The 60,948-nt window shown below is 38.3% G+C and overlaps 5 protein-coding genes across 8 annotated transcripts; 2 read left to right on the top strand and 3 right to left on the bottom strand.

The window, feature by feature from the left end:
* The first annotated feature begins 265 nt into the window (after nucleotides 1-265).
* LOC129890287 (B3 domain-containing transcription factor NGA1-like) lies at nucleotides 266-1,738 on the top strand. Its single transcript, XM_055965857.1, has one exon. The coding sequence runs from the start codon at nucleotides 569-571 to the stop codon at nucleotides 1,481-1,483; it is 915 nt and encodes a 304-aa protein (XP_055821832.1). The 5' UTR covers nucleotides 266-568; the 3' UTR covers nucleotides 1,484-1,738.
* Nucleotides 1,739-4,336: 2,598 nt separating this feature from the next.
* On the bottom strand, nucleotides 4,337-11,184 carry LOC129888632 (uncharacterized). Of its 2 annotated transcripts, none has more exons than XM_055963576.1 (7): nucleotides 11,094-11,184; nucleotides 10,169-10,559; nucleotides 8,326-8,460; nucleotides 8,202-8,244; nucleotides 4,986-5,054; nucleotides 4,788-4,911; nucleotides 4,337-4,683 (listed from the first exon to the last, which is right to left on the bottom strand). In XM_055963576.1, the coding sequence occupies exons 2-7, from the start codon at nucleotides 10,489-10,491 to the stop codon at nucleotides 4,553-4,555; spliced, it is 825 nt and encodes a 274-aa protein (XP_055819551.1). In that variant the 5' UTR covers nucleotides 10,492-10,559; nucleotides 11,094-11,184; the 3' UTR covers nucleotides 4,337-4,552. The 2 variants fall into 2 exon arrangements, with proteins under 2 accessions (XP_055819551.1, XP_055819552.1); XM_055963577.1 differs by having other exon boundaries at nucleotides 4,788-4,902.
* Nucleotides 11,185-11,962: 778 nt separating this feature from the next.
* Nucleotides 11,963-20,818, top strand: LOC129888630 (uncharacterized). 3 transcript variants are annotated; one of them, XR_008766696.1, is made up of 9 exons: nucleotides 11,963-12,278; nucleotides 12,363-12,415; nucleotides 12,540-12,599; nucleotides 12,731-12,808; nucleotides 15,238-15,367; nucleotides 15,657-15,709; nucleotides 19,030-19,215; nucleotides 20,108-20,318; nucleotides 20,537-20,818. XR_008766696.1 is itself a non-coding variant. In XM_055963574.1 (8 exons), the coding sequence occupies exons 1-8, from the start codon at nucleotides 12,041-12,043 to the stop codon at nucleotides 20,258-20,260; spliced, it is 951 nt and encodes a 316-aa protein (XP_055819549.1). In that variant the 5' UTR covers nucleotides 11,963-12,040; the 3' UTR covers nucleotides 20,261-20,818. The 3 variants fall into 3 exon arrangements, 1 of the variants encoding a protein (XP_055819549.1); XR_008766695.1 differs by having other exon boundaries at nucleotides 20,391-20,818; XM_055963574.1 differs by having other exon boundaries at nucleotides 20,108-20,818.
* A 153-nt stretch (nucleotides 20,819-20,971) lies between these two features.
* On the bottom strand, nucleotides 20,972-24,226 carry LOC129888631 (probable aquaporin NIP5-1). The gene is made up of 4 exons (XM_055963575.1): nucleotides 23,514-24,226; nucleotides 22,218-22,637; nucleotides 21,804-21,865; nucleotides 20,972-21,480 (listed from the first exon to the last, which is right to left on the bottom strand). Exons 1-4 carry the CDS (start codon nucleotides 23,721-23,723, stop codon nucleotides 21,282-21,284), a joined length of 891 nt encoding a protein of 296 aa, XP_055819550.1. The 5' UTR covers nucleotides 23,724-24,226; the 3' UTR covers nucleotides 20,972-21,281.
* Nucleotides 24,227-26,771: 2,545 nt separating this feature from the next.
* On the bottom strand, nucleotides 26,772-29,371 carry LOC129888629 (probable methyltransferase PMT18). The gene is made up of 6 exons (XM_055963573.1): nucleotides 28,541-29,371; nucleotides 28,229-28,439; nucleotides 27,847-28,135; nucleotides 27,574-27,745; nucleotides 27,201-27,496; nucleotides 26,772-27,110 (listed from the first exon to the last, which is right to left on the bottom strand). The coding sequence occupies exons 1-6, from the start codon at nucleotides 29,231-29,233 to the stop codon at nucleotides 26,888-26,890; spliced, it is 1,884 nt and encodes a 627-aa protein (XP_055819548.1). The 5' UTR covers nucleotides 29,234-29,371; the 3' UTR covers nucleotides 26,772-26,887.
* Nucleotides 29,372-60,948: the final 31,577 nt, after the last annotated feature.

Here is a 60,948-nt window from a genome sequence, read left to right as displayed (position 1 = left end):
ACACCTTTTAAAACCCAAGACTTGGGGTATATGTGGGTGGTGATCTGAGTTATATATGGAAAGGCCAAACGCGCCTATGTGTGTTCGTATACAAACATCTGATCCAGTCAACATTAAGGTGTGTTTTTCAAATTAATGAATGATAGTTTAAATATTTTTTTTCATAGTAACGCGTATACACTTAAAAGCTACTAAATACCGAGCTAGCTAGTTGAAAAAAGAAAGAGCTATATATGTGTAAATGGTGAGTAAGAGAGAGCAGACTAGCATAATAAAGGAGGAAAAAGGGTAGAAGCAGAAAGGAAAAAGGGGTCGTGATGTGGGTTAACATATATGGAAATGGCACAGACTGGTTGGACTTGGAGACTGAACAGACAGGAAGTGAAGTAGACACAACACGAGAGTTGTAAGGAAATGATATATATTGCACCAGATCCAACAAAACAACCAAACTCAAAACAATTACTCCATATTTATTTCATTTCCTCACACACACAGCTTCTTAACCCTAGAACTATTAATTTAACAGAAAATCAATTTTCTAGATCTATCTATACAAAATTTGATTATGAATTTCTTTGGTAGTAGTACTAAACAGGAAGAAACATCCTCTTCTTATCACAACCAACAACAAAAACGGCCCAGCAATACGGAGCTTAAGTTGATGGATTCTTCGCCTGCAGAAGAACATCATACCATGATTGAGAGGGAACATATGTTCGATAAGGTAGTTACTCCTAGTGACGTAGGTAAGCTCAATCGTTTAGTCATCCCCAAACAGCACGCGGAGAAGTATTTCCCTCTTGATTCCTCCAGTAACGAAAAGGGGGGACTCCTATTGAATTTCGAAGACAGTAATGGGAAGCCGTGGAGGTTTAGGTATTCGTATTGGAATAGCAGCCAGAGTTATGTAATGACTAAAGGATGGAGCCGTTTCGTGAAGGAGAAGAAGCTTGATGCTGGAGATATTGTCTCCTTCCAACGTGGAGCTAGTGAATTAGCTAAGCATCGTCTCTTCATCGACTGGCGCAGACGTCCTCATGACATCATCAATAATCACTTTATGGTGCCGCATCATTTTTCTGATGGGAGGCTCTTCCCAGCTTTACAGTCTTACCCAACTACATTTTTGCATAATAATTTGTTGCTGGAAGGAGGCAGCCAAGCTCCTAATTATTATAATCCACATAGCTACATGTATGGAATTGGTAACTCCAGTAATAGTCCTAATTACTACACGACGAGCACAAGTTTGAACAACAATAACAGTAGTGTGGCGGTAAATGCAAGCCCTTTCAATAATGTGATGAGATCTGCTGCTCCCCAAGGTGTACTTGTGGAGCCAAGGGTGTTCAATTCGGTACAAGTGGTTCAAGGTAAAGTGGCAGCAAAACGACTGAGGCTGTTTGGAGTGACTATGGACTATCCAATGCCCTCAGAAGAATCATCTGAAAAAGGCAAGTCCTTCGATTTGGATATTTGATCTAGCGGAATCAATATTATGCATATACAAAATGTTTCTCCCCACAGAAGGGACCAAACTATTATTAAGGAAGAAGAAACATTATTGAATTAAGTCAAATTTGGGAAGGAGAGCACATTGAGTCCAATTCAGTGTTCATTTGAGATAGAAAGATTAATAATTTCAGGTTCAATTTGTGTATATTTAATACTACTCTAGTCAATTGAGGTCGATGATTAAATACTATTGCTAGATCCTCTGAATGCTAGTTATTTTATGCTTGATTTCTCGCCCTGCAGCAGTTGACCCTCATCTAACTTATTATTTTTTTCTAAAAACATATTGAAATTGGCTGTTGACATACAAAAACATAGGGGAGGAGAGTAGACCAATAAACCCCTATGGGTTGGGAGTATTGGGAACCTTAATTTTCTTTGTTTTAATAATTCATAAGGATCTAATAAAGATCCATCACTCACTGATTTCATTTTCTCTTCTTCCTGATCATCAAGTTCAAGTCTTGGCAAATCTTCTTCTTGACATCTAATAATTATGTCTTTCCTCGTGACTTATATTATATAGTATAAAAGGTGTATCTCAGCTTCATATCGATCAGGCTGATGAACAATGATGGTCATGGAAATAATTAATCAAAGTTGAGGGTTTTTTTTTAAAAAAATTAAACTGTGGGATTATATTAGGTATGTTGTTGTTGTTGGAAACTCAAGGATTCTTCGTTTCTTCACTCTGCTTGGTTTCTTAATTAATGATTCTCTTTGAATACAAGTGGACTTTTACCAACTTGACTTACATTTTGACTTGTGTAGATAAGTAAATTATGTATTCTTCTATCAAGTTTAGTACATGCATCTTAATTTAGTTCTTTTGTTCCCCTCTTTCCCAGTACATGAATGATACATGTATCTTAATATAATTTTTTCGAATACATGACTAAGAAAGTTCATGTATCACACAAATCAACAACGTTTTTTTTTTGTGGTTGGAATTCACAAAATATTCTTCTACTTTTCAAATCTTTCTTTCTTAACTTTAATTTTTCAAGTTTACACATCAACATTCTTTTTGAGAGTTCTGATGGCTTACATCTATCAGAAGATCCTCATCTTCGATCTCATCAAAACATTCCTCTTCACCGATATTGCATGAGGAGTTCTTCTTCATCATTTTCTCAATCATCATATTTGTTATAAAAAAAACTTCTTAGATTCTACAACAATAGACAGTACTTTAGAAGTGTTCAATTGTTCATGAATCACTTCTTTAAATTTTCATCAAAACTAGTGTTATTAAATTCAACGATATGCTTTCTCATGTTTACAATCATAATCATAATGATCTCATTTGAGTCACTTTCTTCTCAGAGTTTTTATTCATCTTTCTTCGAACTCGACTTGTTCTTTTCCTTGGGAAGTGGTAAATCTTCATTGCTCTGATAATCATTCATTTTCTCTTGAAGACAAGTGAAGGAAATAGTTCTTTTACTTCACTCTACTTGCTTTCTCAATTAATAATCCTCTTTGAATACAAATAGACTTCTTCTAACCTAACTTACATTTTGGCTTATGATTTATGAACATAGGTATTTATAGCTATTTACATTTTAGTATGCATAATGAAACGCATGCATATGCATGGTCCACCCTCACTTTAATTAATATAGGAATAGGAATAGGATAGGAGTACGTAATAATTACATAGATATATGGATCATACATAGGTTTTTCAACTTTATGCCTACTTTTGAAGCAAAGCTAGCTAACCATATTAATTAAATATTAATTAAAAAGTCTATACATATTATTGGTGACATGACACAAAGTGATGGCAATTAAAAGCTAGTTAGCGTACTCTGGGTGGCAGTGACTACTGTATGCTGGTTTCTGGCCAGACAAACATAACGAAACCTTTTTTGCTGAGCTTTCACGTTTTAGTTTAGTGAAAACTTCTACATACATATCACATATATGCAGCCTTATTAGACAACTTTTCTTCTCATCACTCGTATATACTTCTTCTGTTTTAAAAAAATGAAATAGTTTGATTTGACATACAATTTAAGAAAATAAAAAAAATAATAATTTTATAATCTTAAATTAAAGTTACGTTAAATGTACCAAAATATCATTTAATTTTATGACCTTAAATATGTCACGTGAAAAGCTGAAACTAAAGTATTACATTGCCAAATAAAAAAGGAATCATTCATTTTGAAACAAACTAAAGAGATCATTTAATCTTGTGATTCTAAATTAAAGCTGATATTTATATCCATCTCTCACTAATACAAAAATGGCCATTCTTCAAAGTTTTATGGTTAAAGATGCAATAATATAATATAACTTGGCACATCAAAATGAGCTATGTATAATTTATTATAGGCGTAAAAAGACAAAAGATTCATAGGCGGATAAATCATAAGTAGCTTAGGTCAATTTTGATTGGAGAAAAAAGAAAGAAGAAATAAAAGTTTTCTTTTTGAGTACTTTTTAAACTTTTTGTGCATTGGCAGTACGTATATGATTGTTTTATATCATCAGATCATAATAAGCTGCAATTAAAAAAAAAGACTTTCTATAGCAAGCTTACTTGCATCTTAAAGAAGTAATTAAACAAAGTGATTTATTTATGTATACATACAAAAATAGAAAAACAAAGAATAAGGATAAATATCTTAAAAGGTAATGAATAGTAATAAAATAACAATTGTAATATGTAGAGGTTATTAGCTAAGGAAAAGTGAAAATGAAAAATTCAACCGCAGCAGTCACCAAGACAGCTTATGGGCTAGCACCTAGCAGCATAAAGACAAAAATCAACACTTTTAGCTATAGAAAGTTACTGTGTTACAAGTAATTTTGGGAATAGAGACTGTTGAATATAGATATCAAAGCTGCAAAACATGTCAAACTGCACACTGCATCCTCAAACAAAATAAATACAATGGGTAAAAGTAAGTTCACACTCAGGAATTGTCATTTAAAAATACTGGCTGGATAAATTTCAACGTTTGAGGGTGTATGAACAATTTCCTAGTTTTGTATCAGTAATCCACTTCCAAGTATCTTTCGTCTATACCGTAGGATGAAATCCAAGACTGACATTTCCTTCTAACCGGTGCACTACTCTTCTGGTACTCCGATCATGGCAGAACTCAAGGGCAAGCCGAAGAGCTGTTCCGAGTCCCAGCACAACTATTACCCCTGCACATTGGTTCTTGCTTTCAACATGACAAGGAACACTTTAACAGTATCTAGTGTCCAAGTTTTGACAACAAACAATTAATGAAAAGATCAAGGGCATGTACCGATTATGATGTTCACAGGCAGTGCAGAGACTCCAAGCGTGATGGATATTAACACATCCAGAAACAGACCACCAATGAGGATGCAAAATGCTACCCAAAGTGGATTAAGACAACCCTGTACAAACTGACTGATTTTAGAAGTAATACAGAAGTCATCGACTTCAAAGCAGGCGCTTGGGAAAGTGTAATGTTCCTTACTCTATCCTGCTCTTGGGAAATATTCGTCCCCCTAAAAGAAGGATCGACTCTCCAAATCCAGTAACTTGTCTGCCATCCATAAAATGATGAAGTCAAAACGTAATTACAAGAGTATCTATCCCAATAATTTGTAGCTAACTAATCTTTGAGATTATATCCTTTTCAGAATCATATATATATAAGAAGATTTTGTTTCATAGAATAATAAATGTCATGGTTTTCCACTAGATCTCTATATAAATTTAAACTTTGCTCAGAGATTTTAATCAAATATTTGGAACAAGGGACTACCTAAATAAGATCCACCAATTAATTTTATACTCTGACACAGGAGAATCTGGATCCACATTATTCATTTGATTTCTAACCTGATGTAACAATTTAACTCAGTAGAATATTTGTTACAGAAAAAAGAGGGCATGTCCCTATTTTTGAAGCCACAAAAACTAAAAAGGGAATAACTGAAATTACTATGTTATGGACATGGACATTGAGCCTAACTCAAAAGTGTAAAACTCACAAAAACAGTCAAAAAATTCTCTCTAGAAACATAAGCTCTCTGTATACTTTCGAACATTGGTCCTTAACAGTCACTGCGAACCTCAATTATGAAGAGAACGCAGGAAAAAAAACCTATACAACAGCTATTAACCCCTCTCCGAGTACTAATCCGACTAAATCTCCGACATGCTTGAAATCAGTGGTTGCCAACCAGACCACTAATAGTGATTACTTTGGAATCACGGCCAAAGAATGGTCGACTAGCAATTGTAGGCCCCAAACTGAAAGACTTGGATCATAATTCAAAGAACTCTTTCCGATTAAGGGGTCTGCTAAAATTTGAGTCTTAGATAACTACAAAGTGTTTCTTGATTTTACCAATGAAGATGATTTCAATATGGCATGGATCAAAATCGACAGATTTGCAAATGTAGTTGCAGAAGTGGTCTCCGGATTTCAAACAGCTCCTGTGTGTGTTCTGCTTCCAGGTATCACCTTTCACCTCCACACATGGCATCTTGTACAACAAACTGTTAGCAATGTGGGAACTCTCCCGAGGAATCTTAGAGTCCGTTTGGATGGGCTTTAAGTTGGTCAAAACCAACTTAAAGCCCTTTTTTGGCTTTTGGACGTGTTTGCCTAATGCTAACTTTAAGCCATAAAGTTCTTAAAAGTCAAAAATGAAAAGTTAGGATTTCTAACTTTTTTTTCCTAAGTGCTTAAAGCCATTTTGTTTGACCATGGAAATTACTTTTATATCCCTTATATTTTAACTAAATTCCCAAACTACCCTTTTTATTCTTTTAACCCTAAAATTCAAACACTTATTTTCAACATAAGCACTTTTTTATCCAAACACTCAACTGCTTATTTATAAAAATAACTTTCAGCACTTCAAAGTTCTAAAAGCACTTCATACATAAAAGTTACTTTTTTTAAGCCCATCCAAACAGGCTCTTAGTAGCTCAGTTGGTTGACTACCTAAACTCTCACCTTGTTAGTGAGGGTTCGATTCCGCACATTGTAATCCCCTCCCCATTTCCTCTTTCCCTACCCCTATTTTAGAAAAAAAAAATGTGGGAACTCCCCTCGCCCTAGATGCTGCTACATTTGGTTCAACTAGGCCAAGTATGGCTAAGCTTCCGATGGAGGTTGATTTACTTAAGAATCTGCCAGACTCTGTTTATGTTGGCCTGGAACATGAATCCCTGTTAAAAGGTTATTATCAGAAAATCGACTATGACAATATACCAAAGTTTTGTAAGCAGTGTATGTAAGAAGCTAGGTCATAACATATTGAATTGTAGAGTTGGAAAGGATTAGAGACAAGGATTCTAAAGATGCTGGAAAAATCAATTAGGGATGAATGTTATGCTGACTGAAGAGGGATCAGATCAAACCAAAAATTTGGAACAAAGTGAAGATAAAGGAGAGGTGAAAAACAATGAAAGTTTAGGCAAGATTGGGTAGATTTCCGAGGCAGTGAATAAGAATGAAAATGGGGATGGATAGAAGCTTGATGCTGAGAACAAAAAAGATGTGGGCATGGAAATGAAAACTTCACATGGCCATGATGGCTAGGCAGAACATCAGCAAGAAAAAAAAAACCAGAAAAAAGAAGGTGCCTACGAAGAAAGGCAATGTTGTTTTTCAGCCAGTTATAACTCATAACAAGTCTAGGACTGCTACATTAGAAGCTAATTCTTCCCAGTCTTAAGGGTAAGAATGACACAGCTGGATCAAAATGACCAAAATGACGATAATGCAGTTAACATCTCTGCTGATCAGAAAAAAGGTTATGGATGGGCCAGAACTGAGAATCATGTTGGTGAAGTCAATGCCAGAACTAATAAGGTAAGGACACAACAGAACAAGGAAAAATGAAGAACAAAGAGCATAGCATGAAAGGAAGATCAGAAAGCAACTCTAGGCATGAGATCACTAGAAAATCTGATAATAGTGAGGATAGCTTAGTGAACACTTATCAATCTGATAGTGAAGGCACTGGTCAACAAAACAAAATTCAGGATGATCTCAATAATATTAATCTATCTACCAGTCTTGCTTCAGAACTGAAAAACCAAGAACCTATACAGTTGGTTGTGGACCTTAGGTGTGATCCAACTACTGAGAAGTCTGTTGAGCAATATGAGGAACAAAATGTGAAGCTAAATTACCTAATGACTGTATACAAGACAACTTCATGCACAATGAGGAGACCAAGTCACTGGAATCCAAAATTGATTTTTCTTCAAAAGAAGAAGCAGATCATATCTCTGGGCGAAGACAGGGAATACAACAACAAAACGAATGACATACAAGGAAAAAGGGGAAGAAGCACATAAAGAAAGAAAGGCAACAAGCTGAAAACAAGGCACACAGCCTCATCAAAAAAGGAGGACGACAGACAAAATAACACTAGCCAACCACAAAAACACCCAAGGGAGGCAGGTGCAGTCAAATGCTCAATTTCAAAAACCTGTAAGCTGAAAGGCGAGAAGGATATTCATGCTTAAAAAAACCAGTCTAGCTTGAAGGCTGAAGCACCCAGTAATTGCTTCAAGAAGAGAGCAAAAAGCATGCATTTTGAACCATATCACATCCCCGATCTGATGAAATAGGATGATATTGAGACGGTATTACTAATGTTTAGAGAGATCCAATGTCCAGCATTCATCCAAAAGCATTGCTATCCAAACAAAGATAGATACTTACAGATGCATGAGACTCAGGAGATGCCACATTTACAGCTACTTGCCTGCATAAAATAGCAAACCTACATCAGTATACAGTCTTATAGGGAAAAACAAGATTAAAATGCACTTAGTCTACCACTTACTGGCATATTTCACATTTATTTGAACCTCTAGTACTAAACCATGTTTCTATGCATGCCTGGTGTGCTTTTGCCAATCCACCACGACAGTGGCATCCAAGATCGATCAATTCCTCCTCCTTTTCCTCTTGACATACTCTGCAAGAATATCACAGAATGCAAAAAAAATTAACTTTAACGATTGGTACTCTGAATATGGAAATCAAAAAATAAAAATAAAAATAAAAACAAAAAGATTGGCACTCTCAATATTAAATGAAAAAATAAAGGTCAGTTTGCTGTAGCAAGTTCTGAATGATTACCAACTAGAAAGCCATAAAGTATATCAAATATAAAAAAAGATACTGCCTTAAAAGGTCCTTCTCTTTTGCAAATCTCAGAGACTTAATCAATCAGGATTTGCTAGCCTGTTTTAATTTAGTTATGGACATCAAGTTGATTCTTTTTTTTTTATAAATAAAGTGGGCACTGATTCAAATATAAATCCTGTACGAATTCCGATCTCTTACATATTTCGATGTTTCCTTTTAAATTTTTAATCCCTTGTTAGTTATGTGTCGTACTCTTACCATTCAACTTCATAAATGTCATGTATAATGAGCACTACCACTACTTGGATCATGATTATAAAAACACATCAAATTCACAGCAGCTCATGATACAGAGCTAAATCCTAGCAAGAACAAAAAGGTCATAGTGTCAAAAAGGAATAAGGTATGGGACATAGTGTCATAAGAACACAAAGTCCAAGCGATATTGATCAATAAGAAACTTCTGACATGATTACAGAAATAGATTTCTTTATAACAGCTCTGGAAGAAAAAGCTAAATCAAGGTAGAACAAGAGATCTGCCAACAAATTGATGGTCCCTAGTTATTGAAGCTAGAATCTCCCTAGTTCACTTTCAGTATAACAACACTTGTGGGAATAGCCTGATCACACAGATTTACATAAAATTGATGGCCCCTAAGCCCAAAGTCATGTTGAAGAATTTGATGTACCACAATGCTGCCAGACCAAAGGCTAAATTCACACTCTGCTTCAATTACAAGATAGATCGCTGACCATAGATAGATTGCTAAAATGGGGAATGCCTGTTTCTTTACACTGTCCATTATGCCAGATGCACAATGAATCAAGAGACCATTTTTTTGAGAAGGTAACATAATGATTCAAGAGACAATTTATTTGTTTTCTGTGATTACGGGAAGCAGCTTAGGGAAAAACTTCAATACTGGAAAAAGCTAAGACATTACAGTTTCACTCTTGGGACCAGTATATCAATGAAGTCATAAGGTGTGCAAAAGGGAAGACACAAAGATCTCAAATCTTCAAGATGGTTTACTCTGGGTTTGCGCATAGCTTGTTGATAGAAAGGAAAATGAGAACTTTTGAAAATGTCTGTCGAGACCCTGAAACTATTGTTAGGGAAATAGCTTATGTCTTCTGTGTTAGGGCCCCCCTCAGGATCAGTTCTATTATGTCTACTTTTCTGTTTTAGCCTGAGTATGGAGCTCTGTTGCTTATAATTTTGATAGTTTGGCTGTGTTTAGCCAACTATGGTTCTTGTAACTGTTTTCACTGGTGATTAATGAGATCGATAGTTACCAAAAGAAAAAAAGAAGAGATCTTCCAAGAAGGTCTGTCTCACCAAGCAAGATTTCTTCTTTTTCGGCTATTCAATTCGGATGTGGCTACAATGCAAACGTTGCACATAAAAAGGACTAAATAAGGATCAAAAAGTTTGAAAAATATAGAGGGTTGATACTAAAACTTTACATGGAGAAATCGGTAAAGAAATATATCAAAAGTCATAATCTTTATGCAAGTAGAAGAGCTAGAAACCTGCATTGTTCATGAAAACTATGATTCCTGGATAAGTAAGGCTTCTTAGGAGACTCTACAATTGCTATTTTCTCAATGGTGGAACTATTCCCAACTGGGTCTGTGGTTAATGTGGTAGCCTGGGAGTTTAGTGATTCGCCTGCAGAAACCACTATGGGTGATTCGTCTGCAGAAACCACTATGGTGAGTACAGATTGATCCACTCTTTCGGCAGCTAAGTCATGATTGCTGGCCTCCGCACTCTGCTTTTCAATATCCGATGGATCATCACAGTGGCCACTCAGGACGGTACTATCATGCCGGACTACACCGACATCTTGCATTGGTAACAAATATAAAGGGATCAAGCCGACGCGTTGCTATCCTTGTTGAACCGTTTTTAACATTCCTCCTATACAAAACAAGCTGAGACTCAATATAAAGCTGAAATTATTTTGTTCATTATACCCTATCCCAAGTAATGAATACTCAGCCTATACAATCTTAATCAAGTTAACAATTTGACTTGTTCAAATGCAAAATTCAGTTTATTCAAAGAGGAATTTAATGAGAATTGAAACCACATGAATTCGTTTTTACATGGACGAAACTTTAAATAAAGGGAGTACATTTACATATACACACACATGCCAATATGTATCTAGCTTTGAGGAGAAATCAAACCTAGTAAACAATGAACCAACTTATGTACAGAAACGGAAATTAAACAAAAAAAAGAAGAGGTTTTGGACAGCCATTTGAGCAGAACCCACATCGAAAACAAGTAGAATGAAAAGAACCCATCTCAAAATTCTCCTTCAGTTATCAATTTTCATAAAAATCCCCCAATTACATAAATTATTGTTTTAATCGATAGAAGCGAGCAAGAAATAAAAGGAAAGTACAAACATTAAGACAGAGAAATGTTGGCACAGTGAGAGAAGACCTGAGAGTAAAGACGGCAGCGGTGAGCGTTGGACCGGACAGACCTGCAAGTAATATTTTTACGACTCACTGCTCGCTCTTATTTTATGGATTTAAGATACTCCTATTACTTAACACATCTAATTCAAAAAATAAAAAATACTATGTAACTGAAGTTGATTAATATTTTAAATATTCAAAAACAAGATTTAAAGAATAATATTCAGAAAATATTTTAAAAAGTTACTACTCCCTATCTCCCATTTTATATTTCACCCTTTTTGTTTTTAGTCCGTCTTAAAAAAAAAACGTTATCTTAATATGATTAAAAATAATTTAATTTTAAAATTTCTCTTTAACTCCTACATCTCGTTTGGATGGTTGTTACTTGTTGTATTGTATTGTTATTTCAGATATAATGTTTGTGTTTGATTGTTACTTAAATTTCATTATATCGTACGTACCGTTTAAATTTATCATTAAGAAACGATAAAAAGTCTCATTTTGTATAATCATCGATTTGGTATAATCGCATCGTTATCTTAATATTCTTTTGTTATTTTGTCTTTACTTATCATTCTTTATTTCGCATTTTCATAATAGCTCTATTCCGTATTTGTTTTATAGATTTATCATTCAAATTGATGATGTATGACACGAAGTAACGATACAATATATCTAAATATTGTATTCATTAAAATAATATAGTTCAATACATTACAATATAATATGATATCATATATTATGAGATAATACGTAACAACCATCTAATCTAATATTAGTGAAATAATTTATAAACACACAAATATCTAAAAATTATTTTATGTCTTTTATTTTTTTAATTATTGTGGCAAAAATCAAATGGTAACAGTATAAAATGAGAGGGAGAGATCATATTAAAAAGAGAGGGAGGAAGGCAAGATATATTTGTAGTGCTGCTCTTATCCACAAGTGCAACAGAACATAGAGATGAGCAGGCTTAGTGTTGGTGTATGCCGCCCATCGGTGAACGTCCTATTTCCTATTGGCAATGAAAAGGCCTTTTGCTCTATTTGGGATTCGAGAAGAAAGGCGCATTTGAGAAGAAAGACGATCATACAGTGCTGCTCAGCAGATTTCAGGGTCCTCACTTCTGTCACAAGTAACTATAATAACATTGTAATCCTCGACACTCCACAATCACGAGTCCTGCTTCTCGACTCTTCCAGTATGTTCCTTCCTTCCTTCCTTCTCATCACTTACACTCATCCAATTTTACAAACAAACTCAATTTTCTATTTTGTTGGGACAGATAATGTGCATAGCATCCTTCACAAGGGAACCAACTGGACTGATGCATATTGGGTAAAATGCCAACTTGTCTGATTTGGGCATTATTCAATGGTTTAGGGCTATTCATCCCGAGACAATGCATATGTAGTGCATTGAATCTCCTAATGTGGTACACTTTCTTCTGTTTGATTACCAGGATGAGTTTGCCACCTTGCCGCCCATTGTTCCAAAGGGTCCCCTCGCAATCTTTGGCTTGGTAATTTAGCTTCTTGTAATGATTTTTGACAAATTATCACTAATAAAGTTAGTTTTTTTTTTACAAATTCAATTTTGAAATCTTACTGTCGGAATTAAACTGATGTGCAGCTACTTCCTGGTAATTTTCAGGGGGGTGCAACTGCTGCACATTTGATGCTTGAACTATGGCCGTCTTTGCTGCTTGTTGGATGGGAAATAGACGAAATTGTAGTAACCGCTTATTGTCATTTTTAGCTTTTCTCCTTTCAAGAGCATGTTTGTATTTTGATATTTCAAATGCAATCTTTCTCTGGTATATCTTTGATCTTGATGCATCTCAATAAATAAAGGAAAATACTACCTCCTTTCCATATTAGATGGTCACTTTCAAATTTACACGGTGATTAAGAAATTATTAATACATTGCGAGACTTTACCATTTTGCCCTTTGTTTAAATTAATGCAATATACATAGAGTATTGAAATAGCTAGTATTGAGAATTGTTTACATTCAAAGGTCATATTAATTGTAGAGGTAAAATAAGAAAAATTTAATTAATTCCATCTTGATTTAGTAAGTGATTAAGTAATATGGAACAAACAACTTTAGTAAGATGCTTATCTAATATGGAATGGAGGTAGTATAAATCTAGAGGAGTTATATAGTATGATGCTTGCTTTTGTTTTTTTGTTCCAACAAGAGTAATGAGTTGTTCCTTTATACTAAGATGCATCCTATAGAGCCACTAGAAAGAAATATCCCCTTACAGTGCAAAACTTACGGAAACAGTCAATCTACTGGGGAGATATGGGCATAGACTTACCGCTCCAATCCAAAAGAGTAGAATGATATTGAAGTTTAGGCAGTTATAAGAATTCTAAGCATTGCTAGGGAGATTTCTCTCTCTCTCTTTTTATTTTGGAAAAATAACTATATGCAGACTCTTTACAACAAGCTTAGCCAATGAGACTTATTCAACCTCCTTGTTGCAAGTCAATAAAAGGGCACTGCATACGGTCTGTGACTTGGCAACTAGCTAATTATGATTTAAGTTAGATAATATTTTAAAAGGCAGTTGATGAACATCAAGTGAAGGAACGCTAAAGGCCTTTGCTTCTGCAAAATTAATATTTCCAAAACGAAAAATAGAAAGCATAAACAAGAATCATAATATCTTGAGAAGACATTAGAATATAGGCAGGATTAAGAGAAACATAGCTATCATTATTGAAATTCACAATGTTAACAGGTCTAAAGTACCTTTCCCGAAGATCTACTAAATGAGTCAATTGAAACTGGCCTCGAATGTATTTAGGAATGGAGCTTTCACAAAATCATAATGCGCATGTGAGCATAATTTAGGAATGGGTTTTCATCCATTTTTGGCAGCCCTTGTCATTTCTACAGGTACTTGGTGCAAATTAGTTTTAATTGTTTCTTATGTTTCCAGTGTTTATTATGAAAGGAATTGATCTTGTTCTCTAACTTATGTGGAAGTATGTCGATAATATACATGCTTTATTGTTTGGTACCTGCCGTAAAGAGCCTCTAAGCGAGTGGAGCACCAAGCCTATTTACACCTACTTTGAGGACTTAAGCACTCCTCAAGCAAATTTCATTGTAACTTTCATGTATTTTGTGTTTTTGAGTTCTTGGTTGAGGCTAGGCTACTAACATGTGCTAATGCAGAAAATATACCAATGCCAAAAGAAATTGCACAAGTTATAAAAACTTTATAAGTCGTGGAAGAAAAGAATAAGAGACAAAACTCTTATTTAAATTTGTTGGTTAACGACACACTAGCGAGACCTTTATATAGGAATTTTTACTAAGATGAAAAAAGAAAGCTTTCTAATTCGTGTGATTACTAATTATTATAATATTGTCAGTTAAGTAGTTTACTTTATATTCTCAATGATTCTCTTGACTTAAAACGTGCCCCTCAAAATCGAGATGGTGAAGCAACTTGAGTTCACATATTTTAAAGATAAGAAATAGTCAAAACGGAAGTGTAAACAATCATCCAAATAGTACCGTTAGAATAATGGTCGATCAACAGAAAGAACAATGGTGCTGGAACCCTTTCCTGTGAAAGTCACTAATAGTTGAAAATAATGGAAGTGGTTCATGCAGTATGACATAAAAGAATCAATTCTGTCATTGGAGAATGGTGTTGTGACTCAAATCTCCTTGATATCATTGAACTAGCTTGAATTGGTGCTCAAGTAACAACTGGAAAAGTTTCCAGAACAGTGATAGGAAAACTTTTCAGAATAGTGACCATAAGAAGTGGTGCGGTCAGAATATTTACCAGAAAGAGGTGCAGTGCTGTTGGAAGTTGGAAGGGCCACCTGAAAGAGGCTTTGACTGCTGGAACAGCCACTACAACACAATATTTTTAATGATTCTCTTTACCCTCAATAATTACATGATCATTTAGAATATTTTACACGGTATTCCTGATAATATTTTTAGTTTGGAATTTGTGTTTTGGATATTGATCCAATAACATGGAGGTCAATAAGTTAATAATGTTGGGAAAAGGGGGTTTAATATTGTCATCGGGCACATAAAACTAAATTTTCAAGTCATTGTCCAATTCAGCATATTTGATTTGTGAAAATGGCTTATTATGTGGCTTTTCCCATTATTCCAGTTGATTGAAAAAGCAAGAGAATATCTTGGGCTCTCTGATCTGGAGAAGCATACTCAAGGTGGAGGTGTGTTGGAAGTTCATATTGGAGATGTACTTTCTTCATCTGTTACTATTCCTGGAGGTTATGCAGGTATATTACTGCCTTATTTCAGACATGTAACCCTTAGTCGACCTATTAATTGCTTTATGATGGAAGGGAAGTTGTTATCCTCCAGCAAATGATTGTTCTTGTAGCTGTTTCTGCAGCTGAAGCATTTTAAATAACTTTCTTTGCAGGGAGCCCCTTCCTTGATTTATCATTATTTTTAACTTGTTTTACCATGCATCAGAAGTGAGCATTTGGAAATTTCAATATTGAAACTTTCCAGGTATGACTTCTATCCAAAGTTTACTTATATTTTTCAAAATGATAATTTCAGGTATAATAGTTGATTTGTTTTCTGATGGAAAGGTTTTGCCACAACTGCAAGAGGTATACTCAAGTGCACAATTTTGATAGTAATTTATTTGTTGTAACGCTATATTTACAATACAATGCTTATCTATTTTTCATCAAACTATGTAGTTGATAATAGTATCTCTCTACTGAATAGTTACTTGTGGATTTTCTTTTTGGCTGCTAATAGCGTTGATGCTGGAATCAACCCAGTTAGGCACCCGATTGGGAATGTGGTAGCTTCTGGATAAGTACTTTTTTGTAGTTATTTAGAGAAGTACTAAAAAATTCATTGTAGCATCTCATCATACAATTATTTCGCAAGTACTTTGTATTTAATATACATAATACAACAACAACAACCTAGTGAAATCCCACAACGTGGGGTCTGGGGAGGATAGAGTGTACGCAGACCTTACTCCTACCAAGGTAGGACGGCTGTTTTCGAGAGACCCTCGGCTCAAAAAAGGCACAAAAAGGGGGTCAGATAAGGTTAAGAAATTCAAAGCGCTATAGGAAAATAAATAACGAAAGCATCACGGATAAAATAGAGTAATCAAAAGTACAGAAAGTAATAAATAGTAACAGAAATAGCAGAAATGAGAGCACAAGGAATTGTAGTGTGCTAATGCGCCTACGAATAGGGAAGAATAACGAGACTATGTACTAGCCTTCTACCCTAATGTGGGTCATCCACACCCTCCTATCTAAGGTCATGTCCTCGGTAAGCTGTAATTGAGCCATGTCCTGTCTAATCACCTCTCTCCAATACTTCTTCGGCTTACCCCTACCTCTTCTGTAACCATCCATGGCCAACCTCTCACACCTCCTCACTGGGTCATCTGTGTCTCTCCTCTTCACATGCCCAAACCATCTCAGTCGCATTTCCCGCATCTTGTCTTCCATCGAGGTCACTCCTACCTTGTCCCGAATAGCCTCATTTCTAATCCTGTCGCTCTTGGTGTGACCACACATCCATCTCAATATTCTCATCTCGGCAACTTTCATCTTTTGAATGTGAGAGATCTTAACTGGCCAACACTCTGCCCCATACAATATAGCCGGTCTAACTACCACTTTGTAGAACTTGCCCTTAAGTTGTGGTGGCACCTTCTTGTCGCATAGCACTCCAGAAGCGAGCCTCCATTTCATCCACCCTGCCCCAATACGATGTGTGACATCATCGTCAATCTCCCCGCTGCCTTGCATGATAGATCCAAGATACTTGAAACTACTTCTCTTTTGAATGGCTTGGGCACCAAGCTTAACTTCCACGCCAACCTCCTGAGGTGTCTCACTGAACTTGCACTCTAAGTACTCTGTCTTGGTCCTACTCAGCTTAAACCCTTTAGACTCCAAGGTATGTTTCCAATCCTCCAGCTTAGCATTAACTCCACTACGAGTCTCATCAATTAGGACTATGTCATCCGCGAAAAGCATACACCATGGCACCTCACCTTGAATTTGTCGCGTCAATGCATCCATCACCAAGGCAAATAAAAATGGACTAAGAGCTGATCCTTGATGCAACCCCATCCCAACTGGAAAATGCTCTGAGTCCCCTCCTACTGTCCTTACCCTGGTTTTGGCTCCCTCATACATGTCCTTGGTCACCCTAATGTATGCCACAGGTACATCTTTAGCCTCCAAACATTTTCATAGTATCTCTCTTGGAACTTTATCGTAGGCCTTTTTTAAGTCGATGAATACCATATGCAAGTCCCTCTTCCTCTCCCTATATTGCTCCACCAGTCTCCTCATAAGATGAATGACTTATGTAGTTGAGCGTCCCGGCATAAATCCGAACTGGTTCTCTGAAATAGACACGCCTCTCCTCACCCTCATCTCCACCACTCTTTCCCACACTTTCATAGTGTGGCTTAGTAACTTGATACCTCTATAGTTGTTGCAACTCTGGATATCCCCTTTGTTTTTGTATAGAGGGATCATTACGCTCGACCTCCATTCTTCGGGCATCGTTGCCGTTTTAAAGATGACATTAAATAACCTAGTCAGCCACTCCAAACCTACCGAGCTGGCGCTCTTCCAAAATTCCCCAAGAATCTTGTCAGGTCCGGTTGCTCTTTCCCGGCGCATCCTACGGACAACACCCTTAACCTCTTCGACCTTAATACTCCTGCAATATCCAAAATTGCGACGCCTCTCTGTATGTTCCAAATCTCCCAACACAAAGTCTCTGTCCCCTACGTCATTCAAGAGTTTATGGAAGTATGACTGCCATAAAAAAATTGCTTTGATTTGCCTGGTATAGTGCAGAAGCTGGTCTGGATATTACTGGATATAAAAAATAAAAATCGCTTTGATTTGATAGTGGTGAAAAATGTCAAATAGTACCTAAATATTGTCCTACAGAAAAACCTTATCTTATTTAAAAGAAGAAAAAAAATTGACCGACAGAAGTTTCATAAGCTCCAAGTTTGAGCATCGTCTGTATCGTTGAAGGCTCTACTGTAAGTCTATAACAAAAATGCTTCCAACATTTACCAAACACTAGACGAAGTTTCCGTTTCATGCTAAAAGCACTAATTTCTCAAATGCACTCATAATGATATCTATATGATTGTGACCTGCAGATCTACTCTCATTTTTATCGATGAATTAGATGTATTATTTAAAGAAAGAAAAGTATTAAGGTAGTGCTACTCTCAATTCGCCTTTGCATGCCTTGTTGATTCATAATGTTCACCCTTGTGAATTTAGTGTTGTCAAAAAGGTTTCTGATTTACTCAATTGAGAACTTTTAACATTCAGTAAATGCAGGTTTTATCTCTATTAATATCAACTTTAAAGCTGAATGGCCTCAATTTCTTTAGATATCAATAAATGTAATTATGGATTCAAGTTTAGTTCATACTGCCTTTCCTATTCATCTGACATTAGGATATATGTTAATTTCTTCACATAACTTTTCACAGTACTCTTCAGTTTTAACATGTATATATTACGATTTCCTTCTCTACTCTCTCTATCTCATTTTGTGTTTTGATGTTGTGATGTACAAGCTGAATGTGTTATTATGTTTAGATTTCCCAATATAGATTCTTAAAATAACATTTAAAGGTATGAAGTTTTGGCAGATTGGTTAAAGATGTTACAGGTACCATTCAAAGTCTATAATTACCTTTATTTTTTGGCAACAAATGTGAAATAAAATGGAAGGAGTACTTTTGATTTTCCTCTTGTTTGGATCTTCCTACAACTTATGATATTCCCCAATTTGATACTTTTTGAATATATGTGGGAAGATCGTTCTGCTATAGTGATATACTTTGCTGCCTGGTTCCTTGGTGGTAGATTCTAGGATCTAATGCATTTGTTTTGGCTTCCCTTGACAGGTTACAACTTGGTTGGAGATGAATAAGATGTTGATGCCCAATGGTCGACTCATGGTGAATTGTGGTGCTGCTACCAAAGAATTGTCTAATACTTCTGAAATGATGCAACCAGATATTTCCAAAAGGGATGACCCTAGGGAACTAAACACAACTATCAATGCATTATGCAAGGCATTTCCTGAGCAAGTAGGGAACTTGAATTCCATCTATCTTCTTTGCTCAGTAAAAGCAGTATAAAAGTTTTATGGCCCTTTTTGGTTTCCTAGCTGCTTTTTATTTTTTCTCTTTCTTCATTTCAAAAGGTTACCTACGGTTATGCAACTATGAAAAGGATACTTTACGCCAGTGAAGCATTTAGGCTTCGGAAAAGTAATCTGAGCCATATGTTATTCAAAAGTGCCTTTATCAAGATGTGCAAATTTGATAGAGAAATAATGTTAGTAATTATATGACGTGCTCAGTATCCTATTTATTTTACACAGTGACCTGTCTTAGAAATTAAAACGGTGGTTCGCTTGAATGAAAGTCTTGGTAGAAGAAAGTTATGTGAGTTTGTAAAAATAGTATGGTACATATACTTGTGCGCGTGTTGGGCCTCAACAGGTTTGGACCAACTGTTACCATTGTCTGCACACCATATAGACCAAAAACCCATGTATCTTCATCACCCACCAGCCCCAATAAAATTAACAATAACTTCTTCAAACATCTGTATAGTCTTGAAAAGTTGTGCCCATGTTCTAGAAGGAATTCTAGACATTTCAAGTTGATCAAGGTATGTGGGGGCAATGTAATGGTGTACCCTGTTAATTTGTGCTAAATTTCTAGAAATGTGCAATTGCATGGTGTGTATTGCTAGGAAAAGGCAGGACTGGTGATTCTGTTAAGTTAATGATAGCCTGCTCTACCTTGGCAAGAAACCTTCCAGAGAGTTGCACTGACATCATATCTTCATGTCATAAAATAAATTTCTTTATTTGCTGTTAGCGCAATAAGAACATTTTTGTTTTTTGAATGTCGCTCTGCATTTTGCTGGCTTTACCTGCTATGACAAAAAGTTTATTATCTGAAATGGCAGGTAGGCTGGAAAAAGCTGCCAAAGATAGCAGGAGAAAATTATCTTGCACTGACAGGACCATTACCAGATTTGGATATTTGGTCTGCTCATCTCCCAGATCAATTAAGCTCAAGTGTCAAAGAATGGAGAAGTTGCACGCCTTCGCCTTCGTAAATGTGACATTGGGACTTGGTTAAGATGTAAATTCCACATGCCAAACCATGCAGAAAAGGTAATTTGTGCCAATAGAAAAGGTCCTTTGCAGATCTCTACATCTCCCTGCTAAGGAGTTCTTCCTTTCTAGGTCTTAAATTTCGGGCAAGTGATTGTTTTATCAGAAGGAAAACAGGGAGATGCAACCTTTATAGATTGACCCACAGGCAACCATCAGGCACTACCTGGTCACCCTTTATCCATCTGATAGCGGCCTGTTTCTATCTTGATTTGCAGTAATTTCCAATCTCTTCAGTTCTCCCTGCTGCATATTAAACGTGATGAATATCACTCAGTCTGAACTCTGCTTAAGTTAGGATTCTACTTTGAGTTGTTACTATGTCATCACCAATCGTGGAAAAAGGTGATGGTTTAAAACAAATCAGCATGCTGTATTGAACCCCCTTTCAGGTTAGATCATTTATCTATTTATTTCAGCAATGATGATGATAATGTATGCTGGAATGCAGTTGAAACATATGATTATCTCATCTAAAAGTTTAAGTTATTAGAGAATTATATCACTGTTGAGTTGGATACACGCATAGGTGGAGTGCATAGCTATGTTTGCTGTGACTTTGTGATTTTGGAGAAAGGAAAGTAACCTACCGGAATTAGTTGTCAGGAGGATAAAAGAATTTAAGCGGTTATGGTGGGATGACTGTTAATGGATGCTTGAACATTTTGTGACTAAATAAACAAGTAGCAGTACAGAAAGTTCTTATTACCGTCACATATAATTTTAAGGTAGCATAGTTCACACACAGAAAATCATAAAAGGAAAAAGATCACAGACCACAACCAAATTCTGACACTTCCTTTAAGTCATCCACGCAAAGTGAATGAGAAGAGGAGTGTCAAAATGCAAATGTAAATTGTTTTCGATGGTGAGACTGGAAGTCACACTTTCCGGAGTCCTCCACCTTTATTTTCAAGCACACAATAGTATTATAAGTTGGAACAACACCCTTCCTTCAGCAGGCTAGCGGCGGAAGCTCCTAACCTGGCGTGGTGTCTCGGTAGTGTCGTCTCCACGAAGTTTGACGAGCGTATAAACAGCTGCCCCTGCAAGAGCCCCCAGAGTTGGAGCTACTAGGTATATCCACAATGACTTGTAATTTCCTGCTGCAACGGCTGGTCCCAAAGTTCGTACTGGATTCATGGAAGCACCACTTGACGGCCTGCTTATTCCACCAACATGTCAAAAAACACCAAAAAAAGAATTACTGGATTTGCTTTGGCAAAGACTAATGGTTTGCCTAGCTGAGAATTCTTGTCACAGTACTAGGTATGAAAATATCATAATTGGAAGGAGGGTTTTAATTTGGCTCTCTATTGTTCTTTAGAGTTGGTTCTCTGCAACATTAGCAGTAGAATAAGTGAAGTTTCTTCCCCAATGCAAGCTGCTGGTGTATGGTAACCCCCCCCCCCCCCCCCCCGAGGTTTGTTTGGTAGAGATACATTTTCATAACCTGTATACTTAGGTGTTGAGATATTCACTTACCCAGCCACTAGAATATTGAGCATGACTGTAGCTCCAACTGCTATGCCCGCCAACTCTCCCACCTGTTGAAAGAATTAGTAAATAGTAGTAGGATGTATGTATTTATTCGATGTAAAGAATAAAAACCAAAAAATCATGTCATCTTCCGAAGTATAGTCTTTTGTGACCATGGAAGGAAGTAATTCTGCAAAGCTGTCTTTGTCACCAAAAAGATAGATTACAGGTATCTACTTTTTCATATTACTTACTCGTAGTATTTGTGAATATCTAAATTCAACTCAAAGGAGGTAAAAGATTTTTCTGATTTAGACTGTGTACATGATTCAATGTTAATAATAAACTTTACGTATATAAGGTAAATTATAACACCTTAATATAGTCTAGATTAATAATCTAATACAAGTTGGTCCATACCGCTCGGGTGTCTGTTGCAACAGCAGTGACAACGAAGAGGAGATTGAATGTGATGAGGAATTCAAGAGCAAAAGCCTGGCCAGTGTTTACCGAAGGAACAGTAACGCCACCAGACATGAACGGATGAAAGACACCTTTGAGTGCAAAAGAAGCACAAATGGATGCTGAAACTTGTGCTGCAACATAGGCCGGCACTTGAACCCATGGAAAGTGACGAAGTGCTGCAAATGCGATAGTGAGCGACGGATTAAGATGAGCTCCAGAAATATGGCCTGTCGATAGAATCACTATCATAACGGCCAGTCCTGCGCAAGCTGCATTCCCAATTAGAGATTCAACTCCGTTGTACTTTTGATTCACAATTGGCCCGGCTGTCGCAGCAAATATAAGGATGAATGTCCCCACGAATTCTGCTCCCAACTGTTTCCACCACACACACGTTTTTATACTTTAGGGTATGATAAAGTAGTTGTAACAACGAAGGAGTTCTCTGTCAGAACTTGCAAGTTTATCTACTAAAACAGTGATCAGCATCAGTTTGTTATTTATTTGGCACCACAATAACTTGCTAAATGTTAGATGACAGATTGAAATTTTCCATTTTCTTGAGAAGATTCTTGCATGTTCTCTATATAATAAGAAAAGATCATAGAAAAAGAATGGACAAATGAAAGCCATGTTTTAGAAGAATGTGTTGGAAATCAAATCCTCAGTTAAGACTTCGCCTAAGAATTGAAGTAAATGGATATGTGTAAAATTGTCCCCGATCATAGACTAAAAGAAGAAAAATATTAAAGAGTTCTCCGTGATCATATTAAAGAATGACAAAAATTAAAAATCAACCCATTTATCAAACAAATTAAAATAAAGAATCTAAAATTTATAGGCTAAATGAGCTTTCTCATCTAATAATTTACTATTTTGATCTATAACAATGGTACCAAATCAGGTTAAAGGTTGACCCAAAAGGGCTGCACCAACTACCTCGTTGGCCCTTAGATGGCGATTATTGTATATCTCATTGATTGAAAAGAAAAGTATGAATGAATATTGACAAAATGGACCTCAAATGGTTGAGAATTAAAATTTAATTAAAAAAAATACTAAATAACTCTTTTCTATTTGAACTTTGATGGACAAAATTACCAGATATGCAAAAACTAATCCACATCATGAAATAAAATAATGATGTAACCTGACCCCAATAATTGTATTACTGAGAGAGGTACTCAAATTGGACCAAAAAACAAATAAAAAAATGGAGAGTTGAATGATTGAACTTAAAAAGAAATGTACCTTGCGGGTGAGAGAGACATCTGGTGCGGGAAAGTCGGCGAGACAGGTATGAGGAGTTCCCCATGTTGGAGCATCCAAAGGGAAGCACTTACATCGGGGCATTGACTTCCGATCATAAGAACCCATTGAGTCCACTCGCAACGACGGGAATAGTGGAGTTGGTGTCCCAGGCGTTGCTGGTGCCGATATTCCACTTTCTAATTCTGCCATCCAAGATCAAATTACTGAATTCTCTCTTCTTTTTTTTTTTTTTTTTTTTAAGAAAAAATGAACTAGGTAATTTCTTTCTAGGGAAAAAAGGTTATAATTACATGATTTTTTGACTTTTTTAAATGTTTGGCTACACGATATTCAGTATAACGGCCAGATCGATAGATTGATCAACCTAGGATAATCAGAATCTGGTAGGAGACATATATAGCAAGTGGAAAAAAAGTTTTTTTTTTTTTTGGTTTTTTTCAGAGAAGATTGAAGAAATAGATGAAGTTACATGCTTTAGAGGTTTTTTTATAACTGTGTGACTAAGGAATAGAAGAAATGAAGGTATCCAGCTTAACTATGCTCTAATTATAAGATGATGACGATCTGAAGTAGAGTACATAACAAAAACCAGAAAGAGCAAGAAGTAGAACAACTAACTCAGACTGCTTAATGAAAATATGAAATGAGTTGAAGAGTAATAATAATAAGAAGGCAAAAGACAAGTGATTTTAAGCAATGAAATTAATACAATTATATACACATATTCGTTAGCTATAATAATAGTAATAATTAAAGTAATACAAAAAGGAGGCCGACAACCGAGAGATGGAGAAAGAGAGGGAGAGAGAGAAAAGTCAATGGCCACAATGCTAAACTGACAAGCAATACTTTCTCCAAATGAAACTTCATCGGTGCCTGTGACGTACTGAAGCCCTGTATTTTAGCAATTCCACCTTCTACCAATAATGCATTAAATAATTTGGCAAAAGGCAAGTTGAAGTAGAGAGAGGAAATTAAAAATTATAATGCTAGGCATATATAGTCAAGCTCAAGGCATGCGTAACTATACAAAGAACTTGGAGGCTTGGAGCTATTACATGCATTGATAATTTGGCAAAAGGCAAGTTGAAGTAGAGAGAGGAAATTAAAAACTATAAAGCTAAGCATATATAGTCAAGCTCAAGGTATGCGTAACTTTACAAAGAACTTGGAGGCTTGGAGCTATTACATGCATTGCTTCATTAGGAATTTTTTTTCCGATCCGTATTTTTATTGAAGCTCAACTAAATTTGAATTCGCATCAGAAAGTCCCATATTTGGGGTAAAGTACTTTTTAACAAAGCTGACTTTCTATTCAGAGGAATTCGAATATGAGACTCTGATTAAAGATGAAGAAATATTTGGTGCTTATATATTGCTGACTTACAAGCACCTTCAATGCAACAACTCGTCTCATTTGTACACTTCTTATAATTTCAACCTCATCATTTCAAATTTTTCCATTGCAAAATGTCACTAATTACTTATTATTAACTCGTTTCAACATCAACTATGGATTTTTATATTTGAAAGTAATTTTTTTTCATTTTACTCCTAATGGATTGATTTTTAATCATGTGAATATTATCACTATTTTAAGACAACTTTAAGATAGACGCACCACTGTTTAATTTGCTTAGAAATGAAAGTATATCCTTTAATTAGTAGAGTACTTTACAGTACTAACTCTGACAGAGAATACTTGGCCGCCAATTAACATTAAGCCATGTTGATACATATGCTAAAGGCGTAATACCATAATTTGTAACTACAATCTTGCTCGCATGTGCACTTGAGGGGTGACAACCGTATTAAAAGAAAGGCACATGCGGGCCCCAAATTTGAAGGGCTCCGTTTCTTTTTAACAACAATAGGTTATAAATTATTATTTTAAAAAAATATGAAACACTATTTGTAGAAAAGGTAAAAATTTCATATAAAATAAAAGAGTTATTAGAAGAAACTTGACATATTTGAAGTACATCTCATGAAAGATAGTTTAAAATAAGAATGGTTATATTAATAATTGAAAAAAATATATTAGAAAAAATCAATTAATAAAAATTATTATTTGTTTAAGTTTAAGGCCTCCGTTTAATTTTGACTTTAGGCCATTAATGTGCTTGAGCGGCTCCTATGGTGCACTTCCTCTATCGCACATGGACTTTTATACCAAATAAATATATACTTTTTGTTTAGTTTGAGAATTAAATACCAATTTTACCCTCCCAGCCTTTTCTTTTTCCTACATTGGAAGAAAATTGATTGAACGTTTGGTGAGGAGAATTAAGAAGCAAAAGGAAGAGGAAGATTGTGGAAGGAATAAAGAGGAAGAATCATTGCACAAGGAGAGATCGATGTAACTTTTGTGAGTGGGCGGTTGATTATGTAGTGGAAATCGGTGGTTGTAATTAAAAGGAAAACAATAGAAGAAACAAACAAACTCAAAACAAAACAGAATTAATTATTTCATGTTTTTGCACTCTACTAGAAATTAAGCACCATCAGTTTTCATTTTCAATCATCAATCATCACACGGGACAAAACCAAGTGGAAGCTATTGTTCAATATTATAATGTGTTAGCAATAATGAAATGTTGACCCCCGGAACTTGAAGTTACTCTTCCATCTATTAATGAATGGCCAGTCAACAGTTGCATCTTTTGTATTCTACCTATCCAACGTCCCTTTTGAACATTGAATCGAGCTTGAGTGGTTAAATTTTTTACCAAAATAAATAGGATATTATCTTGAAGAATGTAGTTTTCTTTTATCTGAGATCATCATTCTAATTGACAAGTAATTTATTCTACTTTAATATTGCACACCCATGACTCTATAACTACAATGGTTGAAAGAAAATTAGATTAAATACTTAATGGGATAAAACATAAATTCTGAACTTGTCTCGAAAAATCAAAAACACACTCAAACTATTATGAAGACTTATTACACACTTGTACTATTTAAAAATAAATTTATTTCAGTAAAGGAATTCAGAAAAATTTCGATTTTTGGTGTAGGAAGATGGGAAATATATTAATGTTGCTTGATGTATCATACATGACATATATTATATGTGCATATTGAAGATACTAGTATAGTGTTCTTTGCATATGCATGTTACGTGCTAGAATATCATAGATAATATATACATGTCATGCATCATCAAGTAAGAGCGATATTGTACCCAACGTTATAAGAAGCAAAAAAATGGTGCAAGATGAATGATTATGAGCATCGATTGATCTTCTATTCTATTGATCTACAATGAAGTTAATAATTTCAACTATAAGCAATAATAAGAAAGAAACTTAACATCAAAAAGAAGAATTAATGTGTGGTTGAGTGAATTATTCTGGTTTAGGTTCACCGGTCCAGTAAGTTTTTCCGGCAATAAGAATTTTCTCCGGGTTAAATGGTCCGCTCTCATGGTCCACAATACGACTTTGCCATCTCATGCCGTCTGCTATACTTTTGATTTTCACTAGAACTTCTACTACATCTCTGAATATAACTGTACCTTCAGGCCTCAATATTCTATCCAACTCAAGGAGAATATAGGTGATATCACATCTTCAGCAATACAAAATTAAACATGAATTAATACTACTATAGTACTAATTAAAATCAAATATATATATACGTACGAACGTATTATCGTACCTGTCCTGATTTAGGCTGATCAAGCCACCAGCATGGATGAGATCATAGGTTCGTGGATATGTTGAAAAAGCTTCACACCAATCATTGTATGTACCAATAAAGCCTCTTTCATATATGACACCCAAAGTGTCTGGTTCATTCTTCGAAGGAACCACGTTCATTACCCAAACTGGATATTTCGAAAGAGCTGCTGCGAATCCACCTAAATAAGCATTTGCATCCATCACATTCCGGTATCGTCCTTGGGGCGACAGACCAATTAGATGTTTGTAGTATGACACGCGTTCATTCCATACCTGATCGATCACAATTAATGAATACGTACTATATGATTCATCGATGTTTTATAATTTGATGATGATGATCTATATACCTGGTTATCCTCCTTAAATTTCTCAATTGTAATGCTTGGTATTGAGCCACTACTTATCCTAGGAGGAATAGAAAATGCTCGCTCCGGCCATTTTTCTAATGCACCACCTGCCACTTCATCTGAGTTGGTTACTTCTGGTAGCGGCGTGATACAAGCTTCCATGTCTTGGTACCTTAATTAATTTAATAATGCATATTGCAGAAATTGAGGATCTATGTCAAATATATATATGACATTCATCATGAGTTGATATATAGTCATTATGGTACGTACCATGCTGCATCAGCTTTGTTGCGTGACTTGCAGATATATGGTGATTTGTTTTTGATGCACTTTTTGTGGTTGAGAGGCTTTTGCCACACAGATAGGTCGCCCTTCTCAATCACTTTTTCCCAGCAAAGTTGCCTGGCAGTATCTTCAATAGAATCTTGCTCTTTCTTCAAATCTTCTTGGCTTCTTTCCCAACCTCTCCAATATGTCTTCCAACGGATAGGAGGGCCTGAAAGTATCCAATAACCCCCTGGCCGTAGAACTCTGTCAACTTCAATTAGGTACAACCCATCTGCACGTACGTATGTATAGGAAAATTAGTTAATTAAATGTCACGACTAGCTAGCTAGCTATATATTAAATATGTAGTCCTGTATCATCTTACCGTACTTGCTCCATGGGATTAAACAGCGAGAACAATGAGCCATATCAAAAGCCCTCGCGGGATATGGAAGTCTCTGAGAACCCATAACACCAATCATTGCTGGAACTCCTCTTTCAAGTGCAAACCAAACCTGTGCTTCATGTGTATCTCTTGGAGCAAATGACATGGCTATTATATCCCTCTTCAGTAGATAAGCGCCCCAACTTGCAACCTATTATTTTTATTTTTAATTAGATACTTATATAAATTAATTAAACAAGAAATTAATTAGGAGATCAATCGATCATATATATATATATAAAAACATCTTACACCACAGCCTGTATCGATTGCTGTGCGAATAGTTCCACTAGTAAGGGGAACGAGCTCACTTATATCATCAATGTAAGCATCAGCTCCGTGTGGAAACATTGTGCCACCTCCTGGAAATCTCAAACGATCACCTTCCACTTGGACCCAATTTTGAACAGCCTTCTCAATGCTAAGCTCTTTATGTGGGATATTCGCAAACCAAGCATAGTCTCTACTCTGTGGCCATTTGAAAGGGATCTTATAATTTGGTGGAGCAGGTATAAGACAGCGTAAAACCTCTTTCTCTTCCTTATTTGGGCAATGCCTCTCTCTGTATTTTAGCATATTACGATCAAATTTTCTACCCCTCTGTGGCTCTTGGCATGGTGTGTATTCACTGTACGACATATCACATGCTGGAAAGTTTTCTAATGACTTTGTATTGTTCACAACTAATTGATGATGACTCTCGAAATCCATAGGGACCACTGATGATGATGATGATATTCCTGATGAAGACGATGATATGCTATCATGATCACATCCAACTCTCGTGTACACTTCAGCAGATGGACTCGGTCGTCTTCCATTCTGCCAAGCTCCTAGAACATAAAATAAGATGCACAGACCACTAACACCAACGATCCAGGTCACACGCTTTCTCTTCGATTCTAGCTGGTACAGCTTTGGAGATCCACTGTGGTCTTTTGCCATCGAATACCAATTTCTATCAAATTAATTTAACTCTAAACAAATATATATACCTGATCTTAGTATATAAGCTAGACTTTATGGAAAACATACAACAACGAGTAAAAATAAATAAATAAATGATTTTCTGTAAGGGTTACAACTTGAAAGGTTACTAAATAATCGGAAGATAGGAGATGGAAATGAATAAGAAGCTTACAAGTCTGGAGACTTGGTCCAAGTATAATAAATTAAAGGTAGTGAGTGATCTTTGGTTGAGACAATATGAAAAGATTTTTGGCGGACAGTTTGCAAACACCGTAACATCTGCCTCAAATGCCTCCTCACCTGAAAATACACTTTCGACTATCCTAATATATACGGAGTCTTGAACCAAAATAATATTAAAAAAATAAATGGTGTGGATCTTGTATAAGCTACTATTATTATTAATTAGATCATCTGCTATTATTAATTAGATCTTCGCAGATGGACTCACAAAATTTGATGCCAAATGGAGTGGTCGGCCATGGGCTATCCCAAAAATTCATTGACTAACAAATATAAAAGACTTAGAAAATTTTAAATTCATGTTTCGTGACCCTAAATGATAAAAACAATGGCACGGATCATGTAAAGGCTATGAGTATTGTTCACTAGATTACGACAGATGGTCATAAAATATTTGGTCCAAATAGAGTCGATCAGTCATATCTTCTAAAATTCATTAACCAACACACACAAAAAACTGAGAAAATTCTGAATTCATAATTCATAATCCCTAAATTCTAAAAAAAAGTAGCGTGGATCATGTAAAGGCTATGGATATGATTCACTAGGTCATTACGGATGGTCCAAAAAAGTTTGGACAAAAAAGAGTCAGTCATTAATTCCCAAAAATTCACGGACTTAACACACACGAAAAACTGAGAAAATCCTAAATTCCTATTTCGTGACTCGTCAACGCTAAAAAAAGTCGAGTGTATTCTATAGGAGCTATGAATATCACTCACTGGGTAATTAAGGATGGTCCTACACAATATGGGGTCAACAAGTTTCTGACAGTCATATTTACAAAATATTCATATGCATTAACACAAGAAAAATTGAGAGAATATCCAATTCTTATTTCATGATCCCTAAACGCTAAAAAAGTGGCGTGAATCCAATAGAAACTATGAATATCATTTCCTAGGTAATTACAGTTGATCCTACAATATGGGATCAAAAAGTTTTAGCCGATCATATTAAAATATATTTATAGGCTAATATACATGAAAACTTAAAAAAATACTGAATTATTATTTCATGATCCCTAAATGCTAAAAGTAATGTGTGGGTCCTACAAAAGCTATGAATATTTTGTAAATATGATCGTTCGAAACTTTTAGACCTCCTATTTAATAAGACCATCCATAAAATATATGGGCTAACACACACGAAAAACTGACAAAATCGCCTAATTTCTATTGTGTCACCCCTAAAATGCTCCTAAACGCCGTAGATGCCGCGTCGGGGCAACTAGAGTCGTTCCCCAGATCGTTACGGACGCTACGAAAAGACAATCCAAGGAAATTCGACTTGGACCCCCGGCACCTAAAAAATCTGTGGGCTAACACACAAAAAAAATTGACAAAATTGTCTAATTCTTGTTGCGTCTCCCTTAAAATGCTCCTAAACACCGTAAAAGCCCCGCCGGGGCTACTAGAGTCGTTTCCCAGGTCGTTATGGATGCTACGAAAATAAAATCCTAGAAAAATTGACCCGGACCCTCGACACCCATAAAATATGTAGGCTAACACACAAAAAACTAACAAAATCGCCTAATTCCTATTGTGTCGCCCCTAAAATGCTCCTAAATGTCGTAGAAGCTGTGTCGGGGCTAGTGGAGATGTTCCCCAGGTCGTTAGGATGCTATGAAAAGAAAATCTAAGAAAATTCGACCCAAACCTCTGGCACCTAAAGAATTCGTGGGCTAACACATAGGAAAAATTGACAAAATTGCATAATTCCTGCTACGTCGCCCCTAAAATGCTCCTAAACGCCATAGAAGCTGAATCGGGGATACTGGAGTCGTTTCTTGGGTCGTTACGGATGGTACAAAAGAAAAATTGATAAAATCTGACCCAGAGCCCTGACACCTAAAAATTCCATGGGCTAAACACACACAAAAAACTAACCAAATTGCCTAATTCCTGTTGCGTTTGCCCCTAAAAAACTCCTAAACATCGTAGAAGTCGCGCCGGGGCTACTGGAGTCGTTCCAAGGTCATTACAGATGCTACAAAAGAAAAATCGAACAAACATTAGGCCAGACCCCCAGCACCTAAAAAAATTCATTGGTTTAGACACACGAAAAACAGACCAAATCGCCTAATTCCTGTTATGTCGCCCCTAAAATGCTCTTAAATGCCGTAGAAGCCGCGCTGGAGATACTAAAATCGTTCCACAGGTCGTTACGGAAGCTACAAAAAAAATACAACAAAAATCCACCCAGACCCTCAGCACCTAAAAAATATGTAGGCTAACACATACGAAAAACTGACAAAATCAACTAATTCCTGTTACGTCGCCCCTAAAATGCTCCTAAATGCCAAAGAAGCGGCGTCGGGGCAACTCGAGTCGTTCTCTTGATTTTATGGATGCTACTAAAGAAGAACCTAAGAAAATTCAAATCGGAGCCCCGGCACGTAAAAAATCTGTGGGCGTATAAACTGAGCAAATCGCATATTTTTTGTTGCGTCACCCCCTAAAATGCTCATAAACACCGTAGAAGCCACACTGGGGCTACTGGAGTCGTTCTCCATATCGTAACAGATGCTACAAAAGATGAATCCAAGAAAATTCGACTCGAAGCCCCGATACGTAAAAAATTCGTGGGCTAACACATACTAAAAACTGGTAAAATCGCCTAATTTTTATTACGTCACCCCTAAAATACTCTTAAAAGCCGTAGAAGCCACCCTGAGGCTACTAGAGTCGTTCCCTAAGTCTTTACGGATTCTACTAAAGAAGAATCCAAAATAATTCGACCCGAAGCATCGATAACTAAAAAATCTATGGGCTACGACACACAAATAATCTGACCAAATTGCCTAATTCTTATTGCGTTGCCCCTAAAATACTCCTGATCGCCGTAGAAGATGCACCAGAGCTACTAGAGCCGTTCTCCAGGTCTTTATAAATGCTACTAAAGAATAATCCAAGAATATTCGACCTGTACCTCCCAGCACCAAAAACATATATGGGCTAACACACACGAAAAACTAACCAAATCGGCTAATTGTTATTGCGTCGTCCCTAATATGTTAATGCTCCTAAACCTCTCTAAATCACCGCCAGGGCTACTGGAGTCATTCTCCAATTTGTTACGAACGCTACTATGGAAGAATTCAAAAAAATTCAACCCGGATCCCCAGCACCTAAAAAATCTGTGGGCTAACACATACATAAAACTAGCAAAATCGCCTAATTCCTTTTGCATTGCTAATAAAATATTCCTGAACCCCTCTAAAGCGCCGTCGGGGCTACTGGAGTCGTTCTTCACGTCGTTATGGATGCTACTATGGAAGAATCCAAAAAAATTTAACTCAGACCCCCGATACCTAAAAAATCCATGGGCTTACACACATGAAAAAATGGTAAAATTGTGTAATTCCTGTTGCGTCGCTAATAAAATGCACCTTAACCTCTCTAAAGCGCCATCGGGGCTACTGGAATCATTTCTCAGGTCGTTACGGACGCTACTATAGAAGATTCAAAGAATATTTGACTCGTAACCCTGGCACCTAAAAAATTCTTACGCTAATACACACGAAAAACTGGAAAATAACCTAATTCTTGTTGCATCACTAATAAAATGCGCCTAAACCCCTCTAAAGTGCCTCTAGAGCTATTGGAGTCATTCCATAGGTTGTTACATACGAAAAATTGGCAAAATCGCTTAATTCCTGTTGCATCGCCAATAAAATACTCCTAAACTCCTCTAAAGCATTGCTGGGGCTACTGTAGTTGTTCTCCACGTTGATACATATGCTACTATGGAAGAATCCAAGAAAATTCAACTCGTACCCCCGGCACCTAAAAAATCTATGGCCTTACACACACGAAAAACTATCAAAATTGCCTAATTCGTGTTGCGTCGCCAATAAAATGCACCGTAACTCCTCTAAAGCTCCATCAGGGCTAATGGAGTCATTACCCAGGTCTTTACAGACGCTACTATGGAGGATTCCAAGAAAATACGAATCGTATCCCCAGCGCCTAAAAATTCAATGGGCTAACACACACGAAAAGGGCAAAATAGCCTAATTCTTGTTGCGTCGCTAATAAAATATGCCAAACCCCTCGAAAGTGCCTCCGGATCTACTGAAGCCGTTCCCTAGGACGTTATGGACACTACTGCGAAATAATCCAAGAAAATTCGACCCGGAACTTCTGCACCTAAAAAGTCCGTGGGCTAATACATATGAAAAACTAGCAAAATCGCCTAATTTCTGTTGTGTCTCCAATAAAATGCTCCTAAACCCCTATAAAGCACCTATGAGCCTACTAGATTGATTCCCTAGGTCGTTAGGGACGCTACTATGGAAGAATCCAAGAAAATTTGACCCGGACCCCCAATACTAATTCCTGTCGCGTCGCCAATTAAATGCGCCTAAATCCGCATCTACTGGAGTCATTTCCTTGGTCGTTATGGATGCTACTATGGAAGAATCCAAGAAAATTCGACCCAGACCCCTGACACCTAAAAAATCCATGGGCTAACACATACGAAAAACTAGCCAAATCGCCTAAATCCTGTTGCGTCGCCAAAAATATGATCCTAAACCCTCTAAAGTGCTGCCAGGGCTACTTGATTCGTTCCTTAGGTCATTACGGATGCTACTATGGAAGAATCCAACAAAATTAAACCCGGACCTCCGGCACCTATAAAATTTGTGGGCTAACACACATGAAAAACTAGCAAAATCATCTAATTCTTGTTGTGTCGCCAATAAAATTCTCCTAAACCCCTATAAAGCGCCACTGGAGCTACTGGAGTCGTTCCCCAGGTCGTTATGGACGTTATATGGAAGAATCCAAGAAAATTCATCCCGAGCCTCCAGCACCTAAAAAATCGTTGGGCTAATACACACGAAAAGTGGCAAAATTGCCCAGTTCCTGTTGCTCGCCAATAAAATGCGCCTAAACCTCTCTAAATTCCTCCGGGGCTACTGGAGTCGTTCGACATCTCGTTACGGATGCTACTATAGAAGAATCCAATAAAATTCGACCCGGACCCCCGGCGCCTAAAAAATCTGTAGGCTAACACACACAATCAAATTGGCAAAATCGCCTAATTGCTGTTGCATCGCCAATAAAATGCTCCTAAACCCTCTAAGCCTTCAGGGCTACTGCAGTCATTCACAGGGTATTTACGGATGTTACTATGGAAGAATCCAAGAAAATTAGACTCGGACCCCCGGTATCTAAAAAATCTTTGGGCTAACACACACGAAAAAATGGCAAAAATACCTAATTCCTGTTGCGTCGCCAATAAAATTCTCCTAAACCCCTATAAAGTCCCGTTGGGCTGGTGGAGTCGTTTCCCAGGTTGTTAGGGATGCTATTATGGAAGAATCAAAGAGAATTTAACCCGGACCTCCGACGCCTAAAAAATCTAAGGGCTAACTCACACGAAAAACTGGCCAAATAGCCTAATTCATATTGTGTCTCTAATAAAATGCGCCAAAATCACTCCAAAGTGCCACTGGTGCTACTGGAGTCGTTTCTCATGTTGTTGCGGACTCTACTATGGAAGAACCCAAGAAAATTTGATCCGTACCCCTACCACCTAAAATATTCGCAAGCTAACATACACGAAAAATTAGCAAAATCATCTAATTCTTGTTTCATCGCTAACAAAATGCACCTAAACCCCACTAAAGCACCACCGGGGCTACTAGAGTCGTTTTCCAGATCATTACGGATGCTACTATATAGGAATCTCAAAAAATTTAACCCAAACCCTCGGCACCTAAAATATTTGTGGGCTAACACATACGAAAAGTGGCAAAATCGCCTAATTCCTATTGCATCACCAAGAAAATGCTCCTAAATCCCTCTAAAGCACCGCCAGAGCTATTGTAGTCATTACCCATGTCGTTACGGGTTCTACTATTAATGAATTCAAAACAATTCAACCCGAACCTCCAGCACCTAAAAAAGTGTAGGCCTACACACGAAAAACTGGCAGAATCGCCAAATTCCTGTTGCGTTGCAAATAAAATTCTCCTAAACCCCTCTAAAGCGCCGATAGGGCTACTGAAGTCATTCCATAGGTCGTTATGGACGCTACTATGAAAGATTCCAACCAAATTCGACCTAGACCTCCAGCTCCTAAAAAATCTGCGGGCTAACACACACGAAAAACTGGTAAAATAAACCTAATTTCTTTTGCGTCGCCAATAAAATGTTTCTAAACCTCTTTAAAGCACCACTGGGGCTATTATAGTCGTACCCCAGGTCATTACGGACGCTACTATGGAATAAACCAAGAAAATTCGACCCGGACCCCCAGCACTTAAAAAATCCGTGGGCTAAAACACATGAAAAACTTGTAAAATCACCTAATTTCTGTTGCATCTCCAAGGAAATGCTCCTCAACCCCTCTAAATCACACAGGGGCTATTGGAGTCGTTACGGACTCTACTATGGAAGAATTCAAGAAAATTAGACTCGAACCCCTAGCACCTAATAAATTCTTACGCTAACACACATGAAAAACTGGCAAAATCGCCTAATTCCTATTGCTCGTCAATAAAATTCTCCTAAACTCATCTAAAGCACCGTCGGGGCTATTGGAGTCATTCCATAGGTCGTTACAGACGCTACTATGGAAGAATCCAAGAAAATTTGACCCAGACCCCCGACACTTAAAAATTCTATGGGCTAACATACACAAAAAACTGGCAAAATCGCCTAATTCCTTTTTGCATCACCAATAAAATGATCCTAAACTCCTTTAAAGCACCGCCAGGGATACAATAGTCATTCTCATGTGATTACAGATGCTACTATGGAAGAACCCAAGAAAATTCAACCCGGACCCCCAGCATCTAAAAATTTCGTGGGTTCCACACACGAAAAACTGGCAAAATTGCCTAATTCCTGTTGCATCGCCAATAAAATGCACCTTAAACCCTCTAAAACGCCATCAGGACTACTGTAGTCATTTCCCAGATTGTTACGGACGCTACTATAGAGGATTCCAAGAAAATTCCACTCATACCCCCAACACCTAAAAAATCATTGGGCTAACACACATGAAAAATTGGCAAAATACCCTAATTTCTGTTGCGTCGCTAATAAAATGCGCCTAAACCTCTCTAAAGTGCCTCCGGAGATACTGGATCGTTCCCCAGGAAGTTACGGACACTACTATTGAAGAATTCAAGAAATTTCGACCCAGAACTCCGGCACCTAAAAAATTCGTGGGCTAACACATACGAAAAACTGGCAAAATCACCTAATTCCTATTGTGTGGCCAATAAAATGCCTCTGGGCTACTAGATTTGTTCCTAGGTCGTTAGGGACGCTAATATGGAAGAATCCAAGAAAATTCAACCCGGATCCCCGGTACTAATTCCTGTTGCGTCAATAATAAAAAGTGCCTAAACGCCTCTAAAGCACCGCTGGACTACTAAAGTCGTTTCCTTGGTCGTTACTGACGCTACTATGGAAGAATCCAAGAAAATTCGACCCAGACCCCTGACACCTAAAAAATCGATGGGCTAAACCAAACGAAAAACTGGCAAAATCGTCTAATTTCTTTTGCGTTGCTAATAAAATACTTTTAAACCCCTCTAAAGTGCTGCCAGGGCTACTGGAGTCGTTCCTTAGGTCGTTACGGATGTTACTGTGGAAAAATTTAATAAAATTCAACCAGGACCTCCGGCAACTAAAATATCCGTAACACACACAAAAAACTGGTAAAATTATCTAATTCCTATTGTGTCGTCAATAAAATTCTCCTAAACCCCTCTAAAGTGCCGCCAGAGCTAATGGAGTCATTCTCCAGGTCGTTCTGGATGCTATTACGAAAGAATCCAAAAAAATTCAATCCATACCCTCGGATCCTAAAAATTCATTGGGCTAACACACGAAAAAATGGCAAAATTGTGTAGTTCCTGTTGAGTCGCCAATAAAATGCGTCTAAACTCCTATAAAGAACCTCCGGGCCTTCTGGAGTCATTCGAAGCTCGTTATGGACGTTACTATGGAAGAATCCAAAAAAATTCAATCCAGACCCCCGGCACCTAAAATATCTATGGGCTAACACATACAAAAAATTGGTAAAATCGCCTAATTCCTGTTGCGTCGCCAATAAAATGCTCCTAAACCCTTCTAAAGCGCCTACAGGTCTACTAGAGTCGTTACCCAAGTCGTTACAGATGTTATTATGGAAGAATCCAGTAAACTTTAACTCGGACCCCCGACATCTAAAAAATCTGTGGGCTAACAAACACAAAAACTAGCAAAAGCATCTAATTCCTGTTGCGTCGCCAATAAAATGCTCCTAAACCCCTATAAAGCACTGTTGGGCTAGTGGAGTCATTTTCCAGGCTGTTACGGACTCTACTATGGAAGAATCAAAGAGAATTCGACCTGGACCTTCGGCACCTAAAAAATCTGTGGGCAAACATACATGAAAAACTGGCCAAATCGCCTAATTCCTATTGTGTCGCTAATAAAATGTGCCTAAACCCCTTTAAAGTGCCGTCGGGGCTACTGGATCGTTTCCCATGTTGTTACATACTCTAATATGGAAGAATCCAAGAATATTTGACCCGGGCACCCCAACACTTAAAATATTCATCAGCTAACACATACAAACAATTAGTGAAATCACCTAATTCCCATTTTGTCGCTAATAAAATGTGCCTAAGCCCCACTAAAGCACAACTAGGGCTACTAGAGTCGTTCCCTAGGTCGTTACGGATGCTACAATGGAGGAATCAAGAAAATTCGAGCTGGATCCTTGGCACCTAACATACATGAAAAATGGGCAAAATCTCCCAATTCCTATTGCGTCGCCAAGAAAATGCTCCTAAGTACCTCTAAAGCGCCACCAAAGATACTTTAGTCGTTACCCAGGTCATTACGGGCTCTATTATGGAAAAATCCAATAAATTTTGACCCAGACCTCTACCATCTAAAAATTCTGTGGGCTAACACACATGAAATACTGGCAAAATTTCCTAATCCTGTTGCGTCGTTAATAAAATGCTTCTAAACCCCTCTAAAGTACCGTTGGGGCTATTTGAGTCATTTCCCAAGTTGTTACGGATACTACTATGGAATAAACCAAGAAATTTCGATCCGGACCCCCGGCACCTAAAAAGTTCGTTGGCTAAAACATACGAAAAAACTTGCAAAATCACTTAATTTATGTTGTTTTGCTAATAAAATGCTCCTAAATCCCTTTATAGCACCACTGGAGCTACTTGAGTCATTTTTTAGGTCTTTAAGGACTCTTTTATGGAAGAATACAAGAAAATTTGACCCAGACCCCGACACTTAAACAATCCATGGGCTAAAACACACGAAAAACTTGCAAAATCACCTAATTTTGTTGCGTAGCCAATAAAATACTCCTAAACCGCTCTAAATCACCGCCGAGGCTACTGGAGTCATTCCCCAGTTCATTAAGGACGCTACTATGGAAGAATTCAAGAAAATTCGACCCGGATCCCCAACACCTGAAAAATCCATGGGCTAATATACACGAAAAACTGGTAAAATTGCCTAAATCCTGTTGCGTCGCCAATAAAATGCTCCTAAACCCTCTAAATCACTACCGGGGCTATTGGAGTCATTCCACAGGTCATTATGAACGCTACTATGGAATAATTCAAGTAAATTTGACTCGGAATCCTGGCACCTAAAACATCTGTGGGCTAACAGAAATGAAAAATTACCAAAATCTTCTAATTCCTTTTGCATTGCCAATAAAATGCTCCTAAACCCGTCTAAAGCGCTGTCGAGGCTACTAGAGTCGTTCTCCATGTCGTTACGGATGCTACTATAACATAATCCAAGAAAATCCAATCTGGACCGCCGACACCTAAAATATCTATTGGCTTACACGCATAAAATCTGGCAAAATTTCCTAATTCCTGTTGCGTCGCCAATAAAATACACCTTAACCCCTCTAAAGTACCAACGGGGCTATTGGAGTCATTTCCAGGTCATTATGAATTCTACTACGAGAGATTCCAAGAAAATTCAACTTGAACCTCCTATAAAGGAATCTAAGAAAATTTGACCTGGACCCACAACACCTAAAAAATCTATGGGCTAACAAACACAAAAAATTGGCAAAATTGCCTCAATCCTATTGCATTGGCAATAAAATATGCCTAAACCCCTCTAAAGCGCCTTTGGGGCTACTAGAATCGTTACCAGGTTGTTACGGATGATACTATTGAATAATCAAAGAAAATTCAACCCAGACACCCGGCAACTAAAAAATTCATAGACTAACAACCACAAAAACTAGCAAAATCACCTAATTCTTGTTACATCGCCAATAAAATGCTCTTAAACCCCTCTAAATCACTTCCGGAGCTACTGAAATCATTCCCTAGGTCATTACGTACAATACTATAGAAGAATCAAAAAAAATTGACACGGACCCCTAGCACATGAAAAATTCATGGCTAACAAACCCGAAAAACTAGCAAAATCGCCTAATCTTTATTGCATCGTTAATAAAATGATCATAAACCCCTCTAAAGCGCCTCTGGGGCTACTGGACTCATTCTGGGGTCATTTCGTACGCTAATATAGAAGAATCTAAGAGAATTCAACCCGGACCCACAACACCTAAAAACTCTATGGGCTAACTAACATTAAAAACTGCCAAAATCCCCTAATTCCTTTTGCGTCACTAATAAAATGTTCCTAAGCCCCTCTAAAGCACCATCGGGCTACTAGATTCATTCTCTTGGTCATTACGGATGCTACTATGGAAAATTTAAGAAAATTCAACCAAGACCCTCGGCACCTAAAAAATCTGTGTGCTAAACATACACGAAAAATTAGTAAAATCGTCTAATTCTGTTGCGTCGCCAATAAAATGCCCCTAATGCCCTCCAAAGAACCGCCGAGGCTATTGGAGTCAATTCCTAGGTCTTTGCGGACACAACTATTGAAGAATTCAAAAAAAATCAACTTGGATCCCCGGAACCTAAAAATTCTGTGGGCTAACACATAAAAAACTGGTAAAATTGCCTAATTCATGTTGCATCGCCAATAAAATGCTTCTAAACCCCTCCAAAGAGCCTCCCAGTCTACTGTATTCGTTCCCAGGTCATTATGGATGCTACTATGGAAAAATCCAAGAAATGTTTACCCAAAACCTTGACACCTAAAAACTCTGTGGACTAACACACATGAAAAATTGGCAAAAACGCCTATTTCCTGTTGCGTCGCCAATAAAATGCTCCTAATCTCCTCTAAAGGGTATCCGGGGCTACTCGAGTCGTTTCCTAGGTCGTTACAAATGCTACTATGGAAGAATCCAAGAAAATTTGACTGGGACCCTGGCATCTAAAAAAATTCATAAGCTAACACACACGAAAAACTGGAAAAATCGCCTAATTCTTGTTGCGTCTCCAATAAAATGCTCCTTAACCACTCTAATGTACCGCTGGGCTACTGGAGTCGTTCCATAGGCCGTTATGGATGCTATTATGGAAGAATTTAAGAAAATTCGATCAGGACCCTCGACACCTAATAAATCTGTGGGCTAAACATACACGAAAAAATGGTAAAATTGTCTAATTCAGTTGCGTCGCCAATAAAATGCCCCTAATTCCTTCCAAAGAACCGCTGAGGCTATTGGAGTTATTTCCTAGGTCATTAGGGACACAACTATGGAAGAATTCAAGAAATTTTGTGGTCTAACACACACAAAAAACTGGCATAATTGCCTAATTCCTGTTGCGTCGCCAATAAAATACTTCTAAACCCCTCCGAAGAGCCACCGAGTCTACTAGATTCATTTCCAGGTCATTTCGGATGCTGCTATGAAAGAATCCAAGAAATTTCTTCCCGAAATCCCAGCACCTAAAAAATCTGCGCGCTAACACACACAAAAAATTGGCAAAACCGCCTATTTCCTATTGCATCGCCAATAAAATGCTCCTAAATTCCTCGAGAGCGTAGTCGGGGCTACTAGAGTCATTTCCCAGGTCGTTACGGATGCTACTATGGAAAAATTTAAGAAAATTAGACCGGGACCCCTGACACCTAAAAAATACATTGGCTAACACACACGAAAAACTGGCAAAATCTCCTAATTCTTGTTTGTCGCCAATAAAATGCTCCTTAACCAATCTAAAGTACTACCGGGGCTACTGGAATCATTCCCTAGGCCGTTATGGATGCTACTATAGAAGAATCTATGAAAATTCGACCCGGATCTTCGACATCTAAAAAATATATGGGCTAACACAAATGAAAAATTCGAAAAATTGCGTAATTTCTATTGCATCGCTAATAAAATGCTCTTAAACACCTCTAAAGCACCATCAGACTACCGGAGTCGTTCCCAGGTCGTTACAGATGCTACTATGGAAGAAATCAAAAAGCAATTCGACCAGAACCCCCGACACCTAAGAAATCCGTGGGCTAACATATACGAAAAACTGGCAAAATCGCTTAATTCTTGTTGCGTCGCTAAAAAAAGCTCCTAAACACCTACAAAGCGCCGCCAGGTCTAACAGAGTCATTCCCAGGTTCTTATAGATGCTAATACGGAAGAATCTAACAAAATTCGATCCAAACCCCAGCACCTAAAAAATTCATGGTCTAACACACACGAAAAACTGGCAAAATCACTTAATTCCTATTGCGTTGCCAATAAATTAAGACTAAACTCCACTAAAGCACTATCGGGCTTCTGGAGTCATTCCTCAAGTTGTTATGGAATCTACTATTGAAGAAACAAAGAAAAGTCAACTCGGACCTCCGACACCTAACAAATCTATGGGCTAAAACATACGAAAAATAGGCAAAATCTCCTAATTCCTGTTGCGTCGCAAATAAAATACTCCTACACTCCTCTAAAGCGCCACTAGGGCTACTGGAGTCATTCCCAGGTCGTTATGGATGCTACTATTGAAGAATCCAAAATAATTCAACCAGGATCTTCGACACCTAAAAAATTTGTGGGCTATCATAATGAAAAATTGGCAAAATCATCTAATTGCTGTTGCATCGCCAATAAAATGCCCCTAATCCCCTCTAAAGAACCGTCGAGGCTATTGGAGTCATTTTCGAGGTTGTTACGGACGCAACTATGAAAGAATTCTAGAAAATTTGACCCAAACCCCTGGATCCTAAAAAATCTAGAGGCTAATACACACGAAAAACTGGCAAAATCGCCTAATTGTTGTTGCGTTGCCAATAAAATACTTCTAAACCCCTCCGAAGAGCCGTCGAGGCTATTGGAGTCATTCCCAGGTCGTTACAGATACTACTATCGAAGAATCCAAGAAATTTTAACCTGAAACCCCGTCCCCTAAAAAATCCGTGAGCGAACACACGAAAAATTTGTAAAATCACCTAATTCATGTTGCATTGCAAATAAAATGCTCCTAAACCCCTCTAAAGAGCAGCTGGGGCTACTGGAGTCATTTCATAGGTTATCACGGATGCTACTGTGGAAGAATCCAAGAAAATGTGACCTAGATCTTTGGCACCCAAAAAATCAATTGGCTAACACACACGAAAAACTGGCAAAATCGCCTAATTCTTGTTGCGTCGCCAGTAAAATGCTCCTTAAACCTTCTAAAGTACCACCGGGGCTACTGGAGTCGTTCCCAGGATGTTACGAATGCTATTATGGAAGAATCCAAGAAAATTTGACCCGGACCCCCGACATCTAAAATGTCTATCGGCTAACACACAAAAAAAATTAGAAAAATTACCTAAATTGAACCCCTCTAAAGCACCATCGGGCTACTAGAGTCATTTCCCAGGTCGTTACGGACACTAATATGGAAGAATTTAAAAAATAATTCGAGCAGAACCCCCGGCACCTAAACATTTCGTGGGCTAACATACATAAAAAATTGGCAAAATCGCCAAATTCTTGTTGCGTCGCCAATAAAATTCTCCTAATCCCCATACAAAATGCCACCGGGGCTAACAGAGTCATTTGCAGGTTGTTACAGTTTCTATTACAAAAGAATCTAAGAAAATTTGACTCAGACCCTGCCAACCAAAAAATTTCATGGGCTAACACATACGAAAAACTGGCAAAATCCCCTAATTCTTTTTGCGTCGCTAATAAAATATTTCTAAGCCCCTCTAAAACACAATTGGGCTACTATAGTCGTTCTCCTAGTTGTTACGGACTCTACTATGGAAGAATTCAAGAAAATTCGACCAGGACCCCCGGCACCTAAAAAATCTGTGGGCTAAACATACACGAAAAATTGGTAAAATCGTCTAATTCTGTTGCGTCGCCAATAAAATGCCCCTAATGCCCTCCAAAGAACCACCAAGGCTATTGGAGTCATTTCCTAGGTCGTTATGTACACAACTATGAAATAATTCAAGAAAATTCGATCCTGACCGCCGAAACCTGAAAAATCTGTGGGCTAACATACACAACAAACTGGCAAAATTGCCTAATTCCTGTTGCGTCACCAATGAAATGCTTATAAACCACTCCAAAGAGACACTGAGCTACTGGATTTGTTCTCAGGTCATTACGGATGCTACTATGGAAGAATCCAAGAAATTTTGACCCAAAACCCCGGTACCTATAAAATCTGTGGGCTAACACACACAAAAAATTGGCAAACTCACCTATTTCCTATTGTGTCGCCAATAAAATATTCCTAAACCCCTGTACAGCGTAGCTGGGGCTACTGGAATCATTTCCTAGGTTTTCACGGATGCTACTATGGAAGAATCTAAGAAAATTTTACCCGAACCCCTGACACCTAAAAAATCCATTGTTAAGAAAAACTGGCAAAATCGCCTAATTCCTATTGCGTCGCCAATAAAATGCTCCTAAACCCCTCTAAAGTGTCGTTAAGGCTATTGGAGTCATTCCCCAGGTTGTTGCGGACGCTACTATGGAAGAATCCAAGAAAATTCAACCTTAACCCCCGACACCTAAATATCTGTGGGCTAACAAACATAAAAAACTGACAAAACTGCATAATTCCTGTTTCGTCACCAGTAAAATACTTCTAAACCCCTCTAAAGTGCCCCCGGGGCTACTGGAGTGGGTCACCAAGTTGTTCTGGATTCTACTATGAAAGAATCCAAGAAATTTTGACCATGACTCCTGCCACTTAATAAATATGTGGGCTAAGACAAACGAAAAACTGAAAAAATCCCCTAATTCCTATTGCATCGCCAATAAAATGATCCTAAACCCCTCTAAAGCGCCTCTAGGGCTACTAGACTCATTCCCAGGTATTTTTGGATGATACTATAGAAATATCGAAGAAAATTTGACTTGACCCACAACACCTCAGAAATCTGTGAGCTAACACACACGAAAAATTAGCAAAATCGCCTAATTCCTGTTGCGTCACCAATAAAATGCTCTTAAACCCCTCTAAAGCGCCGTCGTAGCTACTGGAGTCTTTTCCCAGGTTATTATGGATGCTACTATGGAAGAATCCAAAAGAATTCAACTCGAACTTCCGAAACCTAAAATATTCGTGGGCTAACACATACGAAAAACTGACAAAATCGCCTAATTCCTATTATGTCTCCAATAAAATGCTCCTAAACCCCTATAAAGTGCCATTAGGGTTATTGGATTCATTCCTTAGGTCCTTACAAATGCTATATGGAAGAATCTAAGAAAAATTGACCCAGACCCCTAGCATCTAAAAAATCTGTGAGCTAACACACGAAAAACTGGCAAAATCGCTTAATTCCTATTGCATTGCCAATATAATAATCCTAAACCCTACTAAATCCCTTCTAGGGCTACTTTATTCGTTCCTTAGGTATTTATGGATTCTACTATTGAAGAATCCAACAAACTTCGACCCGGACTGGCACCTAAACAATCTATGGGCTAAAACACATGAAAAACTGGAAAAATCACCTAATTTCTATTGCGTTGCCAATAAAATACCCCTAAGCCACTCTAAAGCGGCTCCGAGTCTTTTAGAGTCATTCTACAGATAGTTATGGATGCTACTATGGAAGAATCCAAGAAAATTAGACTCGAACCCCCGACACCTAAAAAATCCATGGCAAACAAAATAAAAAACTGGCAAAATCACCTAATTCTTGTTGATTCAGCAATGAAATGCTCCTAAACCTCTCTAAAGCATTGTTGTGGCTGATAGTGTCGTTCCCCAGGTTTTTACGGACACTAGTATGAAAGAGTTCAAGAAAATTCGACTCAGATTCCCGAAATCTAAAAAATCTGTTGCCTAACACACTAAAAACTTACAAAATCGCCTAATTCCTGTTGCATTGCCAATAAAATGCTCTTAAACTCTTCTAATGAGCCGTCAGGGCTACTGGAGTCATTCCCCAGATTGTTATGGACACTACTATAGAAGAATCAAAGAAAATTCAACCTGAACCACGATACCTAAAAAATCTATGGGCTAACACACAAGAAAAACTAACAAAACCGCCTAATTCATGTTGTGTCACCAATAAAATACTCCTAAACCCCTCTAAAGTTCGCTGGGGCAACTGGAGTCTTTCCCCAAGTTTTTACGGATGCTACTATGGATGAATCCAAGAAAATTTGACCTAGACCCCCGACACCTAAAATATTCGTGGGCTAACAAACACAAAAAATAAGAAAAATCACCTAACTCCTATTGCGTCGCCAATAAAATGCTTCTAAACCCCTATAAAGCGATGGCTGGGCTATTGGAGTCGTGCCTCAAGTCGTTACGGATACTACTATGGAGGAATCCATGAAAATTTGACCCAGACCCCTGGAACCTCAAAAATCTGTGAGCTAACACACATGAAAAACTGGCAAAATAGCCTAATTTCTATTGCATTTCCAATAAAATGCCCCTGAACCCATCTAAAGTGCCGCCGAGACTACTGGAGTCATTCCCTAGGTCATTACGGATGCTACTATGGAATAATTCAAAAAAATTCATCTCGTACCCCCGAAACCTAAAAAATGTTGGGCTAACATACACGAAAAACTGGCAAAATTGCCTAATTCCTGTTGCCTCTCCAATAAAATACTACTAACCCCTATAAGGTACCAATGTACGGGGTGTAACATCCTTCCCCCCTTTAGAACATTCGTCTTCAAATGTGAACCAAAACCTTCTTCCGAATCTTATATCGACTATATGGAGAGTTCTTCTATCCCATTGCCATAACATATACTTTCATCGAGCAATCAATATCAAAGTTCCAAAGGTTAGGATTACTTGTAGACATAGGGAATAGGTACGGATACTTGTGTTTCATTTCCTCTTTCGCTTCCCAAGGGGTCATCCATCCTAGTACTACTCTCTCCCAAGCACGCTTAACTTTAGAGTTCTGATGGGATCCGATGCGTTAGTGCTGGTATGATCGCATCCATCCGTTATGGGATCTTGTTTGAAGTTTAAGCGTTCCCATTTATATATGATAGCATCAGTTGATTTTCTCTTATGCTTGTACTTCTCTTATCCACTTCCCTTCTTTAGGGTGTATCCATGTCATTGTTTGTTTATTTCTAACTTTCCAAATGCATATGAGTCATTTCCAACCTATTTAGTATACTTTGCTATTTTCATATCTTCCTTTACATCACCTATACTTTAGGTTACCCATGTACGAAACCTTAATACAATCATGAGGTGCTTATAATCCTCAATATACAGTACTGACTCCAGTCTGAACACTGGTACTCGAGTAATATCCTTAATGTAGCAGTGCATTTAAAGCCACATTCCATTCATCCCAATCAGTAATTAGCTCGTCACCGTTTATCCTGGTGTATCAACTCAGTCGGTGCCTTAATATGTCATTCTATCCAGATCTAGGTGTCATCTCTAAATCATCTTCTTAGGATCACAAGTCTTTTCCAACTTCATTTTACCATACCAGTATCGACCTTTCAAGATATATTACAATCCTATATCTCATTCTTCTTTTATTTCTAGGAAAATTTGGGCAGAGTTTCCTCTGTATTTCTTACTATCTCAACATCTGCACACAGAAAATGCCAACAATTCCTTATGGGGTCAACATATATATTCATATCGTATCATACAGCAGCCACACAGTGCACCTAATATTAATAACAGTAAAAAATAATGAACTTATCTCATCTGCCCAACTCAAACTGCACCTGTTACCCCGCCCTGTCTACTTTTCCTTTCCATTTAACTTTACATGTCAATCGTACTTCAATACCTCACCTGACATATATCTTTCGTGCCTTTGCTTACCTGCGTGCTTTGTAACTTCCAATATCGCCAGTCACCTTCTTCTATCGATGTTGTCCTTCTGCTGAAACCATAAGTTAGTATGAGGAATTTCATTTCCTATGACTCGGTTCTATCGTACGATCTTATATATGAAAGAAATGTAACATCCTAAATATCCTGTAGCCTCTTGTTTATAGATGTGCACAATAAATCGATAAATAAGACTCTATTAGACACGGTCTGTAGACACTCCAAGGATGAATTGCTCTGATACCACTTCTGTCATGACCCAACCCCATAGGCCGTGACTGGTGCCCAATTTGGGCACCCATACGTACCCTTAACCCCACTGAGCATGTTAGCAGAATAAACAAATGTAGAAATCAAAAGAGATCGCTAGAGGGCGCACAAAAATAGATGTAGCATGCGAAGGCCGTTAAGGTCGTCACTGAACACAAGCCCAAAACACATATACAGAACCCACAACATAAGTCTACAAACCTCTACAAAATGATACCATAATCATATGACGGGACAGGGCCCCATCGTACCCTTAACCATTACGTATAAATATACAACAGAAAAGTTAGTACCAAAATAGGGCTCCGGATAAAGGAGCACTGCCAACCAACAGGGTGGATATCCTAGGCGAGCGGATCAGCAAACAGAGCGTCTGTACCTGCGGGCATGTAATGCAGCTCCCCAAAAAAGGGGGTCAATACGGAAAATGTACTAAATATATAAAGCATGGACTGTAATAAGTAAAGCCATTACCAGAACAGAAGGTGCAAAAATGAGCAAAATATCCAGAATATCAAAATGCTTTTCATAACCACAGATAATGTTTGCAGAAAAACATATGTCATATCCGGCCCCATTATGGGACTCGGTGAACAAATACAAAACGTCGCCTCTTCACTGGCGCCATAGCACATCATAACTCCAGAGTAGGGAATATCTCCATAACAGATCATATCATATTAGATGGTCATATCATATCATATCATATCATATGTGTACATGGCACATCATAACTCCACAAAACCCATGTATAGGTCGTACCTTCCCTCTCACAATCGGGGCACGACGAATAATGTAGATAAGTAAGCATGATAACAAAACCTGACCCGGGCTCGGTGAAGGAAGTATTGAGGCATCCACGAGTGGAGTAGTGAGAAACTAAATGCGCTTTAAATCATGTTTGAGACTCGATGGAGTTAACAAAATAAGCTATCATTCAAAATCAAGACAAGAGTCATATCAAGTACCTTTTGAAAGTCACTATGGATTATATCAAAATAGAACTTCTGGAACCATATACTCGTATCACAGCGTAATAAAATATCTTCTAAAAATCAAGAAATTGGCCATCCTAGTGGCTCTAAGAATAGGAACTTTCTTGGAACCATATAAAAGTCATATACTTGTTTCATAAAAACCATGCCAAAAGGAAGATTAGATTTATATACCTATATCAAAACATGCCAAGAGAAATAATAATCTTTACAAACTCATGCCAAAGATATGCCAAAAGAAAGAAACATTAGCCTTACATACTTATGCCAAAAATATGCCAAAAGAAGGAAACGTTAGCTTTACATATATCTTACGGATTACTCTTAACACGTTCGCCTCGTCGTCTCTTGAACGTATTTAACATGAAAGTAATTCTAAGGTTAGTGACCTTCAACTTTCCATCTTGTAATTCTACCACCAATTACTCATAGGAACCAATCCCTTATCCATTTCCTTAGACTAGTTCATTAACTTGGGCTAACAATTCTGTGGGCTAACACACATGAAAAACTGACAAAACCTCATAATTCCTGTTGTGTCGCCAGTAAAATACTCCTAAACCACCCCTAAAGTGCCACCGGGGCTACTAGAGTCGTTCCCTAAGTTGTTACGGATGCTACTATGGATAAATCCAAGAAACAATGACCGGACCCCTGACACCTAAAATATTCGTGGGATAACACATAGAAAAAATAAGAAAAATCGCCTAACTCCTATTGCGTCGCCAATAAAATGCTCATAAACCCTTCTAAAGTGACACCTAAGCTTTTGGAGTCATTCGCCAAGTCGTTATGTACTCTACTATGGAGGAATCCAAGAAAATTCAACTCGGACCCCTAGAACCTAAAATATTTGTGACCTAACACACACGAAAAACTAACAAAATTGCCTAATTCCTGTTGTGTCGCCAATAAAATTTCCCTAAACCCCTCTAAAGCAGCTTCGGGGCTATTGGAGTCATTCCCAAGGTCATTACGAATGCTACTATGGAAGAATTCAAGAAAATTAGACCCGAACCTCCGGCACCTAAAACATTCGTGGGCAAACAAAATAAAAAACTGTCAAAATTGTCTAATTCCTGTTGCTTCGGAAATGAAATGCTCCTAAACCCCTCTAAAGCATTTCTGGGGCAGATAATGTTGCTCCCCAGGTCGTTAGGATAATACTTTTAAAAAATCCAAGAAAATTTTACTCGGATCCCAAGCATCTAAAAATATTCATTGGCTAACAGACGAAAAAGTTGCAAAATCGCCTAATTCCTGTTGCGTTGCCAATAAAATGCTCTTAAACCCCTCTAAAGTACCATCGGGGCTACTTGAGTCGTTCCCCAAGTTTTTATGGATAAAGCTATGGAAGAAAATAAGAAATTTCTACCTGAACCCCCGACACCTAAAAAATCTGTGGGCTAACACATGAAAAACTGACAAAACCTCCTAATTCCTGTTGCGTCGCCAATAAAATACTCCTAAACCCCTATAAAGTGCTGCCGGGGCTACTAGAGTCATTCTCCAAGTTGTTACGGATGCTACTATTGATGAAATCAAGAAAATTCAACCCGGACCCCTGACACAAAAACTTTGTGGGCTAACACACACGAAAAATAGGAAAAATAGTCTAATTTCTATTGCATCGCCAATAAAATGCTCCTAAACCCTTCTAAAGCGACACCTGGGCTTTTGGAGTTGTTCCCCATGTCGTTACAGATGCTAATATAGAAGAATCAAAGAAAATTCGACTTAGAACCCTGGAACCTAAAAAATCTGTGGGCTAACACATACGAAAAACTAGCAAAATCGTCAAATTCTTGTTGCGTCGCCAATAAAATGCTCCTAAACCCCTATAAAGAGATATCAGGGAAATAATAGTCATTATCCAGTTTGTTACAGACGTTACGATGGAAGAATCAAAGAAAATTTGACCCAGACCTACATCATCTAAAAAATCCGTCGGCTAACACACGAAAAACTGGAAAAATTGCCTAATTCCTGTTATATCGGCAATAAAATGCTCCAAAACACCTCTAGAACACCGTCGAGCCTACTGATGTCATTTCCCAGGTCGTTACAATGCTACTAAGGAAGAATCCAAGAAAATTCAATCTGGTCCTCAAGTACATAAAAAATTTGTAGGCTAACACAGACAAAAAACTGGCAAAATCGCCTAATTCCTATTGCGTCGCCAATAAAATATGTCGAAACCCCTTTAAAGCGCCGCTAAAATATCCATGGGCAAACAAAATAAAAACTGGGATAATAGCCTAATTCTTGTTTCTTTGGCAATTAAATGCTCCTAAACCCCTCTAAAGCATTGATGTGACTGATAGTGTCGTTTCCCAGGTCATTACGGACACAGTTATGAAAGAATTCACAGAATTCGATTCGGATCCCCGGCATCTAAAAAATCTGTTGGCTAACAAATGAAAAACTTACAAAATCTTCTAATTCCTATTGCGTTGCCAATAAAATGCTCCTAAACTCCTCTAAAGTGTCATCAAGTCTACTGGAGTCATTCCCCAAGTTGTTACGGACACTACTATTGAAGAATCCAAGAAAATTCAACCTGAACCCATGACACCTAAAATATCTGTGGGCTAACACACACGAAAACTGATAAAACCTCCTAATTCCTGTTGCGTCGCCAGTAAAATACTCCTAAACCACCCCTAAAGTGCCACCGGGGCTACTGGAGTCGTTCTCTAAGTTGTTACGGATGCTACTATTGATGAATCCAAGAAACAATGACCCGGACCCCTAACACCTAAAATATTCGTGGGATAACATAGAAAAAATAAGAAAAATCGCCTAACTCCTATTGCGTCGCCATTAAAATGCTCCTAAACCCCTCTAAAGCAATGCCTAAGCTTTTGGAGTCATTCCCCTAGTCGTTATGTACTCTACTATAGAGGAATCCAAGAAAATTCGACCCGTACCCTTGGAACCTAAAATATTTGTTGCCTAACACACATGAAAAACTAACAAAATCACCTAATTCCTGTTGTGTCGCCAATAAAATTTCCCTAAACCCCTCTAAAGAGGATTCGGGGATGTTGGAGTCATTCCCCAGGTCATTACGAATGCTACTATGGAAGAATTCAAGAAAATTAGACCCGAACCTCCGGCACCTAAAACATCTGTGGGCAAAAAAAATAAAAAACTGGCAAAATTGCCTAATTACTGTTGCTTCGGCAATGAAATGCTCCTAAACCCCTCTAAAGCATTTCTAGGGCAGATAATATTGTTCCCCAGGTCGTTAGGATACTACTTTTAAAGAATCCAAGAAAATTCAACTCGGATCCCAAGCATCTAAAAAAATTCGTTGGCTAACACATAAATTCTTGTTGCGTCGCCAATAAAATACTCTTAAACCCCTCTAAAGTGCTATCGGGGCTACTTGAGTCGTTCCCCAGGTTGTTACGGATAATACTATGGAAGAATCCAAGAAATTTCTACATGCACCCCCAATACCTAAAAAATCTGTGGGCTAACACATGAAAAACTGACAAAACCTCCTAATTCCTGTTGCGTCGCCAATAAAATACTTCTAAACCCATGTAAAGTGCTGCCGACGCTACTGGAGTCATTCCCCAAGTTGTTACAGATGCTACTATTGATGAATCTAAGAAAATTCAACCCGGACCCCTGACACAAAAACTTTGTGGGCTAACACATATGAAAAACAGGAAAAATCGTCTAATTCCTATTGCGTCGCCAATAAAATGCTCCTAAACCCCTCTAAAGCGACACCTGGGCTTTTGGAGTCGTTCCCCATGTCTTTACAGATGCTAATATACAAGAATCAAAGAAAATTCAACTCAAAACCCTGGAACCTAAAAAATCTGTGGGCTAACACATATGAAAAACTAGCAAAATCATCAAATTCTTGTTGCGTCGCCAATAAAATGCTCCTAAACCCCTATAAAGAAATATCGGGGAAATAATAGTCATTATCTAGTTTGTTACAGACGTTATGATGGAAGAATCGAATAAAGTTTGACCCAGACCTTAAGCATCTAAAAAATCTGTCGGCTAACACACACGAAAAACTGGAAAAATCGCCTAATTCCTGTTACATCGGCAATAAAATGCTCCAAAACACCTCTAAAACACCGTCGATCCTACTAATGTCATTTTCCAGGTCGTTATAACGCTACTACGGAAGAATTCAAGAAAATTCAATCTGGTCCTCAAATACCTAAAAAATTCATAGGCTAACACAGATAAAAAACTGGCAAAATCGCCTAATTCCTATTGCTTCGCCAATAAAATATGTCGAAACCCATCTAAAGCGCCGCTAAAACATCCATGGGCAAACAAAATAAAAACTGGCAAAATTGCCTAATTCTTGTTGCTTTGGCAATTAAATGCTCCTAAACCCCTCTAAAGCATTGATGGGGCTGATAGTGTCGTTTCCCAGGTCGTTATGGACACTGTTATGAAAGAATTCACAGAATTCGATTTGAATCCTCAGCATCTAAAAAATCTGTTGGCTAACAAATGAAAAACTTACAAAATCGCCTAATTCCTATTGCGTTGCCAATAAAATGCTCCTAAACTCCTCTAAAGTGCCGTCAGGTCTACTGGAGTCATTCCCCAAGTTGTTACGGACACTACTATTGAAGAATCCAAGAAAATTCAACCTGAACCCATGACACCTAAAAAATCTGTGGCCTAACACACACGAAAAACTGAAAAAACCTCTTAATTCTTGTTGCGTCGCTAATAAAATACTCCTAAACCACCCCTAAAGTGTCGTCGAGGCTACTGGAGTCGTTCCCCAAGTTGTTATGGAATGTACTATTGATGAATCCAAGAAAATCCAACCCGAACCCCTGACACATAAAATATTTGTGGGATAACACACACAAAAAACAAGAAAAATCGCCTAACTCCTATTGCGTCGCCAATAAAATGCTCCTAAACCCCTCTAAAGCGACGCCTAAGCTTTTGGAGTCGTTCCCCAAGTCGTTATGTACTCTACTATGGAGGAATACAAGAAAATTCGACCCGTACCCCTGGAACCTAAAATATTTGTGGCCTAACACACACGAAAAACTAACAAAATCACATAATCCTGTTGCGTCGCCAATAAAATTTCCCTAAACCCCTCTAAGGAGGATTCGGGGCTGTTGGAGTCATTCTCCAGGTCATTACGAATGCTACTATAAAAGAATTCAAGAAAATTATACCCGGACCTCCGGCACCTAAAACATCCGTGGGCAAAAAAAATAAAAACCTGGCAAAATCGCCTAATTACTGTTGCTTCGGCAATGAAATGCTCCTAAACCTCTCTAAAGCATTTCTGGGGCAGATAATATTTCTCCCCAGGTCGTTAGGACACTACTTTTAAAGAATCCAAGAAAATTTAACTCGGATCCCAAGCATCTAAAAAATTCGTTGGCTAACACACGAAAAACTTGGCAAAATTGCCTAATTCTTGTTGTGCCGCCAATAAAATTCTCCTAACCCCTCTAAAGCTCCACCGGGGATACTGGAGTCGTTCTCCAGGTCGTTAAGGACGTAACTATGGAAGAATCCAAGAAAATTTAATCTGGACCACCAACACCTAAAAAATCTGTGGGCTAACACATACGAAACACTGGCAAAGTCGCCTAATTCCTGTTGCGTTGCCAATAAAATTCCCCTAAACCTTTTAAAACCACTGCCGGGTATACTGGAGTCGTTTCGCAGGTAGTTACAGATGCTACTATGTAAGAATCCAAGAAATTTCAACCTGGACACCCAAAACCTAAAAACTCTGTGGGCTAACACACACGAAAAACTGGTAAAATTGCCTAATCCTGTTGCATCGCCAATAAAATTCCCCTAAACACCTTAAAATCGCCGCCAGGGATACTAGAGTCGTTTACCAGGTCGTTAAGGATGCTACTATGGACTAATCCAAGAAAATTCGACCCGGACCCCCGGAACCTAAAAAATCTGTGGGAAAACACACACGAAAAACTAGCAAAATTGCCTAATTACTGTTGCATTGCCAATAAAATTCTCCTAAACCCCTTTAAAGTACCGCCGGGGATACTGGAGTCGTTCCCAGGTCGTTAAGGACGCTACTATGAAAGAATCCAAGAAAATTCAACCCAGACCCCCAACACCTAAAACATTTGTGGGCTAACACATGAAAAACTGGCAAAATCGCCTATTTCCTATTGCGTTGCCAATAAAATTCCCTTAAACCTCTCTAAACCACCACCGAGGATGCTAGAGTCGTTCCCTAGGTCGTTACGTATTATACTATGGAGAATCCAAGAAAATTCGACCCAGACCCCCGAAACCTAAAAATCTGTGGGCTAACACACACAAAAAACTAGCAAAATTGCCTAATTCTTGTTGCATCGCTAATAATATGCTCCTAAACTTTTCTAAAGAACCACCGGGGCTACAAGAGTTGTTTCACAAGTCGTTATGGATGCTATTATGAAAAAATCCAAGAAAGTTCGCCCCGGACCCCAGGCATCTTAAAAATCCGTGAGCTTATACACACGAAAAAGTGGCAAAATCGCCTAATTCCTGTTGTGCCGCTAATAAAATTCTCCTATCCCCTTTAAAGTGCCGCCGGGGATACTAGAGTCATTCCCCAGGTCGTTAAGGACGCTACTATGAAAGAATCCAAGAAAATTTAGCCTGGACCCCTGGCACCTAAAAATTAGTAGGCCAGCACACCCAAAAAACTGGCAAAATCGATTAACTCCTGTTGCGTCCAACATAAAATTTCCCTAAACCTCTCTAAAGCACCTCCGGGTCTAATGGAGTCGTTCCCCAGGTAGTTACGGATGCTACTGTGGAAGAATCAAAGAAAATTCGATCAGGACCCCCGGCACCTAAAAATTCTGTGGCCTATCACACACGAAGAACTGGAAAAATAGCCTATTTCCTGTTGTACCATCAATAAAATGCTCATAAACCCCTCTAAAGTGCCACCGGGGATACTGGAGTCTTCCTTTGGTCGTTACGGACGCTACGATTGAAGAATCCAAGAAAATTCGACACGGACCTCCGACACCTAAAAAATCTGTGGGCTAACACACACGAGAAACTGGCAAAATCACCTAATTCTTGTTGCCCGCTAATAAAATGCTCCTAATCCCTCTAAAGCTCCACCGGGATACTGGAGTCGTTCCCCAGGTCGTTAAGGACGCAACTATTGAAGAATCCAAGAAAAATCAATACGAACCACCAACACCTAAAAAAATCCGAGGCCTAACACACACAAAAAACTGGCAAAGTCCCCTAATTCCTTTTATGTTGCCATTAAAATTCCTCTAAACCTTTCTAAAGCACCACCGGGTATACTAGAGTCGTTCTCCAGGTCGTTACGGACGCTACTATGGAAGAATCTAAGAAAATTCGACCCGGACCCTCGGAACCTAAAAAATCTATGGGCTAACACACACAAAAAACTAGCAAAATCGCCCAATTCCTGTTGCGACGCCAATAAAATTCCCCTAAACCCCTTTAAAGCACCGTCGTGGATCCTGAAGTTGTTCCCTAGGTCGTTAAGGACGCTACTATAGAAGAATTCAAGAAAATTCAACTCGGACCCCCGACACCTAAAAATTCTGTGGGCTAACACACACAAAAAACTTGTAAAATCACCTAATTCCTATTGCGTCGCCAATAAAATTCCCCTAAACCTCTTTAAAGTGCCGCCAGGGATACTGGAGTCATTCCCTAGGTCGTTAAGGACGCTACTATGGAAGAATTTAAGAAAATTCAATCCGTACCCCCAACACCTAATAAGTTTGTGGGCTAACACACACAAAAAACTAGTAAAGTCGCCTAATTCCTCTGCGTTGCCAATAAAATTCCCCTAAACCTTTCTAAAGCACCGCTGGGTATACTGGAGTCGTTTCCTAGGTTTTTACGGACGCTACTATGGAAGAATCCAAGAAATTTCGACTCGGACCTCCGGAACCTAAAAAATCTATGGGCTAACACACACGAACAACTCACAAAATCACCTAATTCCTGGTTCATCGCCTAATTCCTGGTTCATCGCCAATAAAATTCCCCTAAACACTTCTAAATTGCCGCCAGGGATACTAGAGTCATTTTCCAGGTCGTTGAGGATGCTAATATGGACTAATCCAAGAATATTTGACCCGTCTCCCCGAAACCTAAAAAATCTGAGAGCAAACACACACGAAAAACTAGCAAAATCGCCTAATTCCTGTTGCATCCCCAATAAAATTCTCCTAAACCCCTTTAAAGTGCCGCCGAGGATACTGGAGTCATTCCCCAAGTCGTTAAGGATGCTACTATGGAAGAATCCAAGAAAATTCAACTCGGACCCCCGACACCTACAAAATCTGTGGGCTAACACTCACAAAAAAATGGCAAAGTCGCCTAATTCCTGTTGCGTTGCTAATAAAATACCCCTAAACCTCTCTAAAGAACCACTGAGGATGATGGAGGCGTTCCCTAGGTCGTTACGTATGCTACTATGGAGAATCCAAGAAAATTCAACCCGAACCCCAAAATCTAAAAATCTGTGGGCTAACACACACAAAAAACTAGCAAAATTGCCTAATTCTTGTTGCGTTGCTAATAATATGCTCCTAAACCTTTCTAAAGAACCGTCGGGGCTACAAGGGTTGTTTCATAAGTCGTTATAGACGCTACTATGAAAGAATCTAAGAAAATTCGACCCATACCCCAGGCATCTAAAAAATCCGTGGGCTTACACACACAAAAAAGTGGCAAAATCGCCTAATTTCTGTTGCGCCGCCAATAAAATGCTCCTAACCCCTCCAAAGCTTCACTGGAGATACTGGAGTCATTCCCTAGTCATTAAGGACGCTACTATGGAAGAATCCAAGCATATTCAACCCGGATCCCCGGCACCTAAAATATGTGGGCTGACACATACGAAAAACTTTGCAAAATAGCCTAATTCCTGTTGCGTCGCTAATAAAATTCTCCTAATAGTCTCTAAAGCACCATCGGGGCTAATGGAGTCTTTCTCCAGGTCGTTGCAGACTCTACGATGGAAGAATCCAAAAAAATTTGACACGGACCCCCGACACCTAAAAAATCTGTGGGCTAACACACACGAAAAACTGGCAAAATTGCCTAATTCCTGTTGCGTCGCCAATAACATTCCCCTAAACCCCTTTAAAGCGCCGCCGTGGATACTAGAGTTGTTCCCCAAGTTGTTAAGAATGCTACTATGGAAGAATTCAAGAAAATTCAACCCGGACCCCTGACACCTAAAAATTCTGTGGGCTAACACACACGAAAACCTTGTAAAATCACCTAATTCCTGTTGCATCGCAAATTAAATTCCCCTAAACCTCTTTAAAGTGTTGCCGGGGATACTGGAATCATTCCCCAAGTCGTTAAGGACGCTACTATGGAAGAATCTAAGAAAATTCAATCTGGACCCCCAACACCTAAAAAATCTGTGGGCTAACACACACAAAAAACTAGCAAAGTCGCCTAATTCCTCTGCGTTGCCAATAAAATTCCCCTAAACCTTTCTAAAGCACCGCCGGGTATACTGGAGTCGTTCCCCAGGTTTTTACGGACGCTACTATGGAAGCATCCAAGAAATTTCGACCCGGACCCCCGGAACCTAAAAAATCTGTGGGCTAACACACACGAACAACTAGCAAAATCACCTAATTCATGGTGCGTCGCCAATAAAATTTCCCTAAACACTTCTAAATCGCCGCCGGGGATACTAGAGTCGTTTCCCAGGTTGTTGAGGATGCTAATATGGACTAATCCAAGAAATTTCGATCCGGCTCCACGAAACCTAAAAAATCTGAGAGCAAACACACACGAAAAACTAGCAAAATCGCCTAATTCCTATTGCATCCCCAATAAAATTCTCCTAAACCCCTTTAAAGTGCCGCCGAGGATATTGGAGTCATTCCGCACGTCGTTAAGGATGCTACTATGGAAGAATCCAAGAAAATTCAACCCGGACCCCCGACACCTACGAAATCTGTGGGCTAACACTCACGAAAAAATGGCAAAGTCGCCTAATTCCTGTTGCGTTGCTAATAAAATTCCCCTAAACCTCTCTAAAGAACCACTGAGGATGATGGAGGCGTTCCCTAGGTCGTTACGTATGCTACTATGGAGAATCCAAGAAAATTCAACCCGAACCCCAAAATCTAAAAATCAGTGGGCTAACACACACAAAAAACTGGCAAAATTGCCTAATTCCTGTTGCGTCGCTAATAATATACTCCTAAACCTCTCTAAAGAACCGCCGGGGCTACAAGAGTTGTTTCACAAGTCGTTATGGATGCTACTATGAAATAATCCAAGAAAGTTCGACCCGAACCCCAGGCATCTTAAAAATCCGTAAGCTTACACACACGAAAAAATGGCAAAATCGCCTAATTCCTATTGCGCCGCCTATAAAATGCTCCTAATCCCTCTAAAGCGCCACTGGGATACGGGAGTCGTTCCCCAGGTGGTTAAGGACGCAAATATGGAAGAATCCAAGAAAATTCAATACGAACCACCAACATCTAAAAAATCCGTGGGCTAACACACACGAAAAACTGGCAAAGTCGCCTAATTCCTTTTATGTTGCCAATAAAACTCCCCTAAACCTTTCTAAAGCACCACCGGGTATACTAGAGTCGTTCCCCAGATCGTTACGGACGCTACTATGGATGAATCCAAGAAAATTCGACTCGGACCCCCGACACCTAAAAAATCCGTGGGCTAACACACACGAAAAACTGGCAAAATCACCTAATTCCTGTTGCGTCGCCAATAAAATTCCCCTAAACCCCTTTAAAGCACCGCCTTGGACACTGGAGTTGTTCCCCAGGTCGTTAAGGACGCTACTATGGAAGAATTCAAGAAAATTCAACCCAGACCCCCGACAACTAAAAATTCTATGAGCTAACACACACGAAAAACTTGTAAAATCACCTAATTCCTGTTGCGTCGCCAATAAAATTCCCCTAAACCTCTTTAAAGTGCCGCCGGGGATACTTGATTCATCACCCAGGTCTCTAAGGACGCTACTATGGAAGAATCTAAGAAAATTCAATCCGGACCTCCTACACCTAAATAATCTGTGGGCTAACACACACAAAAAACTAGCAAAGTCGCCTAATTTCTCTGCGTTGACAATAAAATTCCCCTAAACCTTTCTAAAGCACCGCTGGGTATACTGGAGTCGTTCCCCAGGTTTTTACGGACGCTACTATGGAAGAATCCAAGAAATTTTGACCCGAACCCCCGGAACCTAAAAAATTTGTGGGCTAACACACACGAACAACTGGCAAAATCACCTAATTCCTGGTGCGTCGCCAATAAAATTCCCCTAAACACTTCGAAATCGCTGCCGGGGATACTAGAGTCATTTACCAGGTCGTTGAGGATGCTAATATGGACTAATCCAAGAAACTTTGACCCAGCTCCCTGAAACCTAAAATATCTGTAGGCAAACACACACGAAAAACTAGCAAAATCGCCTAATTCCTGTTGCATCACCAATAAAATTCTCCTAAACCCCTCTAAAGTGCCACCGAGGATAATGGAGTCATTCCCCAGGTCGTTAAGGATGCTACTATGGAAGAATCCAAGAAAATTCAATCTGAACCCCCGACACCTACGAAATCTGTGGGCTAACACTCACGAAAAAATGGCAAAATTGCCTAATTCTTGTTGCGTCGCTAATAATATGCTCCTAAACCTTTCTAAAGAACCGCCGAGGCTACAAGAGTTGTTTCATAAGTCATTATAGACGCTACTATGAAAGAATCTAAGAAAATTCGACCCAGACCCCAGGCATCTAAAAAATCCGTGGGCTTACACACACAAAAAAGTGGCAAAATCGCCTAATTCCTGTTGCGCCGCCAATAAAATGCTCCTAACCCCTCCAAAGCTTCATCGGAGATACTGGAGTCATTCCCTAGTCGTTAAGGACGCTACTATGGAAGAATCCAAGAATAGTCAACCCGGATCCCCGGCACCTAAAATATGTGGGCTGACACATACGAAAAACTTTGCAAAATAGCCTAATTCCTGTT

Source organism: Solanum dulcamara, chromosome 5 (genome assembly GCF_947179165.1).
Source record: "Solanum dulcamara chromosome 5, daSolDulc1.2, whole genome shotgun sequence".
Taxonomy (NCBI): domain Eukaryota; kingdom Viridiplantae; phylum Streptophyta; class Magnoliopsida; order Solanales; family Solanaceae; genus Solanum; species Solanum dulcamara.
This window is presented reverse-complemented; position numbering and strand designations above follow the sequence as displayed.

Coding starts and splice junctions, on each gene's coding strand:
- LOC129888632 (XM_055963576.1), bottom strand. CDS start 10,491: ATGCAAGATGTCGGTGTAGTCCGGCATGATAGTACCGTCCTGAGTGGC. Junction 8,461..10,168: donor AGTTTTCATGAACAATGCAG/GTTTCTAGCTCT, acceptor ATATTCTTGCAG/AGTATGTCAAGAGGAAAAGG. Junction 4,912..4,985: donor TTTCCCAAGAGCAGGATAGA/GTAAGGAACATT, acceptor AAAATCAGTCAG/TTTGTACAGGGTTGTCTTAA.
- LOC129888630 (XM_055963574.1), top strand. CDS start 12,041: ATGAGCAGGCTTAGTGTTGGTGTATGCCGCCCATCGGTGAACGTCCTA. Junction 15,368..15,656: donor TATTCCTGGAGGTTATGCAG/GTATATTACTGC, acceptor TGATAATTTCAG/GTATAATAGTTGATTTGTTT. Junction 15,710..19,029: donor TTTTGCCACAACTGCAAGAG/GTATACTCAAGT, acceptor TTCCCTTGACAG/GTTACAACTTGGTTGGAGAT.
- LOC129888629 (XM_055963573.1), bottom strand. CDS start 29,233: ATGGCAAAAGACCACAGTGGATCTCCAAAGCTGTACCAGCTAGAATCG. Junction 28,136..28,228: donor AATCCCATGGAGCAAGTACG/GTAAGATGATAC, acceptor ACGTACGTGCAG/ATGGGTTGTACCTAATTGAA. Junction 27,746..27,846: donor AACAAAGCTGATGCAGCATG/GTACGTACCATA, acceptor AAATTAATTAAG/GTACCAAGACATGGAAGCTT.
- LOC129890287 (XM_055965857.1), top strand. CDS start 569: ATGAATTTCTTTGGTAGTAGTACTAAACAGGAAGAAACATCCTCTTCT.
- LOC129888631 (XM_055963575.1), bottom strand. CDS start 23,723: ATGGCAGAATTAGAAAGTGGAATATCGGCACCAGCAACGCCTGGGACA. Junction 21,866..22,217: donor TTGCAACAGACACCCGAGCG/GTATGGACCAAC, acceptor TTCTTTCAACAG/GTGGGAGAGTTGGCGGGCAT. Junction 21,481..21,803: donor CTCAATATTCTAGTGGCTGG/GTAAGTGAATAT, acceptor TGGAATAAGCAG/GCCGTCAAGTGGTGCTTCCA.